This window comes from Rutidosis leptorrhynchoides, chromosome 6, assembly GCF_046630445.1.
Source record: "Rutidosis leptorrhynchoides isolate AG116_Rl617_1_P2 chromosome 6, CSIRO_AGI_Rlap_v1, whole genome shotgun sequence".
NCBI lineage: Eukaryota > Viridiplantae > Streptophyta > Magnoliopsida > Asterales > Asteraceae > Rutidosis > Rutidosis leptorrhynchoides.
Genome location: NC_092338.1, coordinates 163,209,770 through 163,281,858, shown reverse-complemented (window position 1 = coordinate 163,281,858; position 72,089 = coordinate 163,209,770).

Genomic DNA, 72,089 nt, shown 5'->3' with positions numbered 1-72,089 from the left:
ATAACAACAACATTCCAAACGCACCAATAAACTTTAACAACCTATTGTTGAGGTCAATCCTCGAAAAGGAAAAACTCAACCATACGAACTTCATGGATTGGTTCCGCAATCTAAGAGTTGTCCTCAAATTAGAGGATAGGGCGTATGTGTTGGAAGACCCCATTCCCGATCAACCGGAGGAGGATGATACGGAAGGCATGGCTTATTAGGAGAAATATTGCACCGATTCGGTGCAAGTTTCTTGCCTCATGCTTGGGACTATGATACCCGAACTCCAAAAGGATTTTGAGCATCATAGTGCATATGACATGATCACACAGTTGAAGGAGATGTTCCTTCAACAAGCTCGTGTCGAGCGCTTCGAAACGGTTCGAGCGCTTCATGCATGTCCGATGGATGACTCCCAATCCGTTTCATCTTATGTCCTTAAGATGAAAAGCCTAACTGATCGAGCGAACCGTCTAAACTGCAACGTGTCTAATGAATTAGCCACAGACCTTATCCTTAAATCCTTGTCAAAGAGGTTTAACACATTTGTAATGAATTACAATATGAATGGATGGGATAAGAGCATTGGCGAATTACACGCCATGCTTAAGACGGCCGAAGCGAGCATGGGTAAAAGGGCTTCACCCATGTTTATGATCAATGAAGGCGGGTCCAAAGGCAATAACACTTCTAAGCCGAAGGCGGCTAAGAAGAAGGGACCCGCCTGCCAAGGCAAGGGCAAGGGAAAGGGGAAGATGGTTACCCCAACCAACAACAACAAGAAGCAAAAGGTTGCCGGAAAGGCTAACCCCAAGGAAGATCCGTGCTTTGGTTGCGGTGAAATGGGTCACTGGAAACGCAACTGCCCGGTCTACCTTAAGGAGTTGAAGGAAAAGAGGGATGCAGGGCAAACCTCAGGTAATGTATATATGGTGTACATTGAGCTTAGTATTACTTCTTCTAATACATGGGTATTGGACACAGGATGTGGAACTCACATTTGCAATTCTATGCAGGGGTTCAAAAGAAGTAAACAAGAAGCGGGAACATCAAGTCTCTACATGGGAAATGGAGCTAAGGTGCACGTAGTAGCTCAAGGAGACTTCATTCTAAGGCTTCCAAGTGGTTTGGAACTTATTTTGAAAAATGTTTTGTATGCACCCGATTTATCGCGAAACATTATTTATGTATCCCGTTTGAAACAATGTGGTTTTAATCTTAATTTCATTAATGATGATATCCATGTTTCTTTAGATAGTGTGTTCTATTTCAAGGCTTCGCCTGTGAATGGTATTTATGAATTGGTTCATGATGACACATAATACAATAGCTCAATATACCATGCAAACACCAAGAAACTCAAAAGGGATTTGAGTGATTCCTACTTATGGCATTGTCGCCTTGGTCACATAAACAAGAATCGAATGCATACACTTCAAAAGAATGGACTTTTGAAATCAAATGAACTAGACTCGTTTGATGTATGTGAATCTTGTTTACAAGGCAAAATGACAAAAGAACCTTTCAAAGGGACCTATGAAAGGGCTAAGGACTTATTGGGATTAATACATTCGGATGTATGTGAACCCTTTAAGCCCATAACTAGGAATGGTGAAAGATACTTCGTTACTTTCATTGATGACTTCAGTCATTTCGGATATGTCTACTTATTAAGACACAAGGACGAAACTTTTAAAGCATTCAAGGAATATCAAAACGAAGTACAAAATCAACTCAATAAGACAATTAAGGTACTTGGTACCGATAGAGGAGGTGAATACCTAAGCGATGCTTTCCAAGATCATCTTAAAAGTTGTGGGATTATCTCGCAGCTTACTCCTCCAGGAACACCCCAACTTAATGGAGTTTCCGAAAGGAGGAACCGAACCCTAATGGATATGGTTCGATCTATGATGGCTAGAAGCTTGTTACCTCTATCATTTTGGGGTTATTGTCTATGCTCCGTGGCTCGTATTTTAAATATGGCCCCAACCAAGAAAGTGGAACGAACTCCTCATGAGATGTGGTTTGGAAAACCTCCATCTCTATCATACTTAAAGGTATGGGGATGTGAAGCTTATCCTAAGTGTTACGTCCCTAATAAGTTGAATGCTCGATCCACGAAGTGTATCTTCATAGGATATCCCAAGGATGATATGGGATATTATTTCTATGATCTTTCCGAACAGAATGTATTGTCTTGCTCGGAAGGCGGAATTCCTTGAAACTAAGTTCCTAATGGAAGGTAATAGTGAAAGGAAGATAGATCTTGAAGAGTTCCAAGATCAAGTAGATGATACACAATTGGTTAACACTAGCACTCGACATGAAAATGTTGAGAATGATCAAATGGATGATCAAAGTATACAAGATGTTCGCAAATCTGGCAGGATTAGTAATCCTCCTGAGAGATATGGGTTTCTCATGGATGATTGCTATGTGGTTGATTTGGATGAACCAATAAACTACCAAGATGCTTTATCAAGGATTGATAAAGATAAATGGCAGGAAGCCATGAACGCTGAGATGCAATCCATGTATGACAACCAAGTTTGAGAACTAGTTCTACAACCTGCTAACTCCAAGTTAGTTGATTGTAAATGGATTTTCAAGATAAAAACTGACATGCATGGAAACTTAAATACATATAAAGCCAGACTTGTAGCAAAAGGTTTCACTCAAACTAAAGGGGTTGACTATGATGAAACCTTTTCGCCTGTGGCAATGCTAAAGTCTATTAGGATATTAGTTGCCATTGCTGCTCATTATGATTATGAAATTTGGCAAATGGATGTCAAAACCGCTTTCCTAAATGGATATCTTGAGGAAGATGTCTATATGGTTCAGCCTGAAGGTTTTGTCGATCCGAAACATCCTAACAAAGTATGTAAGTTAAAGAAATCAATCTACGGATTGAAACAAGCATCTAGAATGTGGAATCATCGTTTTAATGAGGAAGCCAAGAAATTTGGCTTCATTAAAAATGGTGATGAAGCTTGTGTATACAAGAAAGCTAGTGGGAGCACTATCATGTTCCTTGTATTATATGTGGATGATATATTGTTATTTGGAAACGATATTCCGACAATGCAAGGTGTTAAGACTTGGCTGAAAAGCTGCTTCTCCATTAAGGATCTTGAAGAAGCACAATACATTTTGGGGATTAGGATCTACAGGGATAGATCCAAGAAATTGATAGGTTTGAATCAAAGTGCATACATTGAAAAGATCTTGAAAAGGTTCAAGATGGAGAACTCTAAGAAAGGTTTGGTACCTATTCAAAGAGGAACGCTCCTTAGTTCATCTCAGTGTCCCACCACAAAAGATGAACAGGAAAGAATGAAGAAAGTCCCATATGCGCCTGCTATTGGGTCAATCATGTATGTAATGATATGCACTAGACCGGATGTGTCATGCGCTCTTAGCCTGACAAGTAGATACCAGAATAACCCAGGAAACAGTCATTGGATTGCTGTTAAAAGTATATTGAAATACCTTTGGAGGACTAAGGATATGTTTCTAATATATGGGTCTGGTGAGGAGGAGCTCGTTGTGAAAGGTTACGTGGACGCGAGTTTCCAAACTGATCGTGATGATTCTCGATCACAATCCGGTTATGTCTTCACATTAAATGGAGGTGCGGTCTCTTGGAAGAGTTCAAAACAGGATGTTGTTGCATTATCCACTACGGAGTCAGAGTACATTGCCGCCTCATTGGCAGCTCAGGAAGCTGCATGGATGAAGATATTCATCGACGACTTAGGAGTTGTCCCTTCCATTCAGGACCCTCTTGAGATCTTTTGTGACAACGAGGGTGCGATTGCTCAAATAAAGGAACCTCGTGCTCACCAAAAGACCCGTCGCATTGAGCAGAGATTCAACTACATAAGGGATGAAGTTGAAAAGGGAAAGATATGTATTTGCAAAGTTCACACAGATCTTAATATAGCGGATCCACTCACGAAGCTCTTACATGGTGCGAAACATCAAGGGCATGTTAGTGCATTAGGGCTTCGATATTCTAGTGATTGGTTGTGATCTGTTTTAAGTATTGTAACGGAACGAATTTGTTCAAACTCATTAATATAATTATGGCATGAATTTAATTTTGAGTTATGTTCCTATTTTGCATATTTTATCCATGAATAAGTAATTATTCTAAATTCCGTAGTCGATCACATTTGTGGGAACAAGTGTGAGGTTTAGACTATTGTGAACTTGGATTGGTATACATTCACGGGATGAATGTAGGGCAAGGTTGCTACCAAGGTTCGTAGATATTTGTGGGATACAAATATTGGAAGACCCGCCCTCAAGATTTACTAAATGGAACCTTTGTGGTTGATCACACGTAATCTTGAGTAAAGGCGAATATCATTGTATCCTCTGACCTGAGATACATATTGGATTCGGATATTCACTAAGTATTCTGCCTTGATTCTTTCCTTCGCTATTCTGAAATATGGTAGTTCATAAGGAAGAGCTCAGGTGTAATACAAAGTATATATCTAGGACGTATGTAGTCAAGATGGAATTTGTCCCTCTTATTCGTTGAGAGTCAGATGTCTAAGGCCTGATAAAGTTAAATCTAGAAGAGAGTGATCACTCTGTGTCTCTTGGATTTAACATGATATCTAGGATGAAAGGATAAATGAAAGATTCGCCTATTCATATTCGAGATGGGAACTCAAAAGGGATGATGTTATTGAATGGCACAAAGTCATAACATATTAGGGGTGATGGACGGTCGTTAGGTGGTATCCATCACTTGCATTAATTTCTTATGTTTCTCAAGCAAGTGGGAGATTGAAGGTTTTTTTTCGTATGCCCGAGAGACATATTAAATTATCGTGGCTAATATGTTTTGATCCAAGTCGGGTCATACCCAATAACATGCTTACCAACATCTTATTCGTATTTGATCTTAACGATTGGATCATTGATCAAATACGCGACACTTGAATTTTAAGAAAAATGGTTTTCTGAAAGATTACTTGATGTGTATATATAAATTATGGAATAATTTATATAACAAGAGTTTAAATTATTTATGGGTTAAATAATTGATTTTGTTATGTTACATTTTATAAAGTTTGGTTTTATAAAAATAAATGTACATAACAAATATATAAATATGCAAGTATTATGAAGAGTTTAACAAAATCTAATTCTTTTTTTACAAAACTTATTTTATAATACTTGAAAGAGAAAGTGGCCTTGGAGTTGCAAGTTCACATGCTTTAGGCTTGGAATCTTTCACCCATACTTTCTCAATTCCATATGCAAGCATCTTGACTCTTGTAGGAACCAACACATGCAATTAAGACTTCAAAAATTCTGCACAAAACCTCCCAAAAAGAGTGCTGTAGGCCATGGGGTTTTTAGGGAAGAAGAGGGTTCTTAATTTGGTTTTTGGAAGCTAAATTCAAGTGTCAACAAATCCTAACCAAAGTACAAGGTGTTGGTGATAAGCTTGTGGTATTACAACTTGAGGTTTCATACATTTTGGAGCTCCATTCATCATCATCATCTTCATCATTTACTAGCAAGCTTGGAGTAGGTATAATCTCTTTACTTGCTTGTAGTTTGTAAGTATGTTTCACAACTTGATCCTATTTGGGATTTAACTTTAATTGGTTAAAGATTGACATGTTCTAAAATGGTAATTTCATGCTTCCGCTTTAATGTGATTCTTAAAATGTTTTATACATTATGGAACTTGTTAAATCCCAACACCATCACATTAGCAGTGACCTTACCAGCAACTTCATTAATCTTTGGCTTTCTGAAAAGTTATTATATTCATTGAAACCCTATCATCTACTCATTTGCATCTAATAACGAGAATTGCCATACCAAATACCGAGAAATCATCAATCAGTATTTTGAAATCTCGCAGCATGTCTAAGTCTAGGGGTGTTCGTTCGGTCGGTTTATGGTTTACGTGGTTTATTCAGTTTAGTTTATTTGGTTTTCGAGAATATTTTTGTGAACCAATAACCGAACCATATTTGACAAAACCAAACCAATCCAACCAAATAAAAAATCGGTTTACATGGATTGGTTTTGGTTAAACCATAATAAAACTTTTCGATAAAAAGTGTGTATTATTTTTTTTTAAAAAGCAAACATATTTTTATTGATTAAACTATAAGTATACAATTAAAATATTTTCTGCTAAGCATGCAATATGAGAAGCAACACATTAATATACAACCCATATATACAATCAATACTATACAAATGAACTGAGTAGCACAAAAATAAAACGAAACGAGCGCCAGTTAAGTTTTCAGGTATAAAAAATTCATAATACGGAATAATTGATAAACAAATTTAATTGTTAAAGTGGAACTAAACCAATAATAACATTAAACTCAAACAAGAACAAATAAAAGATAACCCATACTTAAAATCCAAAATAAAATAAAACAAATATTTAATATATACACCATAAATAAAAGTATATTTCGGTTTTTCGGTTTGAAACCAAATATTAATTTTACAAACCAAATCCAAACCGAAAACCATAAATATTTTTGGGTAAAACCAATTAACCAAACCAAAACTAAATAAGCCAACCCACTTTAACCAAATCAATTTGGTTTGGTCGATTTCGTGGTCAAAACCGTTTAATGTACACCCCTATCTAAGTCAGCAGTTATATGTATATATATATAACATTTATCTCTTAGAACTATGATCTTCCATTCTGAAATTCTGAAAAGCACCCAGTCTGTGAATTAATACTCTGAATTTTGAAAGGTTGAATGAAGCAACAAAAACTGTAAATGACCTCAACAGTCAAAAGTTGATGATAAAGAATTGTATGTTGGCAAAGCTCAGAAAAAGTTTGAAACTGAAAAACTGATTGAGCAAACTACGAAGGAGTCTCTGAACAAATCACAAGTACTAAACTTGTACATTAAGAATCCTGATGATTCTGTTTCTGATGAAATCTTTAGCGAATACCATGCTTCTGACTCCAAACTCTTGCGGAAAAATTTTCTTCACCATCCTTCGATATTAGAAATTCCAAGATATCATCGTATCTTTCATTATAAATATCCTCCATATTTCTGAAGATATTTTCATAACTATTCTTATCTGAAATCATTAATCTCTTCGTGCTATCGGTGTTACATCATATAGAAACTGTTAGTTTCTATATTCTGTAAACTTCCGAGCTTAAAATATGAATGTTATTGAAGTAATGTTGGGAACTGATGCATGAGTTAGTATAATATAATGACACTTGATCAACGTGATTATATTACAGTAAGTCATGCTGAGTTTCTAAATGGAACATGATGATTCACAGATTATAACGTCATCATGTGTCATGTTACATAACTCTTTCATTCTGATTAACTTCTAAACATATCAAGAAAAATATATTCTTGATAGTTCTATTCTCAGTGATTCTGGTAATTTGACAAATCAAATCGTGCTATTACGTTCTTTCTTGTTTAGAACATCAAGTTCATTCGAAACTCCATACTTACGAATTCTGGACCATTACCCGCTTTACTAGAGGTAGAGAAGAGAATAAAAAGGCAAAGAGCTCTAAAATATAAGAGAAAATATAAAGCCCAATAACAATACGGAGATTACAAACCATGTGTGACGATCCGGGAATTTCCGACCAAATTTAAACTTGATCTTTATTTAATTTCGAGACGATAAGCAAAGTCTATAATATTGAGTCTTAAAAATTTTTGAACTGTTTACATTGGTTCATTTAACCTTTGACTACTCCCGATGATTCACGAACAATTGTTTGTAAATAAACATGTATATATAAATGAATGTATGTAATATATATATATATATATATATATATATATATATATATATATATATATATATATATATATATATATATATATATATATATATATTAATTTGAAATCTATTAAATATAAATATTTAGAATTAAATATGTAAAATAAAATATAAGGTAATAAAGTGATTACTAATGATAAAACTATATATAAGTGTATATGATTTTTGAAAATAATCATTAGGATGTAATCCAGAAAATAAATATAAAAGTTTAACTATTATATGTAACTTAAAAGGAATCTATATAAATATATATGATTCTATGTATAAATATTTTATTATCTATATATATTGTGTGTAGATACTCAAATATAGTTTTAAATAGTAAACATTACATAAATAATAAATGGTAAAAGTTATATATTGAATGTAATTACAAGTTTAATTATAATTGTTATATCATTAATTATCATTGTTAGTATGGTGTCATTAAAAATCATTATGTATATTATCATGAATAATATGATCATTACCATTTTATAAGTATTATTATAATTATTATTATTTATTATCATTAATATTAGTATTAGTGATATCATTATCATTATTATTATTTCTATTATTATTATTAGTATTATTTTGATTGATAATATTATTATTATTATTTTCTATTATTATAATTATCAGTATTTTTATTATTTCCAACAACAATAATAATATTATTATTATTAATATATTTATTAATATTTACTAATTATTAAAATAAACATTAACTAAATAAACTCAAAATACAGAATCAACTTAAGGAATTACAATCACAATCGAACTGTTTTTTTTTGTTCTTGTCTCTTAATTGATTCACCAAATCCATAGTACAATCCATTCTATTATCAACTTATTCTTTTAATATTTTTCATGTACGTACTCAATAATAGATGATGACTAAAATTTTTGACCATAAATCAAAGGAAACCATCTGAAGATATCCTCACATTAAACCAACTGCACACCCTCAAAAATCGATCTTCTCCTTTTCTTCATTCCTCTATTTTCCTTCTCTACTTCATTACTCTTCTTGTTCACCGACACAACAAAAGACCACATCTTCTTCTTCATAAAATTTCGATCACCATTTCAACCCATTGAACCATCTTCATCTTACAGACCCTTGCTGCAATCACAACAACTCCTAATTTTTTTTAGTTCAGCTTACAACCAATAAACCATCACCATTTTCTGTAGTGCTGTACAATGAACACATCAAGAACAACCATGATCAACTTCACCTGCAAACCCACAAATCCACCTGTAATTCGCATTTGTTCTGTAAACTGAAACTAGTCGTTAAGCATCACTTACCATTATCGATTGTTGTATACTTTTATTCAAAAATCAAAACAATACAAATACAAAACTTGAAACTATTATGAGAAGATGATAACTAACCAATTGCCTGATATTCCTAACTTCTGTCTCGATTAACAACCAAATCAAAATCACCACTTGTTACTATGTACTGCTGCTACTACTTCTTCTCTATATTTTTTTTCTGTTTTCCTAGTTCCCTGCTACACTCCTGTTTCATTCGAAGACATTCATTATCATTATACCTGTAACATAACAGAACACATGGAAATTATTGTGGTACATTTTTTGTTCCTGATTGGAATAAAATACCAAACCAACCTTAACCATCATCATCTAAACCTATTATCATTATCAAGAAATAACAAGAACCATAACAAAAATTTCACTACCTGATCATTGTTCTGTTTCGAGTTTCAACCAAAATCGATCACCATCTCCAATGAACTCTTACTTGCTCCTGCAACAACCAAGAACGAACCCTAATTACTATTATATTTCTGTTTTGGTTCAACCCTAGAATCCATGATTTTTGCTAAATTCGAATAAATAAGTATACAGAAAATATAAAGGGATTTAAGAAACTAAGAGAATATCTTTGAATCGATTACTTACTTGAATCAATTGATTGCCAGTTACTTGATCGAGTAATTAGGAATAACGATTAATGATGATTGAGAATTAATGAAACGGATGATGATGTCAAAACGGTGATGATGATGAATTGAGGACCGGTTATACTTCGATGATCGTCGCTTGATAGATTGAAGAATCGAATAACACCTGAACCGTGATTTCTTCTGCGAGATACTCCTGTTCTCGATCTGCTTTTGAGTCACCGACATACACCACATATTCTTTTATATATTAGGTATTATTATTATTATTGTTATTTATTATTAATATTAATTATTATTATTATTATTATTATTATTATTATTATTATTATTATTATTATTATTATTATATTATTATTATTATTATTATACATTTTATTATTATTGTTATTTGGGTAATAAAAACGGGTCATCCTGTTGGGCTATGGGTTTGGGCCGTAAAACATAAAAGTCGAGCATATATATATATATATATATATATATATATATATATATATATATATATATATATATATATATATATATATATATATATATATATATATATATATATATATATATATATATATATATATATATATATATATATATATATATATATATAACAATTGATAATTTTTATATAACAATTGATACATATATATATATATATATATATATATATATATATATATATATATATATATATAATGTTTTGAATTAATAAAATATATTTTTAAACCTTAGGAATTAAAAATATAAAATAATAATTAGAATAAATAAATTACCATTATACATATATATTATTATGAGTCTATACATGAATTCTAATAATAATTATAATATATTATGACATATAGTATTTGATAAATATTATATTATACTATAGTGTAAAGTTAAAATATTAATTACAAGTTAAAATGTAAATGATATATCAATGTTAGTATTATTACTTTCATTATTATTACTAATGTTACTAATGATATTAAAAATTTGTATTATTAATATCACTACTTCTAATATGAGATATATATAAAATAAATAAAATTGTGATAAGTATAAATTAATATATTCATGTATCATTATAATTATTATTATTTTTAAGTATCATTAATAAAATTATTATTATGATTATCATTATTAGAAATTAAAATTTATTTAAATTGTTAGTATCAATATTACCATATTACTATCGTTATCAATAATATTATCACTATTAAAATTAATATTAGTATTATCAACTACCGGTAATAATAATATATTTATAATTGCTAAATATAAAAATTTAAGAACTAGATATATATATATATATATATATATATATATATATATATATATATATATATATATATATATATATATATATAAACAAAATATATAAACACAAATAGATAAAAAATAGACATTTAAAAGCAGATATATATATATATATATATATATATATATATATATATATATATATATATATATATATATATATATATATATATATATATTTATATTTATATACATAACGAATTACATACAGATATATAATTGTTACCTGTCTCTATCTCTTTTTCTAATTTCTCTCTTATCATTATTCTGCTCCTATTCTTAACTTTGTACTCTTGTCAATCCCTTTATAGAAACAACATAAAAATCCAATTGAAGTCTGTAACAGATAATTTGTACGACCAGGATAACAGATATGTATAAATAGATATCAGATAAATAAATGAATAAATATTGTACGATCCAATCTTATATAATCTATCAATCCGTTTTTATGTTCTTGTTGCTACTCCAATCTGTTACAACTCATTTTCCATAGTACCAATCAGATGACTAATTGAATCGATCTTATTCTATTTTAATTAATTGTTCTGTGCCCATTTGTCTGATTAAGAAAATTGTGAACCATTTTTCTGTTTAAGTAATCAATTCAATTGACTGGTACGTCATTTTAACTTACTACCACTTCTAGTAATCAAAAACACCCTTTACAGCTTCAACGAAATCGAATTTAATTCAGAAATAATGAAGAACACATCACATATCTCTATTTCTTCTTAATTTTCCAAAAACCTCGAATTTGAATCTCATTTTAAATTCTATAAATGTGAAGATGTTAGAAATCTTTTACTTAAACTCTCTGTAAAGTTTTAAATGCTAATTCTTCATATCGAGTTCGAATTAATAGAGTCAAAGTTTTGAAAATAAAAAGTCAATGAAGTGTTCATGCTAAAATTCGATCTTGTTTTAGTGTTTTGAGGTAAATTAACGATTCATACAGTTTATATAGATGATTTACAATCTTTTTCATGAAGGAGTCAAGGTCTGAAATATTTTCTAAGATTGAAATTGATGCTTGAGTTCATAAACGACCTTAAAGGTCTGCTACAGAGATTTATTTTATTTCTTTTTCCTATTTTAAATTAATTTTAGTTAAATATTAAATGTTCAATAACTGAGTTAAATCCTAAAGATTAATTAAGAAGATTGATAAGTGTCTGGTTCGATCAGTGGTTGCTTGGTTTAGAACTGAAGAAGAAAATGGAATCGTTTTTCATACGGGTTATATATATATGGAACTGGTATTAATCAGAAAGATATAGGCGGAGCAGATGGCTAGGGTGTTATTTGGTTAATGAGAGGTCGAGGGTTCGAGCCCGAGCAAGGGCTGTATTTTTTTTAAAACTCATTCTGTTGAGGTAGTTGATTTTTATCTATTATTGTTATTATTTTTTTTATTATTATTACTTATTGTTATTATTATTGTCATTATAATTATATTAACTATTACTAATATTAAAACAAGTATTTAGAAAAAGTATTATTATTATTATGACTAAGGTTATTGATATATTAAGAATATTATTATCATTAAGTAATAAAAAATTTATTAGTATTAGTATTATTAATAAGTATTATGAATATTAGTTATTATTATTACCACTAATATAAGTCGTAGTTACTAACTATTATTATCGTTATCATAACCCTAGTAACTATTATAATTATTATTGTTATTATTAATATTATTATCAAAATAGGTATTATTATTAAATAATACGATTATTAATATTACCTTTATTAATCTCAAAAATTACCTTTTTAAGCAGATAAATATTTTGTACATAAAATATACTTATTACTGATGCTATAATGATATTAAAATTTCACATAACTATATATATCAAATTTACTAATATTATTATATAAATACTTACAAATAGCAAATTATCGATTTTTAAATATAACATTTAAACAAGTATGTATATATTAATATAACTATATAAATAATAACCATTTTGAATATAAACACAAATTAAATAAATAATATATAAATTAAGACATAATAAATTGTTCGGTTACGATTATGCATTTTAATATATATACATACCAATGATATAGGTTCGTGAATCCAAGGCCAACCCTGCATTGTTCAATATAGTCATATGTATTTTTACTACAAAATACATTAGGTGAGTTTCATTTGCCTTTTTACCCTTTATATTTTTGGGCTGAGAATACATGCGCAATTTTTATAAATGTTTTACGAAATAGACACAAGTAATTGAAACTACATTATATGGTTGAATGATTGAAGCCGAATATACCCCTTTTTGATTGGTAACCTAAGAATTATTAAACCGATCTACTAATTGACAAGAATCCTAAAGATAGATCTATGGGCCCGACGAACACCATCCAAAGTACCTGATGCTTTATTACTTCGATGTTGTTTTATATCATGTCCGAAGGATTTCCCGGAATGATAGGGGATATTCTTATATGCATCTTGTTAATGTCGGTTACCAGGTGTTCAATCCATATGAATGATTTTTGTCTCTATGCATGGGACGTATTTATGAGAACTGGAAATGAAATTCTTGTGGTCTATTAAAATGATGGAAATGAATATTTATGATAAACTAATGAACTCACCAACCTTTTGGTTGACACTTTAAAGCATGTTTATTCTCAGGTATCAAGGAATTCTTCCGCTGTACATTTGCTCATTTTAAAGATATTACTTGGAGTCATTCATGACATATTTTAAAAGACGTTGCATACGAGTCGTTGAGATTATCAAGATTATTATTAAGTCAAGTATAGTTGGATATATTATGAAATGGTATGCATGCCGTCAACTTTCAATGCAAAGAAAGTTTGTCTTTTAAAAACGAATGCAATGTTTGTAAAATGTATCATATAGAGGTCAAGTACCTCGCGATGTAACCAATTGTAATGTATTAGTCCAGATCGATTAGGACGGGTCATTAGAGATAGTAATGATAATGATGCAATTATGAGATGATGATTATCGTGACGATGAAATAGAAGATGATGATCACGAGTATGATGAAGATATAGGATGATGAATGATGTCGATTTATTGTTGAAGAAGGAGAAGCACACAAAAAATGGTTTATAGGATTCAGGTTGAGTATTAAAACAGAAAAGAGGAAAAGGAGCAGTGGTTTAGGTGTATGGGTGTTTAACAGGAGGTTATGAGTTCGAATCTAGGTAACTGCAAATATTTTTATCAATATTTGAAAACTGAATTGGGCTTTTAAATTGGGCTACTACTATTCCCCTTATTGGACCAAAAATCTTGGGTTTTAAACTTGCTCTGTTGGGTCGTGGTCTATTTTTCGGTTGGGCTGAACAGATTACGGGTCAAGTAAATTAAATACGTACCATAGATTAGAAAAAGGGAGACAGAGTAGTGGTGTGGGTTGTTGTCAAATGAGTGAGTGGTCACGGGTTCAATCCCTGCTGGTGACATTGTAATTTTTAAAGCTTGTTTTGAGGTAGTTTTTCATTACCAAAAATTATTATTATTATTATTATTATTATTATTATTATTATTATTATTATTATTATTATTATTATTATTATTATTATTATTATTATTATTATTATTATTGTTGTTGTTATTATTATTATTATTATTATTACTATTATTATTATTATCATTATTAGTTATATGATTATTATTGTCGTTAATATAACTTATAATATTATTATTACTAGTATTATCATATAAAACTACTAGTACTATCATTATTAATTTTATTATTATTAGTATTTATTATTATTGTAACATTATTATTATTATCACTATTATCATTGTAGTATAATTTTTATAGTTATCATTATTATCTGTACTAGTATTATTATTAATACCTTTATTACTAAAAGCAATGTTATTCTTAAAACTGTCGAGTTTGTTAAAACTGGTATTATTATGAAAATAATAAAAGTATTGTTTTTCATTAATATTGATATTAGTATCATTTCTATTAGTATAGTAACACATTTAAAATTTGTAATATCATTATTATCATTGTTATTGTTATAAGCACTATCTTAACATTATTATTATTATTATTATTATTATTATTATTATTATTATTATTATTATTATTATTATTATTATTATTATTATTATTATTATTATTATTATTATTATTATTATTATTATTATTATATTTATTAACAGTACTATTGTTATTATTAAAACTTGTTATCATTACTAATCATTTATTTAAATTTATCATTTTAAAGCAAAAAGTATTATGATTATTAGTAATAACAATATCATTAATATTAAAAGTATTATGAAGATAAAAATAAAAGTTTTAAAAATATTATGATAGGTATATAATAACTATAATAACAAATTATTATAGAAAATACTCATATATAATAATTTAGACATTTTTACTATAACACTAAACAGATATACCTATATATAACTATAATAATATTAATCATTTTGAATATATACACAAATTAAATATATATAATATATAAATTAAGATATAATAAATAAATTTGTTCAGTTACGATTATATGTTTTAATACATATATACAAATGGTATAGGTTCGTGAATCCGAGGCCAACCCTGCATTGTTCAGTTGTTCAATGTCGTCATATGTATTTTTACTACAAAATACAGTATTGTGAGTTTCATTACTCTCTTTTTAAATGTTTTTGCAATATATATTTTTGGGACTGAGAATACTTGCGCTTTTATAAATGTTTTATGAAATAGACATAAGTAATCGAAACTACATTATATGGTTGAATGATTGAAGCCGAATATGCCCCTTTTGCTTGGTATCCTAAGAATTAGTAAACCGATCTACTAATTGACGCGAATCCTAAAGATAGATCTATTGGGCCTAACGAACCCCATCCAAAGTACCGGATGCTTTAGTACTTCGATGTTGTTTTTTATCATGTCCGAAGGATTTCCCGGAATGATAGGGGATATTCTTATATGTATCTTGTTAATGTCGGTTACCAGGTGTTTAATCCATATGAATGATTTTTGTCTCCATGCATGGGACGTTTATTTATGAGAAGTGGAAATGAAATTCTTGTGGTCTATTAAAATGATGGAAATGATTATTTATGTTAAACTAATGAACTCACCAACCTTTTGGTTAACACTTTAAAGCATGTTTATTCTCAGGTACAAAAGAAATCTTCCGCTGTGCATTTGCTCATTTTAGAGATATTACTTGGAGTCATTCATGAAATATTTCAAAAGACATTGCATTCGAGTCGTTGAGTTCATCAAGATTATTATTAAGTCAATTATAGTTGGATATATTATAAAATGATATGCATGCCATCAACTTTCGATGTAAAGCAAGTTTGTCTTTTAAAAACGAATGCAATGCTTGTAAAATGTATCATATAGAGGTCAAGTACCTCATGATGTAATCATATGTTATTGTATTCGTCCTTATGGATTAGGACGGGTCGTCTCACTATAGGGCTTTTGTATTAGATTTCTTTATGTAATCCCGTTTGTAGTTTCATGTTTCACTCATGTATTGTGCGAATCTTATGCGAATGTATGCAACTTTTTATTAATGAATGGAACTTAGCGTTGTTTAATTTTTGTACAATGTTCCATTTACGTTACTGTATGATGATTTTGTGGTATCTGTATCTAGTTGCATTACTTAATCAACATGTGTTGTGTTGATTCCATGTTGGTTACCATATACTGTATTATTATTATTTGAATACTGGATTTTGACTTGAGTCAAAAATTTTGTTTAGAAGATCAATGGCCAACGGAAGATCAACGCCCACAGCAGCACAGATCAAAGAAATGATAGCCGAACGGGTAGCCGCAGCTATAGCGGAAATGAACCCCCAAGCTCCACCGGCTATCCAGCACAATCATAACGGGTGCACATACAAGGAATTCCAAAGCTGCAAGCCCCACAATTTTAGTGGTACTGAGGGGCCAGTTGGACTGACTAGGTGGTTTGAGAAATTAGAAGCTGTGTTCCGTGTATACAACTGTTCAGAAATGAATAAAACCAAGTATACCTCATGTACGCTGTCGGACGACGCCTTAACCTGGTGGAACACACTTGCTCAAGCTAAGGGTATTGATGAGGTGTATGCTACCCCATGGGAGGAATTTAAGGGGGCCATGATTGAAGAGTATTGCCCCAGGACAGAGATACAGAAAATGGAGGCTGAGTTCTGGGATTAGAAGGTTGTGGGAACCGATCTCGATGGTTATAACCGTATGTATCTGGAATTAGCTCTGATGTGTCACACGATGGTTACCCCGGAATTTAAGCGAATGGAACGGTATTTGTAGGGACTTCCCAAGTCCATCCAAGGAAATGTCACCTCTTCAAAACCAGCTGATGTCCCGGAAGCTATGCGCATGGCTCATATCCTGATGAACCAAATCACCAGTAAAGAACCAGAAAAGGCTAAATCCGAATCGGGTAGTAGTGAGAAGCGTAAGTGGGATAACAACAAAGGGAGGGTCTTTGAATAAAACCCGGCTAAGCGACATGAAGGTTTCAAGGGAAACAACCCCAACCTGAACCCTAGCTCGAACTCTAACTACAAGGGTAGTCTGCCGCAGTGCAAGAGATAATACAAGCATCACACCGGGTACTGCAACGTGGTCTGCAAAAAATGTAAAAGGACTGGGCATATTGGCAAAGACTACAAGATCACCACCCTGAATGTGAAGATAAACCCCACTGGACCAAGAAAGTGTTATGAGTGTGGACAACCGGGCCACTTAAAAAATGAGTGTCCCAACAAGCGAAAGGACGGCGGACCACCGCGTGGCAGAGCTTTCAACGTAAACGCAAGGGATGCCCGTGAGAACCCCGACTTGGTTACAGGTATATTCACTATCAACAATCTATTAGCTTCTGTTCTGTTTGATACTGATGCCGATAGAAGTTATGTATGTAGACACTTTTGCTCTAAGATAAATTGGTCGTTAGTTCCTTTAAAGGAGAGTATGCTTGTAGAGGTAGCCAATGGAAAACTTGAGAAAGTTGACCAAATTAGCCGAGGAGCTATTATCAATATAGCTCGTGTGGATTTCGAGATTGACTTGATACCCATCAAGTTGGGAAGCTTTGATGTTATTGTCGGTATGGACCAGTTGACCAAGATAAGGGCCGACATTATCTGTGGAGATAAAGCTCTTCGCATACCACACAGAGACGGTGAGCCACTGATTATTTACGGAGAGAGATGTAGCTCGAAACTGAATCTCATTAGTTGCATGAAAGCGCAAAAGATCATGAAGAAAGGACGTCTTGATGTTCTAGCACATGTGAAAACATTAAAAACTGAGGTGAAGAGCATGGATGATGTACGAATTATGAATGAATTTTCCGACGTCTTTCCAGAAGAATGCCTGGATTACCGCCATCGAGAGCAATGGAGTTTCAGATCGATTTAGTGCCAGGAGCTGCACCTGTAGCTCGCGCACCTTATCGACTTGCACCTTCCGAGATGCTAGAGTTACAGAGCTAATTACAAGAACTGCTAGACCGTGGATTTATCCAACCAAGTTTCTCGCCTTGGGGTGCACCTATCTTATTTGTGAAGAAGAAGGATGGATCTTTCCGCATGTGTATCGACTACCGTGAACTCAACAAATTGACGATCAAGAATCGGTATCCTCTTCCCCGAATTGACGATCTTTTCGATTAGCTACAAGTATCGAGCGTTTACTCTAAGATCGATTTGCGATCCGGTTATCACCAGTTGAGGGTGAAAGAGAGCGATGTGATGAAAACTGCATTCAGGACCCGTTATGGTCATTATGAGTTTCTCGTGATGCCATTCGGTCTAACCAACGCACCTGCCGTGTTTATGGATCTCATGAATCGTGTATGCAAGCCATACCTGGATAAGTTCGTTATCGTCTTCATAGATGATATCCTCATCTACTCCAAAAGCGAAGAAGAACATGAGCAACATCTTCGACTAGTGTTGGAACTCTTGAGAGAAGAGCAACTTTATGTAAAATTCTCCAAGTGTGAGTTTTGGTTGAAGGAAGTCCAATTTCTGGGTCACATTGTGAGTGATCAAGGTATCAAAGTTGATCCCGCAAAGATTGAAGCAATCAGCAAGTGGTAAACCCCCACTACTCCGACTCATATCTGCCAATTTCTAGGCCTCGCCGGTTACTACCGAAGATTTATTGAAGGTTTCTTTCTGATTGCGCGTCCTTTGACCGCGCTGACACACAAAGGGAAGAAGTTCATTTGGGAACCCGAACATGAATCAGCATTTCAAACCTTAAAAAAGAAGTTAACCACCGCACCTATCTTATCACTTCCTGAAGGCAGTGACGATTTCGTCATTTATTGCGATGCTTCGAAAAGTGGTTTTGGTTGTGTACTGATGTAACGAACAAAGGTTATCGCTTACGCCTCTCGTCAACTGAAGATTCATGAGCGAAATTACACAACGCATGATCTCGAGCTTGGAGCCGTTGTCTTTGCATTAAAACTGTGGAGACACTATCTTTATGGAACTAAGAGCACTATTTTCACCGATCATAAAAGCATCCAGCACATCTTTGATCAGAAGCAACTAAATATGAGACAACGTTGATGGATCGAGACACTGAAAGACTATGATTGTGAACTTCGTTATCACCCTGGCAAGTCCAATATTGTAGTTGACGCTTTGAGCTGAAAGGAGAGGATGGCACCTCTTCGTGTTCGGGCCCTGAAAACATCACCATTCATTCGAACCTCAACAGCCAGATCCGAGCAGCCCAAGATGAGGCTCTCAAGGAGGAGAATATTTCTCATGAACACTTGAACATTCTCGTCTCTCGATTCGAGGTTAAGGAGACTAGACTCCGATGCTATGCCGGAAGAATTTGGGTACCTCGTTATGGAGATTTACGGAGTCTTATACTAGATGAAGCCCACAAGTCGAGGTATTCGATTCACCCAGGAGCCGGTAAAATGTACCACGATCTTAAGGAACAGTACTGGTGGGCTAATCTTAAGAAGGACGTTGCAACTTATGTTGGGAAGTGTTTGACTTGCTCGAAAGTCAACGTCGAACATCAGACGCCTTCTGGGTTACTTCAACAACTGGAAATCCCACAATGGAAGTAGGAAAGGATAACAATGGATTTCATTACAAAGTTACCAAAGACGGTGGGCGGATACGATACCATCTGGGTTATCGTTGATCGTCTTACCAAATCTGCACACTTCTTAGCCATGAAGGAAACGGATACGATGGAGAGACTCACTTAACTATACATAAAAGAGGTTGTATCTCGTCATGGTATGCCCTTATCGATCATCTCAGATCACGATCCCGGTTTTGCTTCCATATTTTGGCATTCTTTGCAAGAAGCCTTGGGGACTCGTCTCGACATGAGCACTGCGTATCACCCGCAGACCGACGGACAAAGCGAACTCACGATTCAGACTTTAGAAGATATGTTGCGTGCATGTGTCATTGATTTCGGAAAGGCTTAGGAAAGGCATTTGCCGCTAGCCAAATTCTCTTACAACAACAGTTATCATTCAAGTATTAATGTTGCACCTTTTGAAGCGTTGTATGGCCGCAAATGCCGATCTCCTATTTGTTGGGCCAAAGTAGGCGAAACGAAAATCACCGGACCCGAGATAGTCCATGAAACAACTAAGAAGATTGTCCAAATTCAAGCGAGACTCAAGACGGCTTGTGATCGCCAAAAGAGTTATGCCGACCTTAAACATAAAGACTTCGAATTCAATGTGGGTGACCGTGTAATGTTGAAAGTTACACCTTGAAAAGGTGTCATTCATTTTGGAAAACGTGGAAAGTTAAACCCGCGGTACATTGGTCCTTTTGAAATCTTAGAGCGTGTTGGACCCGTTGCTTACCGTTTGGATCTTCCAACTCAATTGAGCTCAGTTCATTCTACCTTTCATGTATCGAATTTGAAGAAGTGTCTCGCTGAACCGGAACATGTCATACCATTGGAAGAACTTACAATTGATGACAAACTCCACTTCGTGGAAGAGCCTGTCGAAATTATGGACTGTGAGGTCAAAACTTTGAAACACAACAGGATTTCAATCGTCCGAGTCTGATGGAATGCCAAACGAGGACCTGAGTTTACTTGGGAGCGAGAGGATCAAATGATGCAGAAGTATCCTCACCTTTTCCCAACTCCTCCATCTACCTCAGCTTAAAATTTTGAGACGAAATTTTCTTTAACAGGTGGGTAATGTAACGACCCTGGATTTTCCAACCTATTATCATTAATATTTATTATTAATACTTGTGCTTTAATAAATGTATTTTTATACATTTACTTGTTATCGTAATTGACTTTACATGTCCCGACTTGTCTTTGTGACACACGTACTTTTCACGAATAATATTTCGAATATTATATACGTACATGATTAATTATTATTAATCATTTTTAATTAACTAATGTTAGTAGTTAATTACTTAGGCTTTTTATTTATTTGTTGGTTACTTGGACTTGGGCTTTTATTATATGGACTTGGAAGCCCACCCTACACACTTAATGGACTAGTAAGCCCATCTTTTAAGCTAATGAATCATTAAGGAAAAGCAAGGATTAATTAGCTTAGTTAGAAGACAAAATGTGCAAGCATGCTAAAACTCTTCCCCATACATCTAACTTTAATACCATTCTAAGCTTACACCATTCTCCAACACATGAAAGTAGCACTTGACCTTTCCCTTTGTGGCCATAAAACCGTCGGCCATAGGTGGTCTTGGAGGGAGTTCAAATTTCATTTTTTGGATACTTATTTGCAAGCATTCTTTCATTTTACACACACTCCATATTTACACTTTCATTTCTCTCACTTTTTCTCTCAAACCTTTTAAGTAACAAGACTTTATTTCCTTTCTTTTTCTTCCTTAAAACCAAAATCTTCATCATCATTCTTACTAGTTGTAGTTTATTGTTGTTTGTTGTTGTTAAAGATCAAGTTCTATAATTTGTATCTTCATGTAATCTTGGTTACTTCCATCTTTTGTTTGATGAAGAACCAAGAACAAGAATCTAAACTTGTTAGTTTATGGTTCTACACTTAAATGTCATAAGATTTAAAGTTCATAAACTTTATAATCATACTTGTGTTCATGTTTTGTAGACTTAAATTCTTAAGATCCAAGTTTGACTTGAATCTTCTTAAGTATGAAACAAACATGAACATAATACTTGTAACTTTAGTTATTTATTTCTTTTGTAAGTACTTTAAAGTTGTGATGTTGTTAATTTGGTCAAGTATTACTAGTTAAACTTGATCTCATATTTCTTGAAACTAAAGTTAACTTTATAAGTTCAAGAACATGGAAGTATAACTTTCTAGTTATAACTTCATATACTTATGCTGGATCTAAGTTTATATAACTTATGGTCTTCTAATTTTGTTTTAAATAAGAGCTTATAAGCTTATATATACATTTTACAAGTTGAAAATCTAAGTTTCATAACTTATGTTTTCATTAAAGTGATGATCCAAGTTCTATAACTTAGGATCTAACTTAAGAACACTAGATCTAGACTTTCTAGTCTAGGATCTTTAAGATCTAGCTAAGATCTAAGTTCTATAACTTAAGATCTTGTTTATTTAGTTTACTTTCAAGTTTGTAGCTTAATATTACTATTAGAACTCATGTATGTGTCGGATCTAAGATCTTGATGTAACTTTGGTTCATCAAAATACTTACAACCCTTAAGTGAGTTGTGCTACATATCTTAGACTTACATTAGTGTTATGATGGTCAAAACTTGGTCAAGATGATGCAAACACATCAACGAGTTGTACACTTGAAGCTATAAGCATCAAGGATGAGAACCGTGATGAGCATCAAGCACCAAGAACCCACCGGAGCACCTTACCTACTATTCTTCGGGTCTGATCAATAACCTGGACTATTGAAAAAGTTGATTTCCAGCTAGTTTGGTTCGAGTAAATGATATTCCGTTTAGACCTCGTCTTAATCCGAGTTACGGTTTAGGATTTATGGCCATCCGAAAGTCACTACACCCTTTTAAAGTTGTGCTGAAATTTCTGACCTACTCGCACTTAAACCGTCGCCACAGTCAAATGAAGACGAGTTTGGTTCTGGAAATTGGTCAGCCTCTAGGGACTCATATACGGAGCCATGGCCACTGGTATCACCTCATTTCAGTTTTTATAGAGGTCGTGGCGACTGAACGAAGTCAGCCTTTATTTCAAACTCTATTCTTGAATAAAACTTACTTTACACTTTTTGTTTGATGATGAATGATGATGATACTTAAGACCTAATTTACATACTTTTAAACCTTTGGGAACGATTTACTGACTTAGTAACTTTTGACTTAGGTTGAGGACCTTCCGGACCAACTACTTGCTTACTTTCCCGAATCAACTTTACTTCTTTTCACTGTGAGTTATAGCATCCCATTTTACTTTAACTATTTTGGGAACTGAGAATACATGCGCATTTTACGTTTTACATACTAGGCACGAGTACTTAAACTTTATATATGTGTGGGTTATACAACGGCATAAACTTTCCCCTTAGCTCGGTAACGTTTAGTCATTGGTCTTTGAACCGGTGAACGCGAATCTTAGATATGGTTCCATAGGGTTTGACATCCCCACTCGGGCTAGTAGCGCTAGCATTTAACGGGTGTTTAATACTTAGTAAACTTACGCACTCGCCAAGTGTACTTTTAGGGGGTGTTATTTACGTTAAGTTAGTTACCAAGTGCCCACGGTTATACATATACTTTTCATACTGTTTTGAAACACTGAAATCTCGTGGCCTACCTTACATTACTGTTATACTTAAACTATAGCTCACCAACCTTTGTGTTGACATTTTTAAGCATGTTTTTCTCAGGTGCTTAAGATTTGGTTGCTTCCGCAGTAGTTTTCATGCTTTGTAGACTCCCGCTGCGCTTATTAGAGATGTCTTCGCAAGAAATGTTTAATTTGCATTCAAACTATGTTACTTTTGAAACGATGAATTTGTAACGACCTATGGGTCACGTACTATTATTATTTCCTTCTATTCGTAGAAGCACACTATCGGTTGTAAAACTTTTAATGTTGGTTAAGACGTCACTCCGTTTTATGAATGCAAACTTATTTTAAAACAGCATATAGTGTTTGACCTTGTAACGATCCTGTTGTTGATGATCCGTACACGTTGATTTTGTATAGGGCATCACATTTGTGCTTAGGGTACCGATAAGAAACCCTTAGGTACATGAGTGACTAGGTGGAAATTAGACAAGCCATAGCAATTGGAAGATTGCGAGAGGAAAGTTGTGCAACTTGTAGTGACTTCTGTTCGAAGTGGTTAAGGATTGGTTAAAATCCTTTGCATGCTCAAGGTTGGAGCAAGATGTGGTGATGAGTCGTGTGAACCCAATTGTTAGTAAAGTCTACCTTTGGTAGCATGGTACGGTTGTACAAGAGGCGGTTATGGAACGTAGTTCCGAGTGGGGTAGTTACACTCCCACATGAGGAGGTTTTAGTGTAAGGTTTCGGATGATGCTCTTAGTAGGTCCGGAAATTTGTGACGGGACCTAGATTTGGTCGATTTGTGGTAGAGTACGATTTCGGTTAAATTGTACTCATGGTTTCGTATTTGGATTATCATTGAGGTGGTAATGTGGTGAATCTCGTTGAGAGAAAATGGGCGTATTTGGCGAACAAGGTGAAATCCCTCGGTTAAGGGATGTGTGTCGGATTCTCTTCTAGAGAATTATTGTTTTGTGCCTATGTGCGATATTGGTGGTTCTTGCTCGATTGTGATAGCGATGTTCCCGTATACGTATACGTTTCGTTTATGGTGAATGGTTAGTGTGATCCGTTAGGATTCACTATAGTGTAGCAGTGCACGATGTTGCACTACTCGTTGTATGAGGCCAAAAGTGCGTAAGTGATTGTTGGGTTATGGCAGTGGTTCGGTCCGCTAACTTCATCATGGGTTTAGTGTTATATCGGTATGGTATAACGTTATCGGGAAATTCGAGTGCCGATGGGGAATAGGAGTACCATTCTTACGTGTGGTTTGGGACGTGAATATCGGGTTGTTCGTATTCACAATATTTCGGGTGGTACGATTGTCCTTGTTGGTTGGACTCATAGTTTGAAGTAGTGAATGTCGGGTAGTTCGGATTCACTAAGGCTCGGGTTGTACGGCCATCCTTGGTTATACTATGGGGTAGAGGTGGAGCTTTTGGAAGTCGACCAATTGTTTTGGGTAGTTTAACCCCAAACCATGCTCGTATGTCGTTTGGTCTAAAACTATCATATTAAAGTCGAACTTGTATTACATTTGGTTAATGGCCTTCGTGCCAAGTATGTAAACTTTGGATGATTAAACGTTTTGTAAGAAATGGTTCATTTCATGTAACCGTTTAAGTGGCGCATCAATGGTTATTATAAAAAAAAAATTTTGATTCGGGTTGAATACGGGTTGGGTTGTTTCAGTACGAAAACAAACATTCTACGTACGAGTTAGAATAAAAAGCCTCAATTCAATTATCATTAGTTACACTTGCAGGGTGTAAGTGAGAACTTATGTTGTGTGGATCCATACGGGTTTGACAGACCCTCATTTGGATGGTTCGCTACCGTTGGCGAATGAAATATAATTTCGGGTATAGTGTAGGTTCTAACACTATGATAACGGGGTTCGTATACAGTTAAGTTTTGATAATTGGGTGCTCGTAATACAACAACTTTTGAAATATAAACGATTTGGATAATCAACGTTATGGAAATACTAAATCTTGTGGTTCAAAAACAACGTTCACAATTACACCTATGATTTCACCAACATTTTTCGTTGACAGTTTTTTATATGTTTCTCAGGTTCTTGATTGGCTACTTGATACATGCTTCCGCGTACAATTTACTAGGAAATACTATTAAATATGCTACAATTTTATACAAGTTTTAATTATTTATTTACAAATGGGATATACCTAAACCTTGCTACAACACTATAGGCAGTGTACCTAATCGTAGAGTAGTATAGTTTTTAGGAAGTCCGGTTCATTCCACAGGGAGCGGGCTTATTGCACACTATATTTTTAAACAACTATATTTGTACAAAATATATATAATTATATATAATAATATATAAAAGGTGGTTTACCATTTAATGACCGGTTTGTCGATTTATATTTTAAGCGAAGCGTATAGTAAATGACGATATTTAAATAACAATATAAAATAAATAACAATAATTAAAATGACAATAAATAAAAGTACGAGGAAATATGAAATAAAATATATTATGCTTATTTAAACTTCCGTAACCATGATGGTTGACGTGTTGATTTTAGTTTTATGCCCATGGGTTAATTGTCCTTTGTCCTGGATTATTTAATATGTCCGTCTGGTTTTTGTCCATAACAGTCCATCGGTCATAAATTTAAAGTGCGAGTGTCCTCGTCAAATTATTCTTATACCCGAAGTCAAATATTCCAACTAATTGGGGACTTAAACTGTAACAAGGTTTTAATACTTTGTTTAATAATTACACCAGGATATCTACTGCGTGTAACCCAAGGTTTTAATACTTTGTTATCAATTATGCCAAGTGTCCTTGTACATAATTTCACCCCTGTTTTAATAATTCCACAGACTATTAATCCATTCCCGTGTCCGGTTAAATGAAAGATTATTCGTACATATAAATACCCCTCCCATCGTGTCCGATCGAGTGTATATGGTTATTTATAGGTACATCCAATTGTAAATCTTTATATTAAAATTAACAAACTATCATTTAGTTAAACAAATATAAAGCCCATTAATAGCCCATAGCCTAATTTCCACAAGTGTCGTTCTTTTGTCCAAACCCCAATTATGGTACAAAGCCCAATTACCCAATTTTAATATTTTTAGCCCAACATCATGATTACTTCGTCTTAAATAAACATAATAATAACTTAAGTACGAGACATTAATTTAAAAAGGAGAACATAGCTTACATTGATTATTTATCGCGTAGTGTTACACGGACAGAGCTCCGACTTTAAAACCCGTAAAATAACCTTTGCATAACCCAAACTAATCTAATATAAAACTAAACTAATTTATATTATATATATATATATATATATATATATATATATATATATATATATATATATATATATATCAGAGAGAGATTGATATTGGGGATGGTTGAACTCGGCAGAAGCTCGTTCATTTTATAGGGAAATTCTGATTTTTCAAACTCCGCGAGTCGTGGAGTTTTAAGCCTGCAAACTCCGCGAGTCGTGGAGTTTGAAAATCCAGCTCACACAATTTTGGAACCTTCCTTGTCGACATAATTTAAATATAAATATAAAATATAAATAATTAATATAATTATTTATATATTATATTATATTCTTGTGCATAGTAGACTTGTAATTTTCGCTCCGTTGCGTCGCGCGTTGAGAGTTGACTCATGTCCCAGTTCCGGATTTTCGAACGTCCTTGCGTACTATTTTATATCGTGTACTTTGCGTTTTGTAACTTGTACTCTTGTCATTTTTAGACGTTTCTCGTCAATAAATTGAACCTTTTGAATTGTATCTTGTACATTTGAGCTTTTTGGACGTTTGTGTCTTCAAATCTTCGTTTTCGCCTTTTGTCTTCGCACTTATTTAATATAAACGATTACAACTTAAAATAAAACAATTACAACTAAATAATTTACATATTGGGAGGATATTGCTACAAAATATATGTTCATTTGGATCACTATCAAATATCCCCACACTTGAACGTTGCTTGTCCTCAAGCAATACATAACTTGAAATAATATAATACATCACACGAATCACTTCTTTATTCTTCACACTTTGTACATCAGTGATTTTGATATGGCAGTATAAATAATGATAGTAACGATAGAACCATGGTTAAAGGTGGGTGTGTCATCCACAGTTGCCTTGGGTTTAGGTCAACGACACTTGCAATCAAATAGCCGATTTACTTTCGGTTTCCAAAGCAAAGTGCACATTTGAAAGGCGGTTTACAGTCTCACATGACTATGAAAATGTAGATCCTTAAGGAAATTGGATCTTTATGAAAACATTTGATCTTTTGAAAATTCAATCTAGCTTTTACCCTACATAAGTTTTCCGGAATAACCCTTCACCGGTGTTTGTAAAATGATTTTTTGTGGGTTTTGTGGGTTTCAGATTTGAAAATTTTAGCTCAAAACTTATGGTTTTGTGTTACTCACTTGCTAACCTTGTATTAGGAAAGCAACACGTCCAGTTTACTTGTCCCGTATATTACCTTTCGGTAAACTACCGTCCGGTTGTAAAGGAAATCGATGAACAAGCAACTGTTAAGCCAATGTCCCGTGACTTGCTTTTGATTATGGTCTATAAATGTGTCGGATGCTAGTACTATCCTTTGTAGGAGCAATAGTAAAGATCATCCTATGATTTTTCAGTCTGGCACGAGGTCCTGTCTCCGACCATGCTATGCAACCACCGTTCTTACGGTTGACACCCGATTTGGTTCAGGTGACCTAATGAATTCCAGGTGAATTCCTAGGATTTTACGTTCAATGGTAATGAACGCATTGAAAATAGGTTTTCAGAAAACAAATCGGTTTTAATTTTGATCAAAATATTTTCTCGTTCAAGCTCGAGTTTAGATATCATTGAATTTCATGAGTTTGTAATTCTCAATCTTTAAGGTCAATCTCAAGGATTGAGTAATATCAGGCTTAAAAGCTGATTTTTAATCTTTAAGGAGATTATCCTTTCTGGGGATCTGATTCATTAGTCTTATCAAGCTAATTTGCACGGTGCCCCCCCCCCCCCATTGTACGAGATAAATCCTTCTCATGGTTAGGATAAATCTGACCACTTGGCAACCCTATTTGATGCTGAGGTCTGTGGATTTCCTGCTGATTTTAGTGATGACTTTTCTAGATTTTTCGTCAACCTACAGCTGGTCTGGACGACAACTTCTTGACCTATTTCAAGAAGCGCGTGTCTTTTTCGGAAGACTTTACTTCCTTTTAATGATGGAATTGATTCATCGTGTATATCCATCTTTTCTTTTCTTTCATCGGGTAAAATAGTTAATTTAGTCCAAAACAAAAGCACCTGTAATAAACTTTACAGAAACATGTGCTAGATAGTTTTTAATTGAATAACTAGGTACATTCTCCCCACACTTAGTTTCTTTCTTTGCCTTTTTATTCTCCTTTATTCCATTTTAAATGAATTTAAGCGTTTTAGGGTGTTTCTCAATTTATGTCCTTTCCGAGGTAACGATAATTTCGGTATTAACACCTAGTTTTCACCGTTCATAAATATATATAAACATGATTTTAAATTCATTTAGTTGAAAATTTTTCAAATTTTTATAAAATTTGGCAAATAAACCAAGTATAAACCCGAGAGAATTTATAACCCTTCCCCACACTTGAGATCATGCAATGTCCTCATTTGCATGAAATCAGACTCTAATTATAAATTCATGAGGGTGATTAGTGTAGAAAAGTGATTGAAAATACCCAGTTTGTAATTACAAAGCTCGTCGAATGGTAGATGGCGCGCCTCATCATTCATTCCTTCTTGTTTTATCACACATGCTTTTTTTCAAAAACGGCTGCTTTTCTGAACTGTTTACTAATATTTGAAAAAGCGTCTTTTACCCTAATCATGCATTTTTATTAACGAGTTATGCACTAACCCGAACCCCTAATTTAACGTTAAGTGGGGTTAGACTTCCCCACACTTAGCTGACGACATGTGAAGTCGGTAGAATAAGTTCCACGAATTAGAATAGTGAGCCAGTTATTTACATCTCGGGTGGTGTATAATATATCAATGGGTTTAAAGTTTAGACTCTCCCGATCGTCACTACTTAATTCTTTTTTAAGTGTAGCTTTTAGTAAATGGATATGTCTCTTTTCTGGTTCTTGATCAAATGGATCGATATACATCGACATACATATTATAGGGCGGACAATTCCTAACATTTCCTTCCGTTCATTCTCGGGATCAAAGGTTTCACCTCTATTACCCAATTAGGTGAAATTCGAGGTGTCATTATCTATTACAGCTCGTAGTTCATTTCCGGTGGATGACTCGTCTATTGAGAATATTGGGTTAGAAGGTTTTGGATGGTGAATTTCGGGATCAAAGCAAATTCTTCTTCATTAATGGTACTTATTGGTCTCACCATTTTGGTCTCGGGGGTAAAATTTTCAACGTTATCGTTTTCCCAAGAGTACCAATTTGTCACCCTTACTTCTTCTTCATTCATTGATGGATCGATGATTTTGTCGGTAGAGGCTAATGTGTCGATATGTTGTGAAATTGGTAAAACTGAATAAAAAGTATCACCGGGATAGTTGGTGATTTCGGAGCTCTCGAATTCATCAAAATTCGATGATATAAAATTTTCTTGCACAATACTCCTCAGATCAACAAGTGTGTAATCTGATAGGGTTTCAGCTTGCCGATTTACAAACTCTCTCATTTGTTCATTTTGAGCATCAAGTTCTTCGAGTTTGATTTTCATATAATCTAAAGAATTTTCAGACATATACTTTTCCTCGTCCTCTGGTTGTTGAGTTTGGATATATTCTTGGGAATAATCCCAATTAGAATTGTATTCCTCATAATCGTTCCATTCAGGTTCCATGGGTGCATAATTTTCCATAGGAACGTAATAATAACATTCCCATGTCGAGTGATAATCTCCACATATTTCACAACCAGTTATTGTTTCGTCATTCGTGATCCAAGATTGACTGAATGAATTGTCATCAATACCTGTTTGAGAGTATTGATGAAATTGATTTTGGATGTCATAAAGAGTTTCTAAGATATTTTCGAGATTTTCCATAATGCGTTTATTACCAAATTTTAGCTACAATGTGGTGCATTTACTAATTATCCTATTAGTTATAAAATAAAATAAAAAAATTATATAAGTTATCAAATTAATAGACTTTTCTGCTTTTGCCCACGTTTCGAATAGTCAATAGATGCAGCAGGGAGCCAGAACCCTTTAAATCGGAAGCTCACAACTCAGCCACTAACAAATTCAACTATTACTACGAAGCAGAAAATTTAGATGTCTATCAATTTAACCGCTTAAAATAATTTTTCGTTGAAATTTTAAAGAAATTATAGAAAGAAATAGAGAAAATTCTAAGTCCTAAAAACTAGATCGTCGAGAAATAAGAAAGAAAAAGAATACGCGTCGAAAAACGTCGAAAAACGTCGAAAAATAAAAATAAGAAAGAAAAACGTCGAAACTTAAAAGTCTAAAAATTATATCTAAAAAGTTGCGCCTAAAGGTCTAAAGGTAAATGCAATTTTATTCAGAAAACGGCAATTACTTAAAGGCACTAAAATCTATTTAAAACTAAAGCGAAAAACGGTGTCGCAAAATTCCAAAGCGCCTAAATCTTAATCTAAAGAAAAAGCACTTAAGGAATTTTACGGCAAAGCCTAAAAATCTAGAAATAAAAATAAACTACGGCAAAAACTAAAACTTAAAACTAGCTACGAACAATAAAAATACAAATATTATGCTAAAAACAAATAAAAATAAACAAAAAAATAAAAATAAACTTAAAGTTGTAAAAAGTACAATTTTTATAAAAATATTATTTTTATCTTTATTATTTTATAAAAGTATTAATTTTTATTTATAATAAAACTAATTAAAATACAAAATAAAAATTAATTTAAAAACTAAAACTAAATATTAATAATAATAAATTAAATAGGGTTTATAAATAATAATAATTAATAATATTCCGTAATTAATGCGAAATAGGGTTTTTGGTCAGGCTGGTCAGGGCGGCTCCGCGAGTCGCGGTTCCACGTACCAGCAATTCTCCGCGAGTCGCGGAGTTTGCAAAACGTTTTTTTTTATATATATTGTTTTTCTAAAAATATATACAAATATATTTATACAAAAATAAATTAAAAATATAGCGTTTCGCCGAGTTCCCCGGTAGCGGCGCCAAAAACTTGATGTCGTAGCGTGGGGGTACGAAATAGTTTATATTTTTACTAGGAAATACTATTAAATATGCTACAATTTTACACAAGTTTTAATTATTTATTTACAAATGGGATATACCTAAACCTTGCTACAACACTATAGGCAGTGTACCTAATCGTAGAGTAGTATAGTTTTTAGAAAGTCCGGTTCGTTCCACAGGGAGTGGGCTTATTGCACACTATATTTTTAAACAACTATATTTGTACAAAATATATATAATTATATATAATAATATATAAAAGGGGGTTTACCGTTTAATGACCGGTTTGTCGATTTATATTTTAAGCGAAGCGTATAGTAAATGACGATATTTAAATAACAATATAAAATAAATAACAATAATTAAAATGACAATAAATAAAAGTACGAGGAAATATGAAATAAAATATATTATGCTTATTTAAACTTCCGTAACCATGATGGTTGACGTGTTGATTTTAGTTTTATGCCCATGGGTTAATTGGCCTTTGTCCTGGATTATTTAATATGTCCGTCTGGTTTTTGTCCATAACAGTCCATCGGTCATAAATTTAAAGTGCGAGTGTCCTCGTCAAATTATTCTTATACCCGAAGTCAAATATTCCAACTAATTGGGGACTTAAACTGTAAAAAGGTTTTAATACTTTGTTTAATAATTACACCAGGATATCGACTGCGTATAACCCAAGGTTTTAATACTTTGTTATCAATTATGCCAAGTGTCCTTGTACATAATTTCACCCCTGTTTTAATGATTCCATAGACTATTAATCCATTCCCGTGTCTGGTTAAATGAACGATTATTCGTACATATAAATACCCCACCCATCGTGTCCGATCGAGTGTATATGGTTATTTATAGGTACATCCAATTGTAAATCTTTATATTAAAATTAACAAACTATCATTTAGTTAAACAAATATAAAGCCCATTAATAGCCCATAGTCTAATTTCCACAAGTGTCGTTCTTTTGTCCAAACCCCAATTATGGTACAAAGCCCAATTACCTAATTTTAATATTTTTAGCCCAACATCATGATTACTTCGTCTTAAATAAACATAATAATAACTTAAGTACGAGACATTAATTTAAAAAGGAGAACATAGCTTACATTGATTATTTATCGCGTAGTGTTACACGGACAGAGCTCCGACTTTAAAACCCGTAAAATAACCTTTGCATAACCCAAACTAATCTAATATAAAACTAAACTAATTTATATTTTATATATATATATATATATATATATATATATATATATATATATCAGAGAGAGATTGATATTGGGGATGGTTGAACTCGGCAGAAGCTCGTTCATTTTATAGGGAAATTCTGATTTTTCAAACTCCGCGAGTCGTGGAGTTTTAAGCTTGCAAACTCCGCGAGTCGTGGAGTTTGAAAATCCAGCTCACACAATTTTGGAACCTTGCTTGTCAACATAATTTATATATAAATATAAAATATAAATAATTAATATAATTATTTATATATTATATTATATTCTTGTGCATAGTAGACTTGTAATTTTCGCTCCGTTGCGTCGCGCGTTGAGAGTTGACTCATGTCCCAGTTCCGAATTTTCGAACGTCCATGTGTACTATTTTATATCGTGTACTTTGCATTTTGTAACTTGTACTCTTGTCATTTTTAGACGTTTCTCGTCAATAAATTGAAACTTTTGAATTGTATCTTGTACATTTGAGCTTTTTGGACGTTTGTATATTCAAATCTTCGTTTTTGCCTTTTGTCTTCGCCCTTATTTAATATAAACGATTACAACTTAAAATAGAACAATTACAACTAAATAATTTACATATTGGGAGGATATTGCTACAAAATATATGTTCATTTGGAGCACTATCAAATATCCCCACACTTGAACGTTGCTTGTCCTCAAGCAATACATAACGTGAAATAATATAATACATCGCACGAATCACTTCTTTATTCTTCACACTTTGTACATCAGTGATTTTGATATGGCGGTATAAATAATGATAGTAACGATAGAACCATGGTTAAAGGTGGGTGTGTCATCCACAGTTGCCTTGGGTTTAGGTCAACGACACTTGCAATCAAATAGCCGATTTACTTTCAGTTTCCAAAGTAAAGTGCACATTTGAAAGGCGGTTTACAGTCCCACATGACTATGAAAATGTAGATCCTTAAGGAAATTGGATCTTTATGAAAACATTTGATCTTTTGAAAATTCAATCTAGCTTTTACCCTAGATAAGTTTTCCGGAATAACCCTTCACCGGTGTTTGCAAAATGATTTTTTGTGGGTTTTGTGGGTTTCAGATTTGAAAATTTTAGCTCAAAACTTATGGTTTTGTGTTACCCACTTGCTAACCTTGTATTAGGAAAGCAACACGTCCAGTTTACTTGTCCCGTATATTACCTTTCGGTAAACTACCGTCCGGTTGTAAAGGAAAGCGATGAACAAGCAACTGTTAAGGCAATGTCCCGTGACTTTCCTTTGATTATGGTCTATAAATGTGTCGGATGCTAGTACTATCCTTTGTAGGAGCAATAGTAAAGATCATCCTATGATTTTTCAGTCTGGCACGAGGTCCTGTCTCCGACCATGTTATGCAACCACCGTTCTTACGGTTGACACCCGATTTGGTTCAGGTGACCTAATGAATTCCAGGTGAATTCCTAGGATTTTACGTTCAATGGTAATGAACGCATTGAAAATAGGTTTTCAGAAAACAAATCGGTTTTAATTTTGATCAAAATATTTTCTCGTTCAAGCTCGAGTTTAGATGTCATTGAATTTTATGAGTTTGTAATTCTCAATCTTTAAGGTCAATCTCAAGGATTGAGTAATATCAGGCTTAAAAGTTGATTTTTAATCTTTAAGGAGATTATCCTTTCTGGGGATCTGATTCATTAGTCTTATCAAGCTAATTTGCACGGTGCCCCCCCCATTGTACGAGATAAATCCTTCTCATGGTTAGGATAAATCTGACCACTTGGCGACCCTGTTTGATGCTGAGGTCCGTGGATTTCCTGCTGATTTTAGTGATGACTTTTCTAGATTTTTCGTCAACCTACAGCTGGTCTGGACGACAACTTCTTGACCTAAATCAAGAAGCGCGTGTCTTTTTCGGAAGACTTTACTTCCTTTTAATGATGGAATTGATTCATCGTGTATATCCATCTTTTCTTTTCTTTCATCGGGTAAAATAGTTAATTTAGTCCAAAACAAAAGCACCTGCAATAAACTTTACAGAAACATGTGCTAGATAGTTTTTAATTGAATAACTAGGTACATTCTCCCCACACTTAGTTTCTTTCTTTGCCTTTTTATTCTCCTTTATTCCATTTTAAATGAATTCAAGCGTTTTAGGGTGTTTCTCAATTTATGTCCTTTCCGAGGTAACGATAATTTCGGTATTAACACCTAGTTTTCACCGTTCATAAATATATATAAACATGATTTTAAATTCATTTAGTTGAAAATTTTTCAAATTTTTATAAAATTTGGCAAATAAACCAAGTATAAACCCGAGAGAATTTATAACCCTTCCCCACACTTGAGATCATGCAATGTCCTCATTTGCATGAAATTAGACTCTAATTATAAATTCATGAGGGTGATTAGTGTAGAAAAGTGATTGAAAATACCCAGTTTGTAATTACAAAGCTCGTCGAATGGTAGATGGCGCGCCTCATCATTCATTCCTTCTTGTTTTATCACACATGCTTTTTTTCAAAAACGGCTGCTTTTCTGAACTGTTTACTAATATTTGAAAAAGCGTCTTTTACCCTAATCATGCATTTTTATTAACGAGTTATGCACTAACCCGAACCTCTAATTTAACGTTAAGTGGGGTTAGACTTCCCCACACTTAGCTGACGACATGTGAAGTCGGTAGAATAAGTTCCACGAATTAGAATAGTGAGCCAGTTATTTACATCTCGGGTGGTGTATAATATATCAATGGGTTTAAAGTTTAGACTCTCCCGATCGTCACTACTTAATTCTTTTTTAAGTGTAGCTTTTAGTAAATGGATATGTCTCTTTTCTGGTTCTTGGTCAAATGGATCGATATACATCGACATACATATTATAAGGCGAACAATTCCTAACATTTCCTTCCATTCATTCTCGGGATCAAAGGTTTCACCTCTATTACCCAATTAGGTGAAATTCGAGGTGTCATTATCTATTACAGCTCGTAGTTCATTTCCGGTGGATGACTCGTCTATTAAGAATATTGGGTTGGAAGGTTTTGGATGGTGAATTTCGGGATCAAAGAAAATTCTTCTTCATTAATGGTACTTATTGGTCTCACCATTTTGGTCTCGGGGGTAAAATTTTCAACGTTATCGTTTTCCCAAGAGTACCAATTTGTCACCCTTACTTCTTCTTCATTCATTGATGGATCGATGATTTTGTCGGTAGAGGCTAATGTGTCGATATGTATTGAAATTGGTAAAACTGAATAAAAAGTATCATCGGGATAGTTGGTGATTTCGGAGCTCTCGAATTCATCAAAATTCGATGATATAAAATTTTCTTGCACAATACTCCTCAGATCAACAGGTGTGTAATCTGATAGGGTTTCAGCTTGCCGATTTACAAACTCTCTCATTTGTTCATTTTGAGCATCAAGTTCTTCGAGTTTGATTTTCATATAATCTAAAGAATTTTCAGACATATACTTTTCCTCGTCCTCTGGTTGTTGAGTTTGGATATATTCTTGGGAATAATCCCAATTAGAATTGTATTCCTCATAATCGTTCCATTCAGGTTCCATGGGTGCATAATTTTCCATATGAACGTAATAATAACATTCCCATGTCGAGTGATAATCTCCACATATTTCACAACCAGTTATTGTTTCGTCATTCGTGATCCAAGATTGACCGAATGAATTGTCATCAATACCTGTTTGAGAGTATTGATGAAATTGATTTTGGATGTCATAAAGAGTTTCGAAGATATTTTCGAGATTTTCCATAATGCGTTTATTACCAAATTTTAGCTACAATGTGGTGCATTTACTAATTATCCTATTAGTTATAAAATAAAATAAAAAAAATTATATAAGTTATCAAATTAATAGACTTTTCTGCTTGTGCCCACGTTTCGAATACTCAATAGATGCAGCAGGGAGCCAGAACCCTTTAAATCGGAAGCTCACAACTCAGCCACTAACAAATCCAACTATTACTACGAAGCAGAAAATTTAGATGTCTATCAATTTAACCGCTTAAAATAATTTTTCGTTGAAATTTTAAAGAAATTATAGAGAAGAAATAGAGAAAATTCTAAGTCCTAAAAACTAGATCGTCGAGAAATAAGAAAGAAAAAGAATACGCGTCGAAAAACGTCGAAAAATAAAAATAAGAAAGAAAAGCGTCGAAACTTAAAAGTCTAAAATTATATCTAAAAAGTTGCGCCTAAAGGTCTAAAGGTAAATGCAATTTTATTCAGAAAACGGCAATTACTTAAAGGCACTAAAATCTATTTAAAACTAAAGCGAAAAACGGCGTCGCAAAATTCCAAAGCGCCTAAATCTTAATCTAAAGAAAAAGCACTTAAGGAATTTTACGGCAAAGCCTAAAAATCTAGAAATAAAAATAAACTACGGCAAAAACTAAAACTTAAAACTAGCTACGAACAGTAAAAATACAAATATTATGCTAAAAACAAATAAAAATAAACAAAAAAATAAAAATAAACTTAAAGTTGTAAAAAGTACAATTTTTATAAAAATATTATTTTTATCTTTATTATTTTATAAAAGTATTAATTTTTATTTATAATAAAACTAATTAAAATACAAAATACAAATTAATTTAAAAACTAAAACTAAATATTAATAATAATAAATTAAATAGGGTTTATAAATAATAATAATTAATAATATTCCGTACTTAATGCTAAATAGGGTTTTTGGTCAGGCTGGTCAGGGCGGCTCCGCGAGTTGCGGTTCCACGTACCAGCAATTCTCCGCGAGTCGCGGAGCTTGCAAAACGTTTTTTTTTTATATTGTTTTTCTAAAAATATATACAAATATATTTATACAAAAATAAATTAAAAATATAGCGTTTCGCCGAGTTCCCCGGCAGCGGCACCAAAAACTTGATGTCGTAGCGTGGGGGTACGAAATAATTTATATTTTTACTAGGAAATACTATTAAATATGCTACAATTTTACACAAGTTTTAATTATTTATTTACAAATGGGATATACCTAAACCTTGCTACAACACTATAGGCAGTGTACCTAATTGTAGAGTAGTATAGTTTTTAGGAAGTCCGGTTCGTTCCACAGGGAGCGGGCTTATTGCACACTATATTTTTAAACAACTATATTTATACAAAATATATATAATTATATATAATAATATATAAAAGGGGGTTTACCGTTTAATGACCGGTTTGTCGATTTATATTTTAAGCGAAGCGTATAGTAAATGACGATATTTAAATAACAATATAAAATAAATAACAATAATTAAAATGACAATAAATAAAAGTACGAGGAAATATGAAATAAAATATATTATGCTTATTTAAACTTCCGTAACCATGATGGTTGACGTATTGATTTTAGTTTTATGTCCATGGGTTAATTGTCCTTTGTCCTGGATTATTTAATATGTCCGTCTGATTTTTGTCCATAACAGTCCATCGGTCATAAATTTAAAGTGCGAGTGTCCTCGTCAAATTATTCTTATACCCGAAGTCAAATATTCTAACTAATTGGGGACTTAAACTGTAACAAGGTTTTAATACTTTGTTTAATAATTACACCAGGATATCGACTGTGTGTAACCCAAGGTTTTAATACTTTGTTATCAATTATGCCAAGTGTCCTTGTACATAATTTCACCCCTGTTTTAATAATTCCATAGACTATTAATCCATTCCCGTGTCCGGTTAAATGAACGATTATTCGTACATATAAATACCCCTCCCATCGTGTCCGATCGAGTGTATATGGTTATTTATAGGTACATCCAATTGTAAATCTTTATATTAAAATTAACAAACTATCATTTAGTTAAACAAATATAAAGCCCATTAATAGCCCATAGTCTAATTTTCACAAGTGTCGATCTTTTGTCCAAACCCCAATTATGGTACAAAGCCCAATTACCCAATTTTAATATTTTTAGCCCAACATCATGATTACTTCGTCTTAAATAAACATAATAATAACTTAAGTACGAGACATTAATTTAAAAAGGAGAACATAGCTTACATTGATTATTTATCGAGTAGTGTTACACGGACAGAGCTCCGACTTTAAAACCCGTAAAATAACCTTTGCATAACCCAAACTAATCTAATATAAAACTAAACTAATTTATATTATATATATATATATATATATATATATATATATATATATATATATATATATATATATATATATATATATATATATATATATATCAGAGAGAGATTGATATTGGGGATGGTTGAACTCGGCAGAAGCTCGTTCATTTTATAGGGAAATTCTGATTTTTCAAACTCCGCGAGTCGTGGAGTTTTAAGCCTACAAACTCCGCGAGTCGTAGAGTTTGAAAATCCAGCTCACACAATTTTGGAACCTTGCTTGTCGACATAATTTATATGTAAATATAAAATATAAATAATTAATATAATTATTTATATATTATATTATATTCTTGTGCATAGTAGACTTGTAATTTTTGCTCCATTGCGTCGCGCGTTGAGAGTTGACTCATGTCCCAGTTTCGGATTTTCGAACGTCCTTGCGTACTATTTTATATCGTGTACTTTGCGTTTTGTAACTTGTACTCTTGTCATTTTTAGACGTTTCTCATCAATAAATTGAACCTTTTGAATTGTATCTTGTACATTTGAGCTTTTTGGACGTTTGTGTCTTCAAATCTTCATTTTCGCCTTTTATCTTCGCACTTATTTAATATAAACGATTACAACTTAAAATAGAACAATTACAACTAAATAATTTACATATTGGGAGGATATTGCTACAAAATATATGTTCATTTGGAGCACTATCAGCATCCATCAAGACTTCAAGGTGAGTGGAATAGTTATACATGTATGTATATAATTTATTTGCTTGTATGCGATGTGCACAATAATCGGGTTTTGGTGCACATCGATGCGACGATAGCTGTTTGGACACCTTTAGGAATAGTGTCACAATAGCCGGGTTTTGTGCACTACATGCGACATAAGGTTATGGACCCGATATAATTATTATAATGTGATTATTTGACCATGAGTCACATAGCCGTTTCGTGACTATAGATGTGAGGCATAGCCATTTTATCCACATTTAATAATTGTGCACATAGCCTTTTTGTGCACATGGTGTGAGTATTAGCTTGTCTATACGCACACCATGATCAAGTGATGCCATAGCCATTTTGGAACACTTTGGGTAATACCATAGCCGTTTTGGGCACTAACCGACTAGCCGGTTCTTTCGTATACGATGATCAAGTGATGCCATAGCCGTTTTGGAATACTTGGAGGTGATGCCATAGCCGTTTTGGAACACCTCAGGGGTTAGCATACCATAGCTGTTTTGGGCGCTAATGGTTGTTATGAACACCGATGGAAAATTCGAGTACCATTTCCTAGTACGATTGGTTAACCATGGTTTATAATTGTTGATGTTAGCATTTAATTATTATTATGATTATTATGCTAATGATGTTGCTAGTTGTACGGTTTTGATGATTCTAGCGTGTGCGAATTGATATACATGGTAATTGCGGTACGTTTGACGCTACTAGCTTTTATGCTTTGATAAACGAGAGTATTGTGGTAAGATTGATGTTGCAAGTTTCATACGCCTTGACATGCGGGACTAATGTGTGGTTTGGGTAAAGGAGTGCAAGTAGGTAAATTATATATGTATGTGTATAATTATTGCATTCACTAAGCATTAGCTTACCCTCTCGTTGTTGATATTTTTTTTATAGGTTCACGTAATGGTGGCTCGGGTAAGCGTGGGGACTAGTGGACCTGCGTAGTTGCTTTAGAAGGCGTGCTTTTGGACTCGATTTAGGATTGGGTAGCGTAGTCCCAATTGCCATGCTCGGTCTTTTGTTGTGTTTAAATGAAACGGGTCATTTTGTTACAAACTAATGAATCGTTATGGTTATGGGGTACTTAAATTGTGTATGAGTGTATTTTGAGTAATATTAAACTTGTATTTGAGTCACTAAATTGTTAGACTTGGAATTGGGTTTAATGGGTTGGTTTAACTCTTATATGTTTCAAAACTGCACATGTACAGGTTCAACAGCGCCGCTTTTGGAGGTAAAAGCGCTGCTTTTCGTCAGTGAGTTGTAGTCTTTTTGGTCAGTCGATAGGAACGCCGCTTTCTGAATTAGGAGCGCCATTCTTGTGTCCCCAAAAGCGCCGCACCTGTGGTTGGTGCGCCGCTCCTGTTTAAAAAAAAAGTTTTGTCATTTTATGATAAAATGGTTTGTGGTCGTTACAAGTGGTATCAGAGCATGGTCTAAGAGATTTAGGTGACTTGAGATAGGTGCCTAGACTTAGACTTTGTGTGAGCTTATTTGTTGCGGGACTTGTAGGAGAACGGGTCGGAACGGGTAGTAGTTAGTGCCTTACTTTGTAGGTGAACTAACTAGGATAGTAATTGTGTTGTTATATTATCCGCATGTGCGTTCTTATATTGTGGTTGTGTTGGTTGATATCATTGAGCGAGGCGATCGTTGTACTAACAAGTTGATACGGCGTGCTCGCGTAATACTGAATAGCTACCATTATTACGGGTGCAAATCGTGTTTAACAAGTGATGTAAAACGATTGTTGACCAAGATGGGGTGGTCTTATGCGTATGGATTTTATACGTTCGTGGTTAATCGTTTTTGCATTCTTTATAATGAATACGGAAGATGGATACAAAACGGACGAACCTATTTATGAAGGGAAGGATGTGTTAACATCAAAGATTGAGGCCGCGCTCGATAGCCGTGTCTCGTTTTTCACCGATAGGGTGAAGCAAGTGGTTCAAGAGACGATCAAGGAATAAGTAACCAGATGGTCCGAGACCAAGTGTCTAAGGCCGTGAAGGTAGAGTTCGAAAAGAGGTTTCCTAAACCTCAAGGTAAAGGTGACGAAGGAGCAATTATGGGGATTGAATCTCATGCTCCAAAATTTGCTGATCACCCTATGGGTAAGAGATAGTTCGAATCGAGAGGTGCTCCTAGTTAAAGGGCGAGAAGTACGCCTGATGGTGTTGAAAACGTGAAGAAGAGGAGTAAGGGAGGTTATGGACCTAAGTGTTTTAGGTGTGGAGGGCGAGGTCTTTTGGCACGGGATTGTACGAGTGTACCTTTAAGCATGATCAAGTGCTTTATTTTCCAGAAGGAGGGACACCGAAAGTCGGAGTGTTCCGAATCGTTTGACGATCGGGTTAGGAGGTTAAAGCGTGACTATCTGATGATCAGTGAAGCGCAAGGGTCCAACGATGCTGTTTCAGGTACTTTCATCTTGGGTGCATATATGCCTTATTATTGTTTGTTATGTGCCGATGGATTCGTGTATGTATTAGAGACTTAAACTTTTTTTTGAGATCTAATTAGTCTCAAGTGAACGTATTTCTCAAAGGTACCCATAAGGGTTTGGGGTTAGTGAACTCGTTGAAGATTCGATTTGTGGTGGTTTTGATGATAGTGCACCGGGGTAGCGCTTGAGTCGTTGACTCGTGAGAATGCGTCCTGGGGACGAATGCATGGCGTTAATACGTAGTATTGATATGGGTGACATTCCTAATGGAAACACCCTATGATGACGTTTGTATTGACGGACGAGGGCGTAAGACTTGGTATAACCAAGCATTTCTTAGTGATGGAGTAAATGATTCTACCAAGCCATGACAACGGGCTTTGGTGATATGTTGTGAGCACGTGTTCGCTTTTGTAGTGAAGTTGATGAGCCATGAGGTTCGTCGGGTGGGTGAAACCCTTGAGAGCAAGTGTTTGATCTAGATGAATGTTGGTAATGGAGTCTACGGGACGCAACGCTAGGTTCCACTTTCATACCTACTAGCGTGGTATTCGACTCCGAGGGTGTTACGGTTATATTGTACTTACGGTACCTTGCCGAAACCCTTATGTACGTGAGTGACTAAGTGGAAATTTTACAAGCTATAGCAATCAGATGACTGTAAGAGGGATGCTTGTGTTCGTATTAATGAATGATTGGTATGAGGTGGCGAAGGACGATCCGAAATCTTTTGTATGCTAAGTGTTAAAGCAAGGTTTGCTGACGTACGTGTTATGGGATGCGAGGCGGTAGGCATTCGTTGTCAGAGCAATAATCACTCTTTACAGGAGGGTGAGCATGTACGTATCACCGGCGGGATGATTTCGTTGTGGAGACGGGTAGGAAGAATTTGATAGTTGGAAACTCTACCTTCCGGGTAGCGGTAATTTTCGTTCTAAAAAGATACGTGTTATGTTGACATTGTGTCATCGCTTAAGTGGCGCAAACGGGTGATGGTAGACGTTAGTTCTTATTATTATTGAATTGAGCCGGTAAATGGTGAAATCGCTTGTCCTTGTAATCTTGGCTATTTGATTGAGGAACGAAGTTCTAAGTGGGGGAGTTTGTATTACCACACGAGGAAGTTGATAATGTTATATCAAAGAAATTGTGTCGACTTCATTAAGGATTTATATTCCTACCGAAGAAGCGTAATGGGACTTTGAGAAAGGGTACGATACCTCATTGTCGTATACTTTGAGTAGGAGTTACACAAAAGCCATTTTATGTACTACGAGGTAATTACGTGTATGTTTTTATTTGGGGTTATCTCCCTGTTGACCACGTTTGACTTGTGATAGGTGATGAGAGATATCCGGAAGGATTAGCTCGTTAACCACCCTTGGTTGTGATTGATGGTAAGCGTTTTTCGGAAAGAACCGTTACTTGTATGTTTATGATTTTAATTGCCCGTATGAATTGTGCACATAGCCGTTTTGTGCACATGGTTGTGAGTAATAGCCAATTTTTACTCACACGTTCGTAATAGTGAGGCGATAGCCGTGTTTCGCTCACATATTGTTGGTAGTGTTGCAATAGCCATTTTTTGCACACTACAGATATATCACGATATCCGTTTTTCGTGTACTTGAGGGTGTGACAATAGCAGTTTTTGTACACCTTGAGTTTTGTGTGAAATAACCTTCGTGTTGTTAGTATTGAGAACTATTGATTGTTTTATACGTCAGTGGTTCGGTCATAAGGACCATGTTTTCATGACCCGTCCTAATCCATCTGGACGAATACATTACATTTGGTTACATCGCGAGGTACTTGACCTCTATATGATACATTTTACAAACATTGCATTCGTTTTAAAAGACAAACTTTCATTACATCGAAAGTTGACAGGCATGCATACCCTTTCATAATATATCCAAACTATAAATGACTTAGTAGTAATCTTGATGAACTCGATGACTCGAATGCAACGTCTTTTGAAATATGTCATGAATGACTCCAAGTAATATCTCTAATATGAGCAAATGCACAGCGGAAGATTTCTTTCATACCTGAGAATAAACATGCTTTCAAGTATCAACCAAAAGGTTGGTGAGTTCATGAGTTTATCGTAAACAATAAAATTCATCATTTTGATAGACCACAAGATTTAAATACAGTACACATATCTCGTGTACTAAACCATTTTCATAAATCTTAGTAACCGTACACATATCTCGTGTACAAAAATATCGTACACATAACCTGTGTATAAAATCATTCTCTTGATACATAACATTCACTTTTCATTCATTGCTTGGCTTGGTAACCGACCTTAACATATAATGCGCATCAATAATATCCCCAAAATAGAACATCTCGTCTGTATAAATATATAAACCTTGAAGTACTAAACACCACGCCCACTAGCTCTTCTGTCTAGTGAACATTCTGGGTGGAGGTGTTAAACCCGGTAGCTACCTTTAGGATTCGCGTGAATTAGGGCCATACCCGATTCTAATTCTTAGGTTACCAAGCAATAATAGTCAAGGGAAAAATATTCACAACAATTAGTGGCAATTATCACGTCCAACTAATTCAATAATAATCCACAGAACTTCTGTCTGCATAATAATTCATTCGAGGAATGTTTTGCTTATGTCTATCTCGTCAAACATTTATAAAAGCATTTCATGTATTCGCAGTTCAAAAATGTATTTCAAAAGCATTTAATAAAGCAGTTGTAAAAACAGCGCATGTATTCTCAGTCCCAAAAATATAAAGAGTAAAAGGGAGCAAATGAACTCACTCTACAATATTTTGTAGTAAAAATATTCATACGACGATACTGAACAATGCAGGGTTGGCCTCAGATTCACGAACCTATATCATTTGTATATATATTAATATACGTAATTGTAATCTAATAAGTTTATATATATATATATATATATATATATATATATATATATATATATATATAACCTATTAATGATATTATTTTTATATTAATAATATATTTATATTTCATATATTCCTTTTATATAATAAAATATTTTATTATATCATATGTGTTAAATATATATATATATATATATATATATATATATATATATATATATATATATATATATATATATATTGTGAAGACCCTTCCTAATCCATCCGGACGAAGTCCATATCGATTATAAACGATTCACAACAGTTGATTACATCGCGAGGTACTTGGCCTCTATATGATATATTTTACAAACATTGCATTCGTTTTTGAAAAGACAATCTTTCATTACATCGGAAGTTGACGGCATGCATACTATTTCATAATATATCTAACTATAATTGACTTAATAATAATCTTGATGAACTCAACGACTCGAATGCAACGTCTTTTGAAATATGCCATGAATGACTCCAAGTAATATCTTTAAAGTGAGCAAATGCACAGCGGAAGATTTCTTTCATACCTGAGAATAAACATGCTTTAAAGTGTGAACCAAAAGGTTGGTGAGTTCATTAGTTTAACATAAATAATCATTTCCATCAATTTAATAGACCACAAGAATTTCATTTCCAGTTCTCATAAATACGTCCCATGCATAGAGACTAAAATCATTCATATGGATTGAACACCTGGTAATCGACATTCACAATATGTATATAAGAATATCCCCATCATTCCGGGATCCTCCTTCGGACATGATATAAATTTCGAAGTACTAAAGCATCCGGTACTTTGGATGGGGCTTGTTGGGCCCGATAGATCTATCTTTAGAGTTCGCGTCAATTAGGGTGTCTATTCCCTAATTCTTAGATTACCAGACTTAATAAAAAGGGGCATATTCGATTTCGATCATTCAATCATATAATGTAGTTTCGATTACTTGTGTCTATTCCGTAAAACATTTATAAAAATTGCGCATGTATTCTCAGCCCAAAAATATAAAGGGTAAAAAGGTAAATGAAACTCACCTAATGTATTTTGTAGTAAAAATACATATATCGACATTAAACAACCGAACAATGCAGGGTTGGCCTCGGATTCACGAACCTAAAACATTTGTATATTTATTAATATTCATATTTGTAATTGAACACATATATATGTATATATATAAAAGTATTAGTTATATCATTTTTATGTTGATAATATATATATATATATATATATATATATATATATATATATATATATATATATATATATATATATATATATATATATATATATATATATATATGTTTTATATGTTCATTTTGTATATATATATATATATATATATATATATATATATAATGATTTTAAGTTTTGTTATGTTGTATGTGTTAAATATATATATATATATATATATATATATATATATATATATATATATATATATATATATATATATATATATATATATATATATTTATGTATTTAATTTGTCTACCAAAACAGTAGTTCTAATATACTAAGTTGATATTAGTGGAAAATATACAATGATAATAACAATGATTTTAATAATAGCATAAGTAACAATATAAATTTTATTGTTTTTGGTAGATATGATATTAATGATTTACTTATAATAATTACTTTATTAAAAATGATAATATTACTAAAGGTATTGTTAATAACAATACCTTTGTTTAATAATAATAATAATAATCATACTAATTGTTACAAAAGTGATACTAGTACTAATATTAATGAGAAAAATGATAACTTGTAATATTTTCCCTAATAATAATGATAATCCTTAATGATAACAATAATAACACTTATACTAATAATAATAGGATTCTTATTAAAAATGATACTATTAATAATTATACTACCTAAGTTTAATACCTATAATAATAATACTCCTAATAATCATAATATTAATAATAATAACCATAGTGATATTCATAATACTTGACAATAACAATTGTAATTATAATACATAATACATATAATAATAACACTAATTAATAATAACAATAATCATAATAATAATAATAATTGAGATGAAATAAAATAATAAGGTATACCCTTTAATGCTTGTGTAAAAAGAATTGCCAACACCCAGGCTCGAACTCCCGACCTCTCAAATAACCATAACACTCTGAACCATCGGGCTGTCGCCCAGTTTCTGAATTAAAACAAAACCCGTTTTTATATAACTCGTATTTTTAATATCTTCTTCTTCTTCTTCAATCTTTCAAGTCGACTTAAGATCAAACCCATATAACAATGAGTTAATCGATTGGTTTATGATTTTAAAATATATACAGAATCGTTTAGAGATTAATTCATTTGATGGAAACACAAATAAAATTTAAAAACGACTGTAACTGCTCGATCGAAGTTCTTCATGAACTCAAAATGTATTTCATAATTTAAGGACGTTTTATACGAAACTTATAACATAAAAAAGGTGTCAAATCATTCTTAGAAACTTTAGGGATTCTCAATTCTAACTGAAACATCATTTTAAAACTCCAATTCAAATTTAGAACAATAAGTTGACTTTTTATCTTGAATCTTTGACTCCTAAATTCTCAATCATTAAAATGAATTGGAACCTCAATTTTTGCAGGAAGATCGATTAAAATATTTCTAACAAAACTACATTAATACTTTCTGTAATTAAATTCGGATTAGAGCTTTTCAAAATTTAAAACGGGAACAGGGTACTACGACCTGTGTTCTTCTTTTTTTTAAAAAAAATTAATAACTTAAACTGTAAAAGGAAAACGTAATTTTGTAGTTGATATTGTAAGTTGTTTTTAATTCATTAACAGTGGATTTAATTCGAGCTTTATACCAGACTTCTTCGATGGCAATCACAACTCAGTAGATGAAATAAATAATATAAAAAAAATATAAATCTGACCTCTAACTGATTTTGTTTGCTATAGAGACATTAGGAATCGAGCTGTACTAACTGGTGAATGTAACAAAACAAATTATGATATAGTGGGATAGTTACTTGTAACAAATTATTGACTTTCTACTTCCTTTTTAGATTATGAATGAATTAATTAATATTAACAATTATAATAATAATAATAATAATAATAATAATAATAATAATAATAATAATAATAATAATAATAATAATAATAATAATAATAATAATACTGATTTCATAATATAAATATCTGTATGTTTTGCATATACTTATATATTTCTGCATATATCTATTTGTTTTTATATATCTCTGTATATATAAAATCTGTATATTTATATATATATATATATATATATATATATATATATATATATATATATATATATATATATATATATTTTTTATTAAATTTTTGTACTATTAGTTAATAATATAACTCTATTAATAATTTTAGTAAAAATATTAATAATACTAGAATTATAATATTTTTAAGAATATTAATATTATCAAAAAAATATGGTTATAATAATATTATTATTGATACTAATAATAATACTAATCATAATAATATTAGTAATAATTATAATATAACGATTTATAGATATATAATCATTCTTATACTAATATGTACTAATATAGATGTTAATAAAGAAAGTAATAATAACACTGTGACCATTAGTCTATACCAAATTTATATCTATGGATTTTATATTTACTATAATAATATTAATAGTTCTTAATGATAATAGTAATAATAATATATATTAACTTTCATTCTTATTAATATTATTAATATTGATTTTAATGTTATTAATGTAAGTAATACTAGTATAGTAATTATATTTTAACTTATAAGAAATTTTAATATGTTTATATTACGTATTACTAACTATATAATACTTAACAACTATCTCTTATATATAATAACATATATTACTTATTTATATATATATTACAATATTCATATGGAAAAAATTAAACCTAAAGTTATATATTTGTCTATAGATTAATTTTAAATTACACTTAATATTTTTGTATCTTATTTTACATTTTTGGTTCTAGTGTTTAAATTATATTATAGAATTTCAATTTATTATAAAGACTTATATATATATATATATATATATATATATATATATATATATATATATATATATATATATATATATATATATATATATATATATATACATTATTATCTACAATAATTGTTCGTGAATCGTCGAGAGTAGTCAAAGGGTAATTGACTTCATGAATATAGATTTCAAAACTTTCGAGACTAAACATTACAGATTTTACTTATCGTGTCGGAAACATATAAAGATTAAGTTTAAATTTGGTCGGAAATTCCCGGGTCATCACAGTACCTACCCGTTAAAGAAATTTCGTCCCAAAATTTGAGTGGTCGTCATGGCTAACAATAAATATGTTTTCCTGACGAATATGTGCTGATAAATAGAGTTTTATCATTATTGACTAATATAGATAAAACGATTCGATTAGGTGAAACGTACGAGTGAAGCTGTCACGACAGATTGAGATAGAGATATAACTTTTAACGTAGTTACGGTGGAATTTAGAAAATAAAATGCGTCTTAACTTTTGACGTTGTCTTGATTGAATTCCGGAATTTAAGGGATTTAAAGAAAGTCTTCGAAATCTAAAAGATTTGATTCTTCAGCGAATAAGGAAATTAAGATCTCTATAATTAAATACGGTGATCTGTCTCGATTACTCTGTTTGATATTTCCATTATAAATTTGCCTTTTCCGTTCCATTAGTTTCCACCACTTCTATACTTTCTTTCTCAGTTCATATATATCCAAAAGATTATAATAATGCTTAATCCGATTCTAATCCTTGTTCTTATTCTGACTATCGCATTGATCGTTCTTTTTTTCCAACTCCCACCAGAAGAATCTGTTTATTTCTACTATGCTCTAGGGATTATTGTATTCATAATCCTCCCGTGTCTTTATATTGCTATACGCACTGATATCCACAGTTTGTAATTTCGGTGTTGTTGTTGGGTTTTATATTTTCTCTTATATATCGGAGCTTCATGCTCTTGTTTTCTCTTCCCGACTTTAAATCAAGCGAATAATGGTCCAGAATTCGTAAGTATGGATTTTCGAATGAACATCACGTTCTAAACAAGAAAGAACGTATTAGCACGATTTGATTTGTCAAATTACCAGAATCACTATGAATAGAACTATCAAGAATATATTTTCTTGATAAGTTCAGAAGTTAAGCAGAATGAAAGAGTTATGTAACATGGCACATGATGACCTTATAATCTGTGAATGATCATGTTTCATTTAGAAACTCAGCATGACTTACTGTAATATAATCACGTTGATCAAGTGTCATTATATTATACTAACTCATGCATCAGTTCCCAACATTACTTCAATAACATTCATATTTTAAGCTCGAAAGTTTACAGAATATAAAAACTAACAGTTTCTATATGATGTAACACTGATATCAGGAATAGATTAATGATTTCAGATAAGAATAGTTATGAAAATATCTTCATAAATATGGAGGATATTTATAACGAAAGATACGATGATATCTTGGAATTTCTAATATCGATGGATGATGATGAAGATTTATCCGTAAGGGTTTAGATTCGGAAGCAAAGTATTCGCTAAAGATTTCATCAGAAACAAAATCATTTGGATTCTTTGAAGTCAAACTTATTCTTTGTTATTTATCCACGGCTTCCTTCATAGTTTCGCATATTCCGCTTTTTGGTATTAAATTTTCTATTGAATGTTTCCGATATAATGATTCACCGGCAACACGAAGAGGTATATAATTTCGGACGAGAATATTTATGAAAATATCCTCAGAAATATCGAAGATATTGATGATGATATTTTGGAATTTCTAAGTTCGATGGTTGATGGAGAAAGATTTTCCGCAAGATTTTAACATGACTTCGGAATAAATATATTCTCTAAAGATTTCAACGGATCCAGAATTATCTGGATTCTTTGAATATAGGGTATGGTCCTTGTATTTGTCCTTGGTCTCCTTCACGGTTAACTTTATCCGTTTTCCAGTTCCAACGTTTCTGAGCTTTTCCAACATACTATTCTTTATCATCAAACTTTCGATGATTAAGGTCATTTACGGTTGTCTATGGTTTCTGCTGCTTCATTCAGCTTTTTCAACATTCAGAGTATTAATTTGTGACTGAGTGCTTTTCAGAATTTCAGAATGGAAGGTCATAATTCTAAGAGATAAATGTCATACATATAACTGTTGAATTAAATATGCTGTGAGTTTTCAAAGTACTGATTGCTGATTCCCGGTAATTGGTATGGCAGTTCTCGTTACCAGATGCTGATGAGTATATGATAGGGTTTCAATGAATAAATATAATGATTTTTCAGAGAGATTTAAGCCAAGAAACAACGAGGTTGCTGGTACGTCTGCTGGTAATATGGTGGAATATAAAATAATTCTCCGATATCAAAAGGGTAATCGTATATATCAGGATTTACAGTAAGGTTACTTCGAATGAAAATTCGAAGTTGACCTGCTGAAGCTGTGACAAAATTGGCTACTTTGAAAAGGGATCGCAAAGTTATTTTTTGCTAATAAATGCCAAAGGATTTGACGCGGCTACGTGTTAAACTTTTACTTGGGGCCCGGGAGTTTTCAGGTGCATAACTATATGCGTCAATCTTTTCTTCCATAGATGAAGTGCGGTTGGTTCATCCTTTCAATTGAGGTGTTTTTAAGAATCATGAAAGGTTTGAACACAGATTAGAATTGTCAAGATACAAATGAGGTTTAAGATGAAATCAAGTGGCAACTTGAAGAATTGTTTAGTTTCATATGTTATAATCAATATTTTAATTCATTTTAATTGTCCAGTGTTGGTAGTCCACAGTTGATAGTCCACAGTAACAGTCCAGTAATTCATATATAGTTTAATATATAATATTCGAATTAATTAATAAATATCGTGACCCGTGTACATGTCTCAGACTCGATCACAACTCAAAGTATATATATTATTTGAGAATCAACCTCAACCCTATATAGAGAACTCGATCATTACTGCATATAGAGTGTCTATGGTGATTCCAAATAATATATATAGATGCGTCGATATGATATGTCAAAACCTTGTATACGTGTCCCGATATTTAAAGTGCGTAAAATAAATAACAGAAATTAAATGACGATAATTAAAGTGCGTAAAGTAAATAACAGAAATTAAATGACGATAAATAAAATTGCGAGAATGTAAATTGCGATAAATAAACTGCGATAAATAAATTACGATAGTTAAATGATAATACGGAATTAACAGTTAGCTAGGAACAGTTAGCTAGGATTTTGTTAGCGTGGATTCTTAATAGAATTTCATATTGTTAATTAATCTGTTTCTAATCAATTTTTATTATGTCCATTATTTCTTCATTATGCCACTTGTTGAATTCTGATAGGTCAAAATCCAAATATGTAATTGGATGAATATAGTTATTCTGTGGTGAACGGATTTGTATATCGGTGGATGTAAGTAGGATAGTATATGACTGTTGAAACAGATTCGAAGAACGTACAATGTAACTTATTAATGTGAAATTTAAATAGTCCTCGGGTATTACCTACCCGTTAAAATATTTTCACCATTAGCAGTTTGTACAAGAGAATTTTTAATTACAATCTTTATGAAAACATATATACATATATATTTTCTTCAGATGTATTCATGGATTTAATGAGTTAATATAATATTAAACTCATTTGCTTTTCGGTTGGAACTAGAATAAATAATCTTTAAAACTTTAGAGATTACATATTCGACATGTCGAACTAAGATTATACTCAAAGTACAGATGATGATATTGAAGCATGGATTGTTGATGGTACTGGTGCTGTTATTGATGGTACTGTTGGTGCCGGTGATGTTGCTGAAGCTGGTACATTTTGCACCATATTCTCCGAATTGATTATTCGAGCGCGAAGTTCGTTGACTTATTACTTCAGGATGATTGTCGGTCGGAACGACCGGATGAATAAGGTTCAGAATTGTGGATAGAATATAATCTTGTCGAGTTACCCTGGAAATGAGACTGAAAATGGTGTCTCGAACAGGTTCGCCGGTAAACGCTTCAGGTTCATTGTCAAGAGGTGAATTCGGTTGGTGGAAGGGATTGCCTTCTGCGCGTTTCCATTAATTAAGTCGACTACGAACCCATCAGATGAATTGATAATGGCTGAATGGTTGATTCTTGCCGATGACGCTGTTTTTGGGAGCTTAGGTGAACATCTATGTCGGAATAGCTGTCGGAATAACTATCGGAATAGCTATCGGAATCTGAGGGACTCGAACTGGTTTAGGGATTCATCCCGTACGATCAGATGAAGGATTTTCGATAAGAAATAGATTATAGGATGTAGATTTGTACCCGGCAATACATAATTTACATATGCAAGTATAATACTGAAATCCCATAAGTTACGGAGGAATCTACTGAATATGTTAGGTAAAGTTTAAAGTAATAGATATGCTAAGATATGGATTAGCAGATACGTTAAGATACGAATTTTGTCTATACACTATTCATGCAATCATTGCAGTAAGATGTGTCTAGACTAAGAATGATAAGCAGGTAATTTCCTAAGGATGATAAGCAGATGATTTCTGACACGAAATAATAAGCAAAACTTTTGACATGCAGACACGGTAGAAGTCCAGACTCACTAATGCATCCTAACAACTATCAGTTAGACATACTAATGCAACACCTGGTTTACTAAGACCACCGCTCTGATACCAACTGTAGAAGACCCGTCCTAATCCATCCGGACGAAGTCCATATCGATTATAAACGATTCACAACAGTTGATTACATCGCGAGGTACTTGGCCTCTATATGATATATTTTACAAACATTGCATTCGCTTTTGAAAAGACAATCTTTCATTACATCGGAAGTTGACGGCATGCATACTATTTCATAATATATCTAACTATAATTGACTTAATAATAATCTTGATGAACTCAATGACTCGAATGCAACGTCTTTTGAATTATGCCATGAATGACTCCAAGTAATATCTTTAAAGTGAGCAAATGCATAGCGGAAGATTTCTTTCATACCTGAGAATAAACATGCTTTAAAGTGTCAACCAAAAGGTTGGTGAGTTCATTAGTTTAACATAAATAATCATTTCCATCAATTTAATAGACCACAAGAATTTCATTTTCAGTTCTCATAAATACGTCCCATGCATAGAGACTAAAATCATTCATATGGATTTAACACCTGGTAACCGACATTCACAATATGTATATAAGAATATCCCCATCATTTCGGGATCCCCCTTCGGACATGATATAAATTTCGAAGTACTAAAGCATCCGGTACTTTGGATGGGGCTTGTTGGGCCCGATAGATCTATCTTTAGAGTTCGCGTCAATTAGGGTGTCTGTTCCCTAATTCTTAGATTACCAGACTTAATAAAAAGGGGCATATTCGATTTCGATCATTCAACCATATAATGTAGTTTCGATTACTTGTGTCTATTCCGTAAAACATTTATAAAAATTGTGCATGTATTCTCAGCCCAAAAATATAAAGGGTAAAAAGGTAAATGAAACTCACCTAATGTATTTTGTAGTAAAAATACATATATCGACATTAAACAACCAAACAATGCAGGGTTGGCCTCGGATTCACGAACCTAAAACATTTGTATATTTATTAATATTCATATTTGTAATTGAACACATATATATGTATATATATAAAAGTATTAGTTATATCATTTTTATGTTGATAATATATATATATATATATATATATATATATATATATATATATGTTTTATATATATATATATATATATATATATATATATATATATATATATATATATGTTTTATATGTTCATTTTGTATATATATATATATATATATATATATATAATGATTTTAAGTTTTGTTATGTTATATGTGTTAAATATATATATATATATATATATATATATATATATATATATATATATATATATATATATATATATATATATATATATATATATATATATATATATATATATATATATATATGTATGTATTTAATTTGTCTACCAAAACAGTAGTTCTAATATACTAAGTTAATATTAGTGGAAAATATATAATGATAATAACAATGATTTTAATAATAGCATAAGTAACAATATAAATTTTATTGTTTTTGGTAGATATGATATTAATGATTTACTTATAATAATTACTTTATTAAAAATGATAATATTACTAAAGGTATTGTTAATAACAATACCTTTGTTTAATAATAATAATAATAATCATACTAATTGTTACAAAAGTGATACTAGTACTAATATTAATGAGAAAAATGATAACTTGTAATATTTTCCCTAATAATAATGATAATCCTTAATGATAACAATAATAACACTTATACTAATAATAATAGGATTCTTATTAAAAATGATACTATTAATAATTATACTATATAAGATTAATACCTATAATAATAATAATACTCCTAATAATCATAATATTAATAATAATAACCATAGTGATATTCATAATACTTGACAATAACAATTGTAATTATAATACATAATACATATAATAATAACACTAATTAATAATAACAATAATCATAATAATAATAATAGAGATGAAATAAAATAATAAGGTATACCCTTTAATGCTTGTGTAAAAAGAATTGCCCACACCCGGGCTCGAACTCCCGACCACTCGAATAACCATAACACTCTGAACCATCGGGCTGTCGCCCAGTTTCTGAATTAAAACAAAACCCGTTTTTATATAACTCGTATTTTTAATATCTTCTTCTTCTTCAATCTTTCAAGTCGACTTAAGATCAAACCCATATAACAATGAGTTAATCGATTGGTTTATGATTTTAAAATATATACAGAATCGTTTAGAGATTAATTCATTTGATGGAAACACAAATAAAATTTAAAAACGACTGTAACTGCTCGATCGAAGTTCTTCATGAACTCAAAATGTATTTCATAATTTAAGGACGTTTTATACGAAACTTATAACATAAAAAAGGTGTCAAATCATTCTTAGAAACTTTAGGGATTCTCAATTCTAACTGAAACATCATTTTAAAACTCCAATTCAAATTTAGAACAATAAGTTGACTTTTTATCTTGAATCTTTGACTCCAAAATTCTCAATCATTAAAATGAATTGGAACCTCAATTTTTGCAGGAAGATCGATTAAAATATTTCTAACAAAACTACATTAATACTTTCTGTAATTAAATTCGGATTAGAGCTTTTCAAAATTTAAAACGGGAACAGGGTACTGCGACCTGTGTTCTTCTTTTTTTAAAAAAAATTAATAACTTAAACTGTAAAAGGAAAACGTAATTTTGTAGTTGATATTGTAAGTTGTTTTTAATTCATTAACAGTGGATTTAATTCGAGCTTTATACCAGACTTCTTCGATGGCAATCACAACTCAGTAGATGAAATAAATAATATAAAAAAAAATATGAATCTGACCTCTAACTGATTTTGTTTGCTATAGAGACATTAGGAATCGAGCTGTACTAACTGGTGAACGTAACAAAACAAATTATGATATAGTGGGATAGTTACTTGTAACAAATTATTGACTTTCTACTTCCTTTTTAGATTATGAATGAATTAATTAATATTAACAATTATAATAATAATAATAATAATAATAATAATAATAATAATAATAATAATAATAATAATAATAATAATACTGATTTCATAATATAAATATCTGTATGTTTTGCATATATTTATATATTTCTGCATATATCTATTTGTTTTTATATATCTCTATATATATAAAATCTGTATATTTATATATATATATATATATATATATATATATATATATTTTATTAAATTTTTGTACTATTAGTTAATAATATAACTCTATTAATAATTTTAGTAAAAATATTAATAATACTAGAATTATAATATTTTTAAGAATATTAATCTTATCAAAAAAATATGGTTATAATAATATTATTATTGATACTAATAATAATACTAATCATAATAATATTAGTAATAATTATAATATAACGATTTATAGATATATAATCATTCTTATACTAATAAGTACTAATATAGATGTTAATAAAGAAAGTAATAATAACACTGTGACCATTAGTCTATACCAAATTTATATCTATGGATTTTATATTTACTATAATAATATTAATAGTTCTTAATGATAATAGTAATAATAATATATATTAACTTTCATTCTTATTAATATTATTAATATTGATTTTAATGTTATTAATGTAAGTAATACTAGTATAGTAATTATATTTCAACTTATAAGAAATTTTAATATGTTTATATTACGTATTACTAACTATATAATACTTAACAACTATCTCTTATATATAATAACATATATTACTTATTTATATATATATATATATATTACAATATTCATATGGAAATAATTAAACCTAAAGTTATATATTTGTCTATAGATTAATTTTAAATTACACTTAATAGTTTTGTATCTTATTTTACATATTTGGTTCTAGTGTTTAAATTAAATTATAGAATTTCAATTTATTATAAAGACTTACATATATATATATATACATTATTATCTACAACAATTGTTCGTGAATTGTCGAGAGTAGTCAAAGGGTAATTGACTTCATGAATATAGATTTCAAAACTTTCGAGACTCAACATTACAGATTTTGCTTATCGTATCGAAAACATATAAAGATTAAGTTTAAATTTGGTCAGAAATTTACGGGTCATCACACACACACACACACACACACACACACACACACACACACACACACACACATATATATATATATATATATATATATATATATATATATATATATATATATATATATATATATATATATATATATATATATTTGTTTATCAAAACAGTAGTTCAAATTATACTAAGTTAATATTAGTAAAAATAATGATAGTAACTTTAATAATATATTTATGTTAATAATAACTCTATTAGTGATAATAATAATGATATTAATAATAATACTTTTAAAAATATTAATTTTATTGTTAATGATCGTTATGATATTGATTTTAGTAATTACATAATAATAATACCTGTGATAATATAATTAATAATATTTATGTTAATATTAACAATTCTGTTATTTGTAAAAAGATACTAATACTAATATTTGCGAAATTAATTATAATTTGTATTATTTTCATAATAATAATCATGATAAATCTTTTCATCATAATGATAATAATATTAAAGTTTTAAAATTAACAATAATATCATGACTAGTACCCATGATAATTATAATAATAGATATAATACTTATAATTGTGTCAATAATAATAATAACAATTATGATACTTATGATAATAATTATAATACTAATAATAACAATAATTATAATCATAATAATTTTAATAATACTAAAATGATAAGGTTACTAGTAATAATAATATGATTAATACTTATAATAATGATAATGATAATAGTTATAATACTTATACATGTAATATTAATAATAATGTTTATAACATTAATGATAACCATAATAATAATAACACTAACAATTATAATAATAATAATAATAATAATAATAATAATAATAATAATAATAATAATAATAATAATAATAATAATAATAATAAAAGAAAAGAAAAACTACCTTAGAACCCTTTTTTAAAAAAAAATGAACCACGCAGGGATCGAACCCGAGACCTCACGTTAACCCAAATCATCTCCTAACTATATGTTCCAAACCATTTTTATGAATTATTATGAATCATAAATATATTAATCCTATCCTTCTATTTACTCTTCTTCTTCCCCACGAAAAAACTGAATCGACCAGTAACGATATTCCAACTTCGAATCAATGTTTGATGTAGTATTAAAACATAAATAGAAATAACTTGTAATTTTGTAATTAACAGACACGTTTAAAAAAAATTAAATCAAAACAGGCTGGACTGGTTCACGAATGAAGAACACAAAAAAATAAAATATGATTTTGATTTGTAGGCCGTTTTAGAAAAAACTTATAACACAAAATATGCTTCGACTCTTTTATAGAAACTATATGGATGATCAATTTCAACAGAAATGTCACAACACGTTCGAATTTTTACGATGAACATACCTGTTGACTTTTGAAAATTAAGTTTGACTTCGAAAATTTGGAATCAAGAGAAGAAATTGGAGCTCGAAATCTTACAGATAGATTGAGTAGGTAATTCCTAACACATCTGTATTCTTAGTTTTTGAAAATTGGTTCAATTGCAAGTTTTTGGTTAAAAGTTAACGTGAGCAGGGGAACGGTTTATGTTCCCGATTAACTTCTGTTCTTTCTTTCTTTCGAATAAAAATGGGGATTTGTAAAGTGTTAGAATACAATGGATTTAGTAATCTGATTGGATTTATGGTTGTCTGTATTATGGTTGTAGTCGACAGAACAAATCACGGGCAAAGAAACTATTGGAACAGACAAATAAATAAAATAGATTATTCGCCTTTAACAGTTTTTTTTTATATATCTATAATATATTTAATATTGTTATTTTATAAATGCATTAATAATAATACTGTAAAAAAAAAAATATACACTAATATTAATATTAGAATAACATTAATGATAAAGATAATAATGATATCAATGAAACTAATACTTAATACTAATGATAATAATAATACAAATGATAATTATATTAATAATCACAATAATACTAATAATAGTAGTAATGATAAATAAAAATAATGATAATAATAATAAAATGATAATTTTTATTGATAATAATAAGGATAATCATAATAATTATAATTTTACCACCAATCATAATAACAATGATACTAATAGTGAAACAATAATATTGATAATAATGTATCAAATTTCATATTTATATGTTATAAATAATAATATTTGTAATACTGATATTTATGTTAGTATTGGTTTTTATTTTTATAATAATGAAAGTAATATTAACACTATTAATAAAATAACTATATTTTATCTTGTAGTTAATTTAATGTATTAATAATATTTGTAGTATGTATTATATAATTGAATATTTAATACTTATACTTTTTAATCGGTTACAATTTACATATAATCAATAATTATGTATAGAAACCATATATATTCACACAACTATATATAAAATTATGTTTTTAAATATCCGATTTTATTATGTACTAACTATATCCGATACATATTGAAACAAATAAACTCAAAGTATACATTTAATACTTTGTTGCTTTGACAACTTATGCTAACTATCCATATTCGATATACTCTCTATATTAAATTAAACAGTTTCAAATAACAAGTTTTAATTATCCTAAGTTATCTTTCATAATAACTAAATCACATAATAGTTTATTGATATATTTAATTTATAATATGTAAGTATTTACATGTATAATTATTTACATGTACATTTCAATTTTTAATTGAGGGTTCGTGAATCGTTGGAATTAGTCAAAGGGTAAACTGAATCCACATAAAAAGTTCAAAAATTTTGAGACTCAACAGTACAGACTTTGCTTATTGTGTCGAAATCATATAAAGATTAAGTTTAAATTTGGTCGAAAATTTCCGGGTCGTCACAGTACCTACCCGTTAAAGAAATTTCGTCCCGAAATTTGAATGTGATCGTCATGGCTAACAATAAAAATGTTTTCATGATGAATATGAGTTGATAAATAGAGTTTTATCATTATTGATTAATATAGATAAAACGATTCGATTATGTGAAGCATACGAGTGAAGCTGTCACAAAAGATCGAGATAGAGATTTAACTTTTGACGTAGTGACGGTGGATTTCCGGAATCCAAGGAATTTAGAGAAAATTTTCGTAATAAGATTTGATTCTCCGGTAATTAAGGAAATAGGATCACCTTTGGTTAACTGCGATAATCTGTTTTGATTACTCTATCGGATATTTCACTATAAATCCACTCTCTTCATTTCCATTATATTTTGGAGTTCCGTCCCTTTTGTTTTCTCTTCCCGATTTTAAGTCAAGCAAATAATGGTCCAGAATTCGTAGGTAGGAAGTTTCGAATGAACATAGTTTATGTTCTAAGAAGAAATAGTAATAGTATAATCTGACTTGTCAAATTACCAGAATTCAAGGGAAAAGATAAGACTATCAAGAAAATATGTTCTTGATATGTTTATAGATTAGATAGAATGTAAGAGTCGTGTAACATGATACCTGATGATGTTAAGGTCTGTGAATCATCAAGTTCCATTAGAAACTCAGCATGACTTACTGTAATATAATCACCTTGATCAAGTGTCATTATATTATACTAACTCATGCTTTAGTTCCCAACACTACTTCAAAAACATTCATACTTTAAATTCGAATGTTTACAGAATATAGAAACTAAACAGTTTCCTTTATGATGTAATACAGGTAGCGTGAAGAGATAAATAATTTCAGGTAAGAGTAGTTATAAAAATATCTTCAGAAATATGGAGGGTATTATAATGAAAGATACGATGATATCTTGGAATATCTAAGATCAGAGAATGATGAAGAATATCGTCCACAAGGGTCTAGAGTAAGGAGCAAGGTATTCGCTAAAGACTTCATCAGAACATAATCATCAGGATTCTTTATGTACAAGTTTAGCCCTTGTGATTTGTTCAGAGTCTCCTTCATGGCTTGCTAATTTTTTTATTTTTTATTTTTTTAGTATCAAAATCTTTGAGCATTTTCAACACTCCATTCTTTATCATCAAACTTTTGACTGTTAAGGCAGTCTTCAGTTTTCACTACTTCATCAGTTTTTTTTTTTAAAAACTCAGAAAAACTGATTCATAGGCTAAAACGCTTTTCAAAAATTCCGAATTGAAGTTCTTAAATCCAGGAGATAGAAGTTATATATATATATATATATATATATATATATATATATATATATATATATATATATATATATAGTTGTTGTCGTGGAATTGCTGAGAAGTTCGTGATTATCGATTGATGCCTCCCGATATTGGGTATGGTAATTATCGTTACAAGATGCCGATGAGTCCATGATAAGACTTTAATAGATAAATATAGTGATTTTTTGGAAGGAGCAACGAGGTTGCTGGTACTTCTGCTAGTAATATGGTGGAATATAAACGGTTCCCCGGTAACGATGATGAAGGGGTAATCTTTATAATAAGGTTATTCGAATGAAAAGTTGAAGCTAATTTGATGGAGCTGTGACAAAATTGGCTAATTTGAAAAAGGATAGAAATGTTATTTTCGGTAATAGCAATGTCAAAGGAGATAGCACAGATACTTGTTAAACGTTTACTCAGGTTCTGAGTGTTTCAGGTGCATAACTATATGCATAAATCTTTCCTTTCATAGATGAAGTGCGGTTGGTTCATCATCTCGATTGAGGTGTTTTCAAGAATCATGAAAGGTTTAAATGCAGATTGTAATCGTCAAGATACAAATGAGGTTTATGATGAAATCAAGTGGCAAACTTGAAGAATTGTTTAGTTTCATATGTTATAATCAATATTTTAATTCATTTTAATTGTCCAATGTTGGCAGTCCACAGTTAGCAGTCCACAATTAGTAATTCAATAATTCATATATAGTTTAATATATAATATTCGAATTAATTAATACGTATCGTGACCCGTGTACATGTCTCAGACTCGATCACAACTCAAAGTATATATATTATTGTAGAATCAACCTCAACCCTGTATAGCTAACTCGATCATTACTGCATATAGAGTGTCTATGGTTATTCCAAATAATATATATAGATGCGTCGATATGATATGCCAAAACCTTGTATACGTGTCCCGATATTTAAAGTGCGTAAAATAAATAACAGGAATTAAATGACGATAAATAAAATTGCAAGAATATAAATTGTGATAAATAAATTGCGATAAATAAATTGCAATAAATAAAATGTAATCAGTTAGCTAGGAACAGTTAGCTAGGAACAGTTAGCGTGGATTCTTAACAAAAATTTTCTCATAGTTAATTTGTTTGCTTCTAACAAATTTTATTTTGTCCAATGTTTTCTTCATTATGCCACTTGTTGGATTCTGATAGGTCAAAATCCAAATATGAAATTGAATGAAAATGGTTATTTTGTGGTGAACGGATTCGTATATCTTGTGGATGTAAGTAGGATAGTAAATGACTGTTGAATCAAATTTAAAGAATGTACAATGTAACTTATTAATGTGAAATCTAAATATTCCTTGGGTATTACGTACCCGTTAAAATATTTTCATCATTAACAGTTTTGTACGAAAGAATTTTTAAATACAATCTTTATGAAAACATATATACATATATATTTTCTTCAGATGTAATCATGGATTTAATGAGTCAATATGATATTAAAATCATTTGATTTACCAATAGAACAAGAATATATAATCTCTAAAACATTAGAGATTACATAATTGCCATGTCGAACGAAAATAAAATAGATAGAACGATACGTAGTACGATGATTATACTCGAGGTACAGAATGAGATGTTGAGACATGGATTATTGATGGTACTGGTGCTGTTATTGATGGTACTGTTAGTGCCGGTGTTGTTGCTGAAGCTGATAAATTTTGCACCATATTTTCCAAATTGATTACTCGAGCGCGAAGTTCGTTGACTTCTTCTATTATTCCGGGATGATTGTCGGTCGGAACGAGCGGGTGAATAAGGTTTAGAATTTTAGATAGAATATAATTGTGGTGAGATACTCTGAAAATGAGTGTGGAAATGGTGTTTCGAATAGGTTCGCCGGTAAATGCTTCAGGTTCTTCGTCAAGAGGGGAATGTGGTGGATGGAAATGATCGCTTTCTTCGCGTCTCCATTGGTTAAGTCGTCTACGAACCCATCAGATGAATTAGGGATGGCAGATTGATTGATTCATTCTAGTGACACCGCTTTCGGAGCTTAGGTGAATATCCATGTCGGAATAGCTGTCGGAATAGCTATCGAAATCTGAGGGACTCGATCTGGTTGAGGGATTCATCTCGTACGATCAGATGAAGGATTTTCGATAATAAATAGATTATAGGATGTAGATTAGTACCCTGCAATACATAATTTACATATGCATATATAATACTAAAATCTCATAAGATACGGAGGAATCTACGAAAACTGTCAGGAAAAGTCTACAGTAATAGATACACTAAGATATGAATTTTTGTCTATACACTATTCATGCAATCAATGCAGTAAGATGTGTCTAGACTAAGAGTGATGAGCAATTGATTCCCTAAGAATGATAAACAGGTAATTTTCGACACAAAATGATAAGAAAAACTTTTGACATGCAGATACGGTTGAAGTCCAGACTCACTAATGCTTCCTAACAACTATCAGTTAGACACACTAATGCAGACCTGGTTCACTAAGACCACTGCTCTGATACCAACTTTCATGACCCGTCCTAATCCATCTGGACGAATACATTACATTTGGTTACATCGCGAGGTACTTGACCTCTATATGATACATTTTACAAACATTGCATTCGTTTTAAAAGACAAACTTTCATTACATCGAAAGTTGACAGGCAGGCATACCCTTTCATAATATATCCAAACTATAAATGACTTAGTAGTAATCTTGATGAACTCGACGACTCGAATGCAACGTATTTTGAAATATGTCATGAATGACTCCAAGTAATATCTCTAATATGAGCAAATGCACAGCGGAAGATTTCTTTCATACCTGAGAATAAACATGCTTTCAAGTTTTAACCAAAAGGTTGGTGAGTTCATGAGTTTATCGTAAACAATAAAATTCATCATTTTGATAGACCACAAGGTTTAAATACAGTACACATATCTCGTGTACTAAACAATTTTCATAAATCTTAGTAACCGTACACATATCTCGTGTACAAAAATATCATACACATAACCTGTGTATAAAATCATTCTCTCGATACATAACATTCACTTTTCATTCATTGCTTGGCTTGGTAACCGACCTTAACATATAATGCGCATTAATAATATCCCCAAAACAGAACATCTCGTCTGTATAAATATATAAACCTTGAAGTACTAAACACCACGCCCACTAGCTCTTCCGTCTAGTGAACATTCTGGGTGGGGGTGTTAAACTCGGTAGCTACCTTTAGGATTCGCGTGAATTAGGGCCATACCCGATTCTAATTCTTAGGTTACCAAGCAATAATAGTCAGGGGAAAAATATTCACAACAATTAGTGGCAATTATCACGTCCGACTAATTCAATAATAATCCACAGAACTTCTGTCTGCATAATAATTCATTCGAGGTATGTTTTGCTTGTGTCTATCTCGTCAAACATTTATAAAAGCATTTCATGTATTCGCAGTTCAAAAATGTATATCAAAAGCATTTAATAAATCAGTTGTAAAAACAGCGCATGTATTCTCAGTCCCAAAAATATAAAGAGTAAAAGGGAGCAAATGAACTCACTCTACAATATTTTGTAGTAAAAATATTCATACGACGATACTGAACAATGCAGGGTTGGCCTCGGATTCACGAACCTATATCATTTGTATATATATTAATATACATAATCGTAATCTAATAAGTTATATATATATATATATATATATATATATATATATATATATATATATATATATATATATATATATATATCTATATCTATATATATAACCTATTAATGATATTATTTTTATATTAATAATATATTTAAATTTCATATATTCCATTTATATAATAAAATATTTTATTATATCATATGTGTTATATATATATATATATATATATATATATATATATATATATATATATATATATATATATATATATATATATATATTTCATTTGTTTATCAAAACAGTAGTTCAAATTATATTAAGTTAATATTAGTAAAAATAAAGATAGTAACTTTAATAATATATTTATGTTAATAATAACTCTATTAGTGATAATAATAATGATATTAATAATAATACTTGTAAAAATATTAATTTTATTGTTAATGATCGTTATGATATTGATTTTAGTAATTACATAATAATAATACCTGTGATAATATAATTAATAATATTTATGTTAATATTAATAATTCTGTTATTTGTAAAAAGATACTAATACTAATATTTGCAAAAATAATTATAATTTGTATTATTTTCATAATAATAATCATGATAAATCTTTTCATCATAATGATAATAATATTAAAGTTTTAAAATTAAGAATAATATCATGACTAGTACCCATGATAATAATAATAATAGATATAATACTTATAATTGTGTCAATAATAATAATAACAATTATGATACTTATGATAATAATTATAATACTAATAATAACAATAATTATAATCATAATAATGGTAATAATACTAAAATGATAAGGTTACTAGCAATAATAATATGATTAATACTTATAATAATGATAATGATAATAGTTATAATACTTATACATGTAATATTAATAATAATGTTTATAACCTTAATGATAACCATAACCATAATAATAATAACACTAACAATTATAACAATAATAATAATAATAATAATAATAATAATAATAATAATAATAATAATAATAATAATAATAATAATAATAATAATAATAATAATAATAATAATAATAATAATAATAAAAGAAAAGAAAAACTACCTTAGAACCCTTTTTTAAAAAAAACTGAACCACGCAGGGATCGAACCCGAGACCTCACGTTAACCCAAATCATCTCCTAACCATCTGTTCCAAACAGTTTTTATGAATTATTATGAATCATAAATATATTAATCCTATCCTTCTGTTTACTCTTCTTCTTCCCCACGAAAAAACTGAATCGACCAGTAACGATATTCCAACTTCGAATCAATGTTTGATGTAGTATTAAAACATAAACAGAAACAACTTGTAATTTTGTAATTAACAGACACGTTTTAAAAAAAAATTAAATCAAAACAGGCTGGACTGGTTCACGAATGAAGAACACAAAAAAATAAAATATGATTTTGATTTGTAGGCCGTTTTAGAAAAAACTTATAACACGAAATATGCTCTGAATCTTTTATAGAAACTATATGGATGATCAATTTCAACAGAAATGTCACAACACGTTCGAATTTTTACGATGAACATACCTGTTGACTTTTGAAAATTAAGTTTGACTTCGAAAATTTGGAATCAAGAGAGGAAATTGGAGCTCGAAATCTTACAGATAGATTGAGTAGGTAATTCCTAACACATATGTATTCTTAGTTTTTGAAAATTGGATCGATTGCAAGTTTTTGGTTAAAAGTTAACGTGAGCAGGGGAACGGTTTATGTTCCTGATTAACTTCTGTTCTTTCTTTCTTTCGAATAAAAATGGGGATTTGTAAAGTGTTAAAATACAATGGATTTAATAATCTGATTGGATTTATGGTTGTCTGTATTATGGTCGTAGTCGACAGAACAAATCACGGGCAAAGAAACTATTGGAACAGACAAATAAATAAAACAGATTATTCGCCTTTAACAGTTTATATATATATATATATATATATATATATATATATAATATATTTAATATTGTTATTTAATAAATGTATTAATAATAATACTTTAAAAAAATAATAATAATATATACATTAATATTAGTATTAGAATAACATTAATGATAAAGATAATAATGATATCAATGAAACTAATACTTAATACTAATGATAATAATAATACAAATGATAATTATATTAATAATCACAATAATACTAATAATAGTAGTAATGATAAATATAAATAATGATAAGAATAATAAAATGATAATTTTTATTGATAATAATAAGGATAATCATAATAATTATAATTTTACCACCAATCATAATAACAATGATACTAATAGTGAAACAATAATATTGATAATAATGTATCAAATTTCATATTTATGTGTTATAAATAATAATATTTGTAATACTGATATTTATGTTAGTATTAGTTTTTATTTTTATAATAATGAAAGTAATATTAACACTATTAATAAAATAACTATATTTTATCTTGTAGTTAATTTAATGTATTAATAATATTTATAGTATGTATTATATAATTGAATATTTAATACTTATACTTTTTAATATGTTACAATTTACATATAATCAATAATTATGTATAGAAACCATATATATTCACACTACTATATATAAAATTATGTTTTTAAATATCCGATTTTATTATGTACTAACTATATCCGATACATATTGAAACAAATAAACTCAAAGTATACATTTAATATTTTGTTACTTTGACAACTTATGCTCGAAACTATCCATATTCGATATACTCTCTATATTAAATTAAACAGTTTCAAATAACAAGTTTTAATTATCCTAAGTTATCTTTCATAATAACTAAATCACATAATAGTTCATTGATATATTTAATTTATAATATGTAAGTATTTACATGTATAATTATTTATATGTACATTTCAATTTTTAATTAAGGGTTCGTGAATCGTTGGAATTAGTCAAAGGCTAAACTGAATCCACATAAAAAGTTCAAAAATTTTGAGACTTAACAGTACAGACTTTGCTTATTGTGTCGAAATCATATAAAGATTAAGTTTAAATTTGGTCGGAAATTTCTGGGTCGTCACACATGTTACGTGATTAGCGATGCAATATCCGTGCTTTGCTCACATAATTGCGGTAGTTGCGTCTTAGCTATGTTTGTGCACTACGGGGAAGGATAGGTGGTAAGTGTTATCTGTAAGGATTCACTTTTATTCGGTCTTCATCGGTTTGGTTGTTGACCTTATTTTGGTACATGGTTACCTTATCATTGTACTTGGTATGGGTACGCTAAGGAGTTGATATCTCGGTACGAGATAAGTCGAATTTTCCCGATGTGAGGGACGGAGCAAGTTTTAGTGCTCGGAGTTGCGGATTCGATAAATTGCGGGTGACGATTTAGTTGTTGAAGGTGACTCTTTGAGAAGAATTTCCTAGAGGAGTCAGAAGAAGACATGGTGGTTCCGCGTATTCTAAGTGGTCGTTGTAGACTTCAGTTGTTGTGTGCATTGCATGCCTCGAAACGCGTGCAAGTGTGTATTTGGTAAATGGAATAATCTTCGAGTGGTGGTGGAAGTCGGATTGGAACGATTGCTGAAGGACCGTAGAGTGTAGGTCCGGATTGGTTAAGTGACTAGGAACGCGAGCACGCGATCTAGTTTAAGTGGGGGAGAGTTGTAACACCCCATTTTTCGTAGCGCAAATGTTATGAGAGGTGTTTAAATGATGAAGTATATTATTTTATTAATAATATAATGTTTGAGGTGTCGGGTGTTGGAAACGTGGAGAATGGAGCGTGTAAAGAGAGGTTATGCGCACTTTCACCAATTTGGTCTTAACTTTCTCATACGAACTCGGATTGAGGCGAATCAAAAGTCCAGACGACCGTAATTCCAGCCCGGACGTTTTTAATTTCAAGTTATGAGCTGGAAGGCTCCAAAAGCACCGCTTTTGGTCTAGGAGCACTGCTTTTGGTTCCAATCGGGTGCTGTTTGGAATTTTGAAGATTTAAATGAAGGGCATTTGGGTCTTTTCACTTGGGGTCGGTTTTGAGCCATTAAAACTGATCCATTGATCATTCTTATCCTCTTTTCACCCACACAAACACTCTCTTCAAACCCTAGTGAGAGAAACCCATTTTTAGTTTGAGAAAGCTCCATTTGGAGAAGAAGAAGGTTGATTCGGGTTAAAGTGCAAGAGTTAAAGTTGTTCTACTCGTCAACGACATCATTTTGGGCGTATTGGTAAGTTTCACCTCCGAATTTCATCTTTATGATTTGATATTCAAGTTAGGATTTTGAGCTTGTTAGTTGTGAAACTCATTTAGATGATGAAGTGGGTTTATGGTGGCTAGTTATTTTTTATACTTGGTGGGTTTTGGGTTGGTTGACGTTTTGGCCATGATTAGGCTTTGATTTTGGATGTAATCACTTAGTTTAGTGATTTTGGAAGTATTGGAACCCATATGGGTGTATTTGGGTTGACTAATTTTGAAATGGGTTAAAATTAGGGTTTAGGTGCCAAATTAGGCAAGATGGGTATTTAACCCTTATGATTAGATTTAATTGGTGTATTAGGACCATTCTCACTTGTGTTAGTGATTATGGGTTAGTTTGGCACGGTTTGTGCTTAGAAGGACATTTGGGTCGAATTTGCACTAGTTGTCAATATGGGTTGGGTTGTAAACCACCCTAATTGTGTTGTTTGTTATGTGATAAATGGAATAGGTACGTTCCATTGGCGATTATGGATTTTGGTTTGGCATCCATCAAGACTTCAAGGTGAGTGGAATAGTTATACATGTATGCATATAATTTATTTGCTTGTGCGCGATTGCAATAACCGGGTTTTGGTGCACATCAATGCAACGATAGCCGTTTGGACACCTTTGGGAATAGTGTCACAATAGCCGGGTTTTGTGCACTACATGCGACAAAAGGTTGTGGACCTGATATAATTATTATAATGCGATTATTTGACCATGAGTCACATTGCCGTTTCATGACTATAGATGTGAGGCATAGCCGTTTTGTCCACATTTAATAATTGTGCACATAGCCGTTTTGTGCACATGGTGTGAGTATTAGCTTGTCTATATGCACACAATGATCAAGTGATGTCATAGTCGTTTTGGAACACTTTAGGGTAATATCATAGCCGTTTTGGGCGCTAACCGGCAAAGTTTAACTAATGCCTCGCTGTAGTTGTTATGAATTTCTTGTAATGCCTTTCGGTTTAACTAATGCCCCGGCCATATTCATGGATCTTATAAATCGCGTATGCAAGCCTTATCTAGACAAATTCATCATCGAGTTTCATCGAAGACATCTTAATCTACTCCAAAAGTGAAAAAAGGGACACGAACAACATCTTCGTCTTACGCTCGAACTCTTGAGAAAAGAACAACTCTATGCCAAGTTCTCCAAGTGTGAATTTTGGTTAAACGAAGTCCAATTTCTAGGCCATGTTGTTAGTGGTCAAGGTATTAAAGTCGATCCTGCAAAAATCGAAGCCATAAGTAATTGGGAGACTCCCACGACTCTGACTCATATTCGTAAATTTTTGGGTCTCGCCGGTTATTATCGAAGGTTCATTTCCGACTTTTTCCCTATTGCTCGTCTTCTAACCCCGTTAACTCACAAGGGAAAGAAATTCGTTTGGTCCACCGAACAAGGCATTTCGAATCTTAAGGAAGAAGTTAACCACCGCACCGATCTTATCTCTTCCCGAAGGCAATGATGATGTTGTGGTATTTCGTGATGCCTCCAAACAAGGTTTTGGGTGTGTTAATACAACTAAAGAAAGTTTTTGATTACGCTTCCCGAAAATTGAAAATTTACGAACAAAACTACAAGACACACGATCTTGAATTAGGAGCCGTTGTCTTTGCACTTAAAATGTGGAGACACTATCTTTATGGAACGAAAAGTACCGCACTCACCGACCATAAAAGCCTCCAACACATTTTCAATAAAAAATAAATCAACCTGAGACAACGACGATGGATTGAAACATTGAATGATTGTGATTGTGAACTTCGTTACCATCCGAGAAAGGAAAATGTTGTAGCCGATGCCTTGAGCCGAAAGGA